Here is a 72,089-nt window from a genome sequence, read left to right on the forward strand (position 1 = left end):
TCGTAGCTCGGTCCTGACGCGTCCGACCCTACTTCGTAACGCGTACGCCCGAACTACGGTCATTCGGCTATCTTCCCGGGGTTACGTAGACTCGACGGCCTGGCGTAGCTTTAATCTCTCCTCATCGGACGTGGACGTAAGGACGTGTTTCGAGACTTTCTGGGAAAACGCTGGCGGGCGGATTGAGTTGGTTGGGATAGACATTAGGGATGGCGGAAATAAGATCAAGACAAAGTGGGTGGATAGATGGAGGCACTGCTCCCCGCGAAGATGAGAAGACTCGGGGTTTCTAGAGAAATTACGCTAATATTGGATGGCCAGTTCGACAGTCTTTCCTTTGACCGTTTTTGCTCCCGTTCATTGGCCGTTGGTTCGACGTCATCGTGGGAGTTAAGGAGTTGGTTCGCCTTTTTTTTCGCTTTCGGCTCCTGGTGGCTTTGAACCCTCAATTGACGGCTTGGAGCGGCGCTATGTTAGATAATGTTTCAGTCATTTATTCTGATCCGGAGCCAATAGCGATTATGTTTATCTGAAGCCCTAGGCGCAATTTTCTCACAAGATGCTTTTAAGTAAAAACTGTTTTTATATTTTTTATTTCTATGAAATGTTTTAGGCCCCCGATATGACGAGGCCTTAAGGCCCATTTTCATGCTCGCTGGTAGCGGATAAAAATTGTCAAAATTCGCATCCGCCACTCGCGTGAAAATTAAGCTAAAATATCTGTTTGAAACAGATCGACGCGGAAAGTGAAAAAGTGTGTAGCGGAAGCGGATTTTGTCGATTTTTAACCGTTACCAGCGAGCATGAAAATGGGGCTTTAGGCCCAGTGCGATTGTCCGCCACTGGCCAACAGCCAATGTGGAATATTAAAATAATTAATAATAATAATAATAATCAAATAGGCTAATACCCAAGGCACCACCTTAGGTCTAAGTCACCGAGCGACTTTTAAAGCCATTAATTCAGGTGGACGAGTTACAATGCGTAGGAGGGTGCTGGCAAGCCCTTCATGTCACGTGAGCCAACAGCTCCCTTTACTTACTCACGGTATTGTTTGAAAACAGTTTTCATGGTCAGTTTCTCTAAATTTCATTATACAAAACTGACATTCAAACGTACTTAAAACTTTATTTTAAAGTCAAGTGTGACCGTGGCTTAAGTGTACGACTAAACTTAGGTTTTAAGTAATGTTAATACAATGAAATGGTATTTTCAAAGCAAAATTCGTCTGTTAACAGGCGTTGCTATTTGTTTTTACCGTTGGTAGAGCAAATGAACCTTAGCTTCTGATAAAACTGGTGGAAAAAGCCTGAAATTCGTTGATCCATTTAAAGACCGATAGAATTTGGCGTGCATTTTAATCGTTAGTAAGTTTAATGAATTATTTTACCCGCAAGAAAATGAAAAGTAAGAGCATTTTTCTTAAAATTTCAAAGGATAATTAGTATTAGGGCTACTGAAAAGGAGGTGTAAAGAGAGCAAATCAGATTTTGTCGTATACTAACCAGAATTTATCTGCTAAAAAGGCTTAATACTCCGTAGCAAGCGAATAGTTTGTGGGGCAGTGTAATTATCATCCCCGGAACAGGCGAATAAAACGTTTAAGGGTAAAAAGAGTACACTTTTAGTCCGAGAACAGACGAAAAGAAACCAGCTAAATTTAGGAAAAACGTTTTTCCTCCGACCCAAACTATTCGCCTCCTCAGAATCGGATTAAAATGACGTCATAGCGTTACTCTTCTTACCCTACTAAAAAATCCCGGAACAAGCGAAAATAAACCACCTTTTAACGAAATACAGTAATAGCCTAATAAGGGTTTATAATGAATTTGGAAAAAATGAACAAGAAGCTGCCATCCAGCCAGCCATTCAGGGTAAGGCCAAAGCTTTTGATCCCAGAAGAAAAATAAATCTGTATATTTCAGAGCAGCTTTCCCCGTCCGACAGTTTGGTAAAAGACGCGCGGATAATTTTCTCAACTCAACTCCAAGTAAAAGCAGCAACGGTGTCAGAAACAAGAGAGATAGCACTTTCCTTTCTTCTCTTTCCAGGGAACTTGATCCTCTCTGAAGAGAAATAATACTTATTCTATTAAATAGCCGCATCCCATCAAGCGATGACCTCCTAACCTATTTAAATTTGACTTGGGAAAACTCATAATTAAATTAAATATTTATTTTATTCTTTAGTGGTATTATAAGTCTCTCGGGTAGTTTTAATTTTATCCAGTAGTGGAGACACTCTGATATCAAATATTAAATTAAATTAGTTATGGTCTCTATTTGACGACCAATATTATTCTTTAATAAAAAGCCTGGGGGACGTTGTATCATATGTTACTGGTACTACCCTGTTCAAATGGATTTATATATTTATTTATATCAAGTATAAAAATGGACTTAATATTGAAAGTGGGTTATAATTAATATTTTATGAAAGAAGTTTAAATATTGGCAATAACCTTCACATGACGGCGGCTACGATCGGAAAATAAATTCCTGATCAGGGAACCCGGCCATTATTTTTTATCCAAGTATTCATATACTTAAAACTTAATCAAGAAAATGCACAACTCTTAATCTTTACAACTATATTTTTTTAAGTGTTTTTTTTCCTAATATCTCATCCGTCAATGCATTCATTGATAAGAAAATTTAAGTCAGTGTCTTCAGAAATATCTCTTTGTACGTGGCTAGATCATTAAGCCTTCTTTGGCCACGTACATTATGAAGGCATTTTAGGCTATCTAGCATAACTAAAAACAATTGGGTAAATTAATTTTAAACCATATTTACTCAATGCAAATTGCAATAAAAAGTCACTTTAATTAATAACTTTAGAATGTATTTCGCAAAGTGGTCGGAGCCTGTGAAGACTCGCGTTTCAAGTAGGGATGCACCGATATATCGGCCTATTTTTCAATACCGGTATCGGCCAATATCGGATTTGCTTAAGCCGGTATTGGCCGATACCGGTATTAGAAAAATATTTTCAGAAAATCATCTAAAAATAGGAAAATTCTCTATTAACTAACTAATTATAATATTTTATTTGATTGGCCGCATCGCGGACGCCAGACTTCAGAAGCTAGATCGGAGGTTATGAGTTTAAACAAATAAAAAATAACGATATTGGATTTGTGATAGAAAATATGTATCACGTAAAATGAAAAGAAACATATTCGGATATATTTTGCAAACTTTTTTGTATGAAAAATTAGAATAAAATGGTATGACAGTGTACTGAACCGTCTTTTACAATGATTTTATCATAAGCACTAATGTTTTGATAGATAACTTTGTTAATATCGTCCGACATTACCGCCGATATATCGGTCCTCGAATAGCCAATATATCGTACGGCCGATATAACGGTGCATCACTAGTTTCTTTAATAGAATTAGCAGCATAGAAGGGGGGATACTTTTGATTTAATATAATGTAAGAAAATGTCTCAGAGTTATGAAATAGTTTCTATGAAAGTCATGTCTATCGCTATTGTTTTCGGACGAGGAAAAACGTCATGAAATTCAGGGCTGTCCTGTTCCACCACGATCAAGAGGCGAAAGATCCAACAGATAAAGGAGTAGTCGGGCTCAGCGGAGCGGGAGGCTAGTAATAACGATATTAGAGGACCCTGTCTTTAAAACTTCTTAAACTAATATCAGTAACGACGAGCCGAAAGCTCTCTCCTTCCTCAGTCGAGTGCGGCTCAGCCCGGAGAAATATTGTATTTGTTTTGAGGGGAAAGAAGGCGTCACTCCGAGACAACCCCAATTGGCCCGACTCTGGCCTTCGACTAATCCGGAGTTTACCCATCTAGGGCGTTCAGACTTTACTCCGTCTCTTAGGGTTGGCGGAATTGTCGAGTTGAGGTGTCCGGAGAGGGTTGCGGTATCGCCGCTTATCGAGGGTGACTACGAGAAGGAGAAGTGGAAGGGTGTCGTTGATGGGGATAATCCTTTTTGGAGAGAAGGCGTGAAGCGGCTAGCTGTCGGATCCATCAAGAGGCGCCATCTAAGAGGCTCCGTGCGCCCCGTTTACGGCTTTTCGTGGCCTCCTAATCTTCGCCGCTTGTTTTAAAAAGAAATATTAGAAAAGGTCACGTTTCTTACCTCTCCTCCCCGAGGCTTAAAGGAAAAGGGGGTACCCTCGCCCCTCGACTTAGTCGTCGACGCTACCGCCCTCTATTCGCTACTTTTAGAACGTTTTAAGCCCGGGCCTTAAGCGGGATAATAAAGTTGACAGACACCACGAACTCGACCGAAAGATCGACCGACCATATAGTCCGCTATCTGCCCTGGTCCGCCCCTAATAACAGCCCTAGAACCTCTCTCTCTCTCTCTCTCTCTCTATCGTTTTTTCGTTTTTCTCTCGTCGACCGTTTGAAGCTACTTTTGTGGATAATTGATTAGCGGTAATTTAATTATAAATATGTGTGCGCGAGGAAATTCTGCCGTCACTTGATTACACGGCGAGTGAAGTGCGGATCCTAGAGTCCCATAATGGACACGGTTTGGAGAGGTAGTGGGGCTCACTCGGATATCTCTGACAGCGCGGTGGGCGTGCGCGAACCAGGTCTTAATTATAGAATATCCTTGTTCGAACCTAGACTCTTAACTCGTTAATAAGTAGCCAGTCGGTGATGTGGACGTGGGACATAACGAGCTAATTTCGTTATTAATCTTAGCTATTAATATTAAAACTTCCCGCTCTCTTAGACGCTTTTGGAACTTTGATAAATTCCAAAACGCCCCTTAATTATTGGAGGAACGTTTTTATAGGAAGGACCATTCACACTGTAAGACCTTTCAAATCAAATAGTTGATGTATTGGGAGTTGGAAAAATTTTATTGGGTCAAATTAGAGTTGTTAATTTTCCGGAAAAGAATGTGGAAAAACTTCCGGAAAATTTTCCGAATTGCGAAACATTTTCCGCAAACCAGAAAAATAAAAAATTGAAACATAAATTACCTTTTAAGGGTTTTTAAGGTTTTTATGATAAAACTAGAAAATGCCGCTTTATTTAAATTTGCAAACAATATATTAGATTTATCATGGAATAAAAACGTTTTTTATTTTTTTTTTTCGGGAAAATACGGAAAATTTTCCGATCAAATCGATTGCGTACAAAACATTAAATACAAATTAAAAGTTTTTAAATACAAATTAAAATTTTCAAAAAATTCATTAAGGTTGATTATGGCACCATAATTGGAGCAACAAACACAAGGAGAACGCAGCTAGCCTTTAAACACGCTAACGCAGTGTTGTGTACAAATTTCATTGGACGAACTATTACGGTGAACGTTTTACGGGTGGGGGGAAGACAATTTCCGAATTTTTCCCTTCCGACGGCAGCAGGCGCTAAAGCAACTAACCAATGAAAAATGTACGCAAGAAAATCCACGACTTTTGACGGGTTGCGATCTCCTTGTGTGGGGTGCTGTGTTTGTTGCTCCTAGATGTCACTTATTTTTGCGCGAATGGTCCAATTAAAATTAATTTCTACTATTGGTACGTGAAAATTATGAAATTATATTAATCTCTCAAAAATAAAAATGGAAATATGACCAATTCTGTTTTTGTTTCTACTATACGTCATATTTGAAAAAGGAAGAGATTCATTCCAAAACCATATACAAGATGGCACGTTTCACAGTATACTATATAGAGTAATTGCACTCTGACGCCAGACAATTTTTTCTACTGATATAAAATTTCACCCAAAATGGAGGCTTTATAAATACAAAATTGCACCAAAAATTGCGGCTTTCCAAATAAAAAATTGTACCCAATATAGCGGATTTACAATTAAAAATTGCACCCAAAAATGGCACCTTTACAAATAAAAATTTACACCCAAAATAGCGGCTTTAAAAATAAAAATTGCACTGAAAATGGAGGCTTTACAAATACGAAATTGCGCCCAAAAAAGCGGCTTTCCAAATACAAATTGCACCCAAAATTGCGGCTTTCCAAATACAAAATTGCACCCAAAATTGCGGCTTTACAAATAAAAATGGCACCGAAAATGGAGGCTTTACAAATACGAAATTGCGCCCAAAAAAGCGGCTTTCCAAATAAAAATTGCACCAAAAATTGCGGCTTTCCAAATAAAAAATTCCACCCAAAATAGCGGCTTTACAAATAAAAATTGCACCAAAAATGGAGGCTTTACAAATACGAAATTGCGCCCAAAAAGCGGCTTTCCAAATAAAAATTGCACCCAAAATTGCGGCGTTCCAAATAAAAAATTGCACCCAAAATAGCGGCTTTACAAATAAAAATTGCACCAAAAATGGAGGCTTTACAAATACGAAATTGCGCCCAAAAAGCGGCTTTCCAAATAAAAATTGCACCCAAAATTGCGGCGTTCCAAATAAAAAATTGCACCCAAAATAGCGGCTTTACAAATAAAAATTGCACCAAAAATGGAGGCTTTACAAATACGAAATTGCGCCCAAAAAGCGGCTTTCCAAATAAAAATTGCACCCAAAATTGCGGCGTTCCAAATAAAAAATTGCACCCAAAATAGCGGCTTTACAAATAAAAATTGCACCAAAAATGGAGGCTTTACAAATACGAAATTGCGCCCAAAAAGCGGCTTTCCAAATAAAAATTGCACCCAAAATTGCGGCGTTCCAAATAAAAAATTGCACCCAAAATAGCGGCTTTACAAATAAAAATTGCACCAAAAATGGAGGCTTTACAAATACGAAATTGCGCCCAAAAAGCGGCTTTCCAAATAAAAATTGCACCCAAAATAGCGGCTTTACAAATAAAAATTGCACCAAAAATGGCGGATATACAAATAAAAAGTGCACCCAAAAAGGCAGCCTACGGATCAAAAAATTCCACCCAAAATGGCGGCCTAAGATAAAAAAATTCACTCAAAATGGCGGTCTGCAAATAAATAAATTAAACCCAAAATGGTGGCCTAAAAATAAAAGAATTCCACTCAAAATGGCGGCCTACCAAAAAAATACCCAAAATGGCGGTCTATAGATAAAACATTTACACCTAAAATGGCGGCTAAGGCAAAAGCTGATGAGTGCTTCTACATTATTGTTACTCTGTATATACTCAATATTTCTAATGAAATATAAAATATTTTATTTATAATTTATTGGCTGCTCAACACTGGAGAAAATTCTGAATTTAATGAAGCATACGCTTTCAGAATCCGTTGTTTATGCCTTAATGAACTTAGAACTCTTTTAAGAAGATAGACAGGGTTTCGAAAATGAAATTGCTCGGCGCGGAGAGAAGCTGACCTCCTCGAAAGAAGACGATATACGTCCAAGGATAACGCCTCCGCTAATTTGCAAAATTTAATACCGCTGGGATCCGTGATTGGTAAGTACCGGGATCGTCACTTTGGCCGCCAATTCAACCGGACAGATCGGCCACGCTTGATACAACGACAACTTTACCATCGTCCCTTCCTTTAAAGTCTAGTGTCCCGTTATATCTATGGCGTCATTTGGCGACTCTCAAATTAAATTTGCGAGCTCCCCAAACTAGCTCTTTCGTCGATTAGACCTTGGCTAGAAAAATTCTTTTAAGTCGAATTAAAAATAAAGAGTTTTGAATGGCGGGGGGGGGGGTGAATTGATCCTCTTGAGAGGGAAGAGTTCGTTATGAAAGGGTCAAAGGGACCGGAGAAGGCGGAGTAATTACCGAACGCGCGAGCCCTGGATTCAAAGTTAGTTTAAACCTGAAAAGGGTTTTTTTTTTAAATTATTTTTGGGTCAAGCTATCTGTTCCAATTAGAAGTCGCCGGTCGCCAAGGCTTAAGACCTTTTATTGCGCTCCCGACGAGTTTCCGCACCGATGAAATTCGCTCGACTGGAGCGTAGCTTTGCCGGAGTAAGTTTTATTCCTAATTTATGCTTCTATTTTCGTTCCTCTTTCTCTCTTTTCTTAATCCTTCCTTTATTCGCGGGGATTTATTTTCACGTTCCTTTATTTTATTTCGAGTCGGGCGCGCCCTAATCCAGCCTTTCTATCAATTCGAGCTCTTATATTCTCCTTTTAGAGCCTGTTTGCCGGAAAACGTCCGCCTCGATTCTTTTGAGATTTAAATGACTCCGTTGATTCGATTGTTATTCGGCGCTTCTGAATTTGGGAAAGCTTTTCTCTCTCACTTCGGGTTTTGATTTTTGTATTAATCCGCCGGATTCCAAATTTCCGAAGTAAAAACCAAATTACGCTTTAAATATGGTGTTGGCCTCTTTTGTTATAAATGGCCTATTTTTTTTCTATTAGCCCCTGTAGAAGTGTTCTAGCAGCAGTACGCGTATGTTGAGGGAGCAGTCGACTACCAGTAATATCAACTAAAGAGCAGTGATGGGCGCTCTTTAGAGCGAGTTCGAGAGTTTGGAGTCGCAATTTTTGAGCGGCATTTATATTTAACTATTAATGAACGAGATGAATGGATGGTCTACGTCGGTCTGAAACTAGTGTGCCATAGAGTTGAGTGTTTCATCTAATAATAAAATATCATTGTACTCTTGAACTCTCTACAAACTAACAAGGAGACATCCCGAAGTGTAACCCACCGATTTTGTTCAAACTCGGAGGATTGGTAGACCTTCATGTAACTTGAAAAATCCTTAAGGGAATTTATTCAATAGGTAACCGTTTTGCCATGGCACCGAAAAATGTTTTTGACAACACGAAATTGAAATTTTCCCATTGAAAATAACATGAGATTCTGACCGATTCCTGTGAAAAATTTGAACAAATTTCAAAATTTTGAAAATGCCAAAAAGGAAACAACAGATAAAAATTGCCAAAAAAAATAAACTTTTGATCAATTTGAGGTCATCATCCCATGTTATTTTCAATGGGAAAATTTAATATTTTGTTTTAACAAAAACATTTTTCGTTGCCATGGCAAAACGGTTGTCCATTGAATAAATTCCCTTTAGGATTTTTCATGATACACGAAGGTATACCAATACCCCGAGTTTGAACGAAATCGGTGCGTTACACTTCGGGATGTCTCCTTGTAAGAGAAGCGAATGATTTTTGGCATAGACAAACCGGGTTTTAAGGGCTAAGATTTCACACTTTAATATTGATTTTCCAGAATTTTGGTTGAAATATGTAATAACATAAAATAAAATCATTTGTTTTAGTATTTTTGAAGAATTGCAATTAGGTTTCAATGATCAGTGAGGTGTTTGATGATACGAGTGAAATCTATTAATTTTTTATTTAGCTGAGCTTTAGCCGTAATGAATCCGATATTGAGCGAATCAGAAAGCAAGCAATTTACTTGGAACTTGAGCGAGAAGCATGATATGAACTGCTCTCGAGGATATCAGGTTAACACGAGGGGCTGAGCTGAGTTTGAATTTTTAAAGAATGCCCATGAGTGCCATGAAACCCTTTACTAAGAAATACGTTCAACTATTTCTACTTGATGTTGTCAAAATTCGAAAACCGGATTAACACTCTATTTCTTAAGTTAGATAATTAGTAATTCTATATTGCTTGAAGTAGCAGTTTTTATTATTAATAATAATATTTTAAATTAGAAATATACCATGTAACGTAATTTTAACATTTATGAAATCCTTAGAACACCGCGAAAACTTAAACAAACTACTTGATGTTGTCAAAATTCGAAAACCCGATTAACACTCTATTTCTTAAGTTAGATAATTAGTAATTCTATATTGCTTGAAGTAGCAGTCTTTATTATTAATACTAATATTTTAAATTAGAAATATACCATGTAATTTTAACATTTATGAAATCCTTAGAACACCGCGAAAACTTAAACAAACTACTTGATGTTGTCAAAATTCGAAAACCCGATTAACACTCTATTTCTTAAGTTAGATAATTAGTAATTCTATATTGCTTGAAGTAGCAGTCTTTATTATTAATACTAATATTTTAAATTAGAAATATACCATGTAATTTTAACATTTATGAAATCCTTAGAACACCGCGAAAACTTAAGCAAACGTATCTTCAAAACGAGGCCTTGCAACAAAGTCAATGAATGGAAAATACACTTTGAGTAAAGCCGGAATGTGAAATATCTCGATTTAGTGGTTTGGTGAATTCATACACTCTAAATTAGGAAATTCCGAAGCCATAGTATTGCCTTACATCTGACGGATATTCAACTTAAATCATCAAAGGGAATATTTGAATTTATATATCACGAAATGTCGTTACCAAACACACACACACAGAAAGAGAGAGAAAGAAAGGGCTCAGTAACTTAAGGCGGAAATAGCGTTTCCCTGGCCTCCAACCCGCGGGAAAGGGCGCTCTTTGATCTTCTCGGAACGTGGTTGATAGAAAAATCATCGCTTTCCCTTTCCTCTTACTGCTCCCTTGTCGGACGCTGCCCACTGATGCCAGGGCCTCGGATGCTGCCCACTGATGCCAAGGCCCTGCCGATTCGATATATTGCTAGAGGCTCATTTTGTTCGTAAACTTATCTTTATAACAAAACAAAGGGTAAGTCGATAGAAACATCGACCTTGAACTTTGTTTTACCAAAGTGGTTACGATTCATCGTCGATTGCATTCAGTACCAGGGCTGGGCATAAGGATATTTTTTTAAGTATTCAGCCTCCTATCTTAATTTATTTTAGTAGGCATTGACTAGTGGGTGTAAAAATGGGGGTATAAAAACAAGAAGGACAGCCAACATTTTGCTTTACCCGGCAGAGTGTATTATAACTTGAGTTACATGACTTTGGCCGTTCACATTTAAAAAAAAATAAAATGGGATTGATGAATGATGAATTTATGATTAGAGCTCGGGGAAACGGATAAATTAACCGCCAAAATTTCAATTAATCATAAAAAATTCGATTAACTGTTTATTTATAGATATTATTCGCGACTATTATACGATTTAATATGCAACAAATAAGTTTTTATTCGAATTATTTTCGGTTAAGGATATAAAAGAAATGTTAGTAGTCAGAGCATTTATTTTAGTAGTCAAATGCCGTGACTAGTGCCTTATGTCCAACACTGTTCAGTACACGATAGCGCATGTTGCGAAACCGATATAGCAAAGATCGGGTTGTATTATGTTACCAACGTTTAAAATGAAAATTTATTAATAAAACAATCTCTAAATATTAATTTCTTAAAATGTGTTTTAAATTGCTTCAGATTTCTGCAATGTGAAAACTTTTAACAACGTTTCCAAAACATTTTTTCTTCAAATATGAATGTAGAAACTACTTGTTGGTCACATAAACGCTTTCTATTGTAAAATTTAAATATTTCGTTTAACCTGTGTACAGCCGTTTGGTGGGCGACCTTTTAATGAATGTTCGGTTTTGATATGACCAATGCTTAGTGCAAATATTTCAATCCAATTATTGCCGTACACATAATTTTGATTGAACAAAACTAAATAAAAATATTAATCTTGTCCATCTTTTTATATGTAAATTGATAGTTTTTGTAGGTATATTTATTTTAAGAATTTTGAGTAATTTTCTTAACCGGTTAACGTTAAAATTATCTAAAAATTATGTGAAGATTGTAAACGGAAACGCAACGTCATTTAAGAAATCGAATCGAAAATTGAACATTCTACCACCAGATGGAGCCTACTTACTGCTGATTCTAAGCATTGCTTTCCAAAGTTATTAACGTTATGCGGTAATGATTTATGTTTAATTATTAATAGCAAAATCAGAAACCACGAACATACATAAATACAAGTTAAACGTTACTAATTAAAAATGTAAAAGACATAATTATCAATTGCTAAAATATGCAACTCTATTTGAAGACAGGTTGAAAAAAAATTAAATTTATTTATGAATTTGAAGTTCCCAATTCATACTCCATCAACCACGAACACCTTAAACGCCTAGGATTGCTTCTGCCTGTTTTTCCTTAAGTGTACTTCCCGCCGCGCAAATATCCTGGTGGTAGGCCAACGTGTTCTACGGTTGGCTTACCACCAGGATATTTGCGCGGCGGGAAGAAAACTTAAAGGAAAACAGGCAGAAGAAATCCTAGGCCTTTAATTCTTCTTTTACACTGTTTTCTATTAAACATTATTGGTTTAATCATAAGTCTATAATATTGTTCCATAAGAGCTAGTAGCGGAGTGACGTCATCACAAGAAGAAAATCTCCCTCTAGCGATGCGCTGTCAAAGGCTACGTGTGACGCGTTAGCAAGTGGACGCAAAACTGTGACGAAGCCCGTATTGCAGTCTGTCTCGCGAATAGCTCTCAGTAAAACTTTTGCGTGTGAAGAATAGGAAGTATCACACTTATGTCACAATATTATACACATATGGTTTAATTTGTCTAATAGTCCGATAACTTTACCCTGACAATGAAAATAAAAATTTACAATTACGTTACCCTTAATATAAAAACGCGCGTAAATTTTTACAGAATGATCTAAATTTTCGGTGGGCCTCGGACTAGGTAACTTGTAAGTGATTGGTCAAAATACAAGTCCTCTTTGCCTTCTTACAATTGTTAGTCTATGATTGAACAGTCTCCCAATAATATGTTTTTAATAACGTATTTTTCTGGCTAGAAATTTTGGGTATGACATCAAATGAACGTTCCAAAAACACATTTATTTCGACCCGCTGACACGCTTATCCGATATAATCACAGCCTCTCTATTTTCAAACAAACCAAGGCAATATCGAAACAATAATTTACTAAACAAGTAACGCGTTGCGATAGTTTATTGAGCCGCGGTCTTTGACCGAGAACATTCCTACATTTCGTAAGCTTCAGGGATCAAAGCAAATCCCTCAAAACCGGCCTTCGCCTTTTGACGGGTTCCGTAAAGCCGCCTCGGCCAAAAGTCGCGAGCGGGGCTCCATTTAATTTCCTTCTCCTCTCGGATATCGCGGGTCGTGGGAGGGGCCACCCGCTTCGATTTGGCATTCTCTAGTTTATTTTAGAAGCGGTGGCCGAAATAGCGTTTGTTAGTACCCCCTTCGCTTACTTTTAAGAGCGGCAATTATCACGTCAACGAACTATAAAAGTATATCCGAGACTGCGGCCGTCATTCGCTCGGCCGAAAGGCGGTCGGGTAATAGCCTCCGATATATTTTGCCCGTTAACTCGGCCCGCCCCCCGCGCTGCCACCCCGTCGTCGAACATCCGCTACTGTTCCACTTCTTGCCCCTTTAATTAGTCGCGACCAAGTTTCCGCGTTTTCTCGCTTAGATATTCTCTCCTTGGCCCAAGTTGGCGCGTAGATTTTCCCCGCCGAAATCTCCTTAAGGCGCGGGCCGTATAAAAGTCAAAGATCGCCGGTGCCGTCAAGGGCGGGAAGAAGGGGCCTATCCGAGCGGGCTTTAAAGAGCCTCGGCGGACCCCGGTGGGGGTTCCGCGTCTTCGGATATGGCGAAACTTATAATTAGCCCTTTTCGGCGTGCCCTCTTTCACCCGGGCCCTCGGGAGAAATGGATCGACGAGGAAAGGGTTTTAAAACGAGGCATTTTCGCTATTACGGTACCCAATCTCGGGGTATAGGGAAAATAATCTTCGGGGTTGGCGGAGGAGGCGCAGCCTGAGCGAAAAAGGAGTTCGGAGGGGACCCACGCGCCACGTGATTCCGCTTCGTTCAACTCGGTTTTAATGGGGACGGTATGCCCCCATCCCCACTTCAGCCGATCTTTAATCGGCCTGCGAGAAAAGATTTCGCGCGAAAGCGCTTTCGTCATAAAAAGAGGATTTGCTCCGCGCTCAGTTTGTTGGATCCTCTTCTGTCAAAACTCTCCACTTTTGTTTAATAGCGAGAAAAATGTCTTTTTTTCGAATCGCGTGGTGAAACGCGGCCGTAATTTTGGCTTATAAGACATCATTAATTGTAGTCAGTGGAGCGAGATCCGTTCGCCATTGTTTAGGAGGCGGCCCTTGTCGGCGCAATATATCTATTCGTGAAATTGATGTCGCCTTTCCCCCACTGTCTCGGTTGTTATCAGCCTGATATCAGCCGTTTCTTTTTCACCTCGTCGGGGGAGGAGCCTAAACAATAGTTTCTATATTCTCACCAAGCGCAATCTCGCAGCTTTGTTCAATTTGACTTGATGATGTACACGTGGACCGGGGACCTCGAATGTCGGTTGTATATATACGGTTCGTTAATTTTACTCTATTGTTGAAATCACTATAGCTCCTTTCCTAAGAGCGAAGCTACGCCCGAAACACAATACAGTCTTAAGGATAGGCATCTCTATGTACAAAATGGCCAACTAAAATTTCTGGTTGCGACACGAACGCCACCAGTCCGCGCACTACAAATTAATTTCAAAAAAAAATCGTCTATGTTTATAGCGACGATTACGCTCTAAGCATTTTAGCGGTGACCTTTAAATTATACCCACAAACCAACGGGAAAAAATCGAAACCAGTTGGTCGCAACCATAAATATGACTCCCTTTTGATTCACGGAAACCTTAATTTCATATTACCAGAAGTAAATGAACCGAAGTTATCGAAATAGCGCTCCGAATCGGAGGGCGTTTTCCTTATGAAAATGATGAGAAAATCGAGTCAAATAAAAGCTAATTTCCATCCCCGTCTTTCGACGCGATAAATTGCACTTGGGAATTTTGGGTATAGCTATTTATATGTATGAAAATTGGTTTCATAAAAACAAAAATATGTTTTTTTTCGGCTTAGGAGTGCGCAAAATTTCAAATTCGAGGTCAAAATGTATCTTCATAAGAACGTCTCCAACATGGAGAGTATAACAGTCTGATAACTACGGTTCATTTACTTTTGATATTACTAATTTTTTACGAATTCTTGACATTATCAAAAGTTTAAAATATATATCTTACGAGACAAGTATCTATTAAATAAAAAATGCTTTTATCAAAGCAGTTGGAAGGTTGATTTAAGGGATAGTTCGGATCAATGAAGGCACAGATATTGGAAATGTTTTAGAATTAAAGAGTTATTTTTTGGAATTATTTTAAAAAGCAAAATATATTTCTAAAATAATTTCCATTAATTTTTATCACCTTTTATATACTTTAAAACCCTTTCCTTAAATTTGAGCCTTGAAACTGTAACAGTAAACTGAGAAAATTTTAAATTGTAAAGGAGTACGCGTGTTTAGTTCAGAATAATGCATATCCTAATGGAAATATTTAAAATGAATTTTAAAATTGGCCGCAATGGATATAAAATAGGACTGTGGGATAAAAAATTCGAAAGAAAAAGACATACTACCAAGGTTTCTTAAGAAACCTTGATACTACGAGCTGAGTTATGTTGCTTGATAAGGCACCATATTTTTGAAACGCTTATTTCTGGCATTGATTTTCAATGCTATAGATGCAGTGCTTCCATATTCAGGGAATTTTTCCTTTTTCCGGAATTTTTCAACCTTGAAAAACGCTAAAAGGGAATAATGCAATTTAAGAGGAAAAACGGGGAAAACGATGGAAATTTAATAAAGGTTCATTATAAAAGTAATGAAAGTCATTAGTGACGATCTAAATATCTAAAGCAACTATTGAGGATATGTTTATGCAAAATTATTCAAATGTAAGTAATTTTGTAATAAATAAAACCTTAAATTTGGATTCATTTTCAGAATTAATCTGAATATCTATATAAATTAGTATTAAGAGTGAGGGATACAAAATGGAAATTTCTAGGTCAAAAACGCGAAAAACGGGATTTGTCATTTAATGAAATTATTGCAAGAGGAAAATTTTATATATCAAATGTGGAAGCCCTGTATAGGCGTCTGCTATGCTGTCGTAACTGGATTCTGTAGTTTGAAACATCTGCAGTTTTGTGTTTCAAACTACTACTCGCAAAATATTATAACCTTAATAAATATACTGTTTTATATGTTAAATTAAAATTTTGTATAAATACATATGAAATTAAACGGTCAAAGGAGTTTGCAACTTTATGTAAGCTAATTCTCTTAATGAATTTAATGAATTTATAAAACAGACATGTACTAAATTCTATCTATTCAAGTCTGCACTTATTATTTTAAACTTCTGGTTTAAAGTAGAATTATACATCAGTATTTAAATTTGGCATGCATCATGAACAACTGAAGATCCTCACAAGTCAAGTACCCGCTGGTAGTAAAAAAGAGTGATCTTAGAGTTACATTAAAATGACCACATTTCTTTCTAGAAAGGCCTGATGAAATGTGTGCAGTTACACTGCAGTAACCTGTTTGAATTGTTAAAGGGACTTTCAAGAAAGACCTAGTCGAATTGAAATAAGTCATTCAGTCGTAACTTTGGGTTCACAATGTGCGGCATGTTAACTTTAATAACTTTCTTGATTAAATTGATTGCAAATCTCTTTTATTGATGAATTTTTTACTAGTTTAGTTTCTATAATGAGTTTCAGCAATTTAAATGCTGTAATTTTTCACGTAATCCTTTACAATTGAAAATTTTCTCAGTTTACTGTTACAGTTTCAAGGCCCAAATTTAAGGAAAGGGTTTTAAAATATATAAAAGGTGAGAAAAAATTGATGGAAATTATTTTAGAAATATATTTTGCTTTTTAAAATAATTCCAAAAAATAACTCTTTAATTCTAAAACATTTCCAATATCTGTGCCTTCATAGATCCGAACTACCCCTTAAATCAACCTTGCAACTGCTTTGATAAAAGTATTTTTTTTTAATAGCTGTCCCTTTGCTCTGCCTCACAGGGCATATTTTGCCTAAACTTTATAATTGAAAATAAAAGCCATAAGTTAGAAAATAAATAGGTTTTAATTTTAAATATATTTTGAACAGACATTTTAATATTATTGAATGTAATTTAAAATATTGAATATTATTTTAAATGTTTTACTTAACATTTTGAAATAATGATGATAATTGGTTATGCCAAATTGAGTTTTAATTTCCCATTAAGACTTAGATAACAAGATAATAGGTGTATAACTGGTTCTAGTAAGCAAGTGAAATATGCTAATTTTGGTAAAACTTTCAATCAAAAACAGACCTTTGATAAGATAGTGATTATGGGTAGCATAGCATGATTTGTGAAGAGCTTTTAATCGTTTACTTTTATCTCAATTATGTATCAAGAGTTTTCCAACTCTGCCAAGCTTTCAAATAAAAAACCAACCATGTGTAATTTATATTCACCGAGGCAAATTGTAATTTATAGCCACAATGCAATATAAATAGAATGGGGTACAGTACACAGACATTATAAATAAAAATAGCCTCAAAGGCAATTAATATGAATATATGTTATATTAAAAAACTAAAAACAATTCTAACGCGCGTAGTGTAAGTAAGCACATTTATCAACAGTACTTGAATGGTGGGTCTCCAGTCCTGTTCTGGCTGTACTACCTTACAAGGTTATGGCTCGTACACTACTGATCCTCAAATAACAATAATTTCAGTCTACTCACTCTTTAAGCTTTTGAATAATTAAGACGCCTTTAGATAGAGGATTAAGTTTGAATGCCCAAAACGTTTATTGTTATGAAAAATTATTCAAATATTTACCATACTTCATTACTGTAATTAAAATTCCCAAAATTATTTACACAATGCTAGATGGATACACCTAAATCAACATTAAATTATTATCTTTTTTTAACTCTGTAAAAAATCAGCTGGGTAAAAAAACTTATGGAAGAGATAAATAAAACAAAATTAACATTAAACTAAATTTCACTTCCCACCAAATTCTTTCTGGTACTAGTAAATACGTAATTTTTAACCTAGAATATATGATCGGGTTCTACCGGCTAATTTTCCCTACGAAGCAAAGGCTTAACGGTTAAATGTTAATTACTATTCAACTGCAAGTAAATTAATTACGATAATGATAATTTTTACTTAAAAATACTTAATTACGTATAAATAATGAGATTTAAATAAAGTTCCCATAAGAAATGCTTGATTATTTCTTGAGTAAAGTGCGAAAAACAACGTTAACTCGAAGACGGACAAAATTTAATTTTTGCATTTTTCCGGAAAACTGGCTAGCATTAGCGGATTTAATTGGGCGCGAATTTGCAAAAACCAAAACGCGGATGTTAAATTATACCAAGTGTATTACCTTTTCTACTTATGTAAAATGTTAAACTTACCCCCCATAAAAATATGTACTAATTAATAATAATTTTTACTCTGAATAGTTTTAGATACTCGCTAAATGATGCATTTTTCCTCGCACTATGTTTTCTTCCCAAAAGCGCTTAAAATAAGCAGTTCAGGGAGAGGAATACTTACATAGTATTCACTTCTGATACTACGTAAATAAATGCAACTAAACTTGTTGAAAGGACAGTCTTGTACATTTATTTTAGTCAATAAATAAATGCAATTAAAAAAATAAAAAATTGAGTCAATTTTAATATTTCGATTTCTACATCAATTATCTCGGTTTAAAAATACCATAGACTAATATTGTATTAGTCTATGAAAATACTGAACGGTATATATATACCGTAACAATGGTCATCCGATCTACCCTTTTTAAATTTGGGAAATAATCGAAATACAGTAAGAGTATAGAAAGTCATCAAATCATTAAAATTTAATGATTATTCCGTTTTTGAAAGAGACCAAATACCTTTACGAAAATTTTCCAATTTATCTGGAAACGACTTTTCAATTAAATATAAGCTATGGGCGCTGGGGGCTTGATAATCGGAAACAAATCAGAGAAAAGGCAAATTGATGGGAAATCTCGAGGGGAGGAGGATGGTTAAGAGAGCGAACACAAATAATCAGGAGGAAATGGACACCGTTCTCCGAAAATAAAGAAAGAGGAGTTTGGTTTTTTATAGAATCATCTTTTTCCGAAGCGAAAGAAAATACACGTAACCGGAGATTGAGAATCGAACAAATCATAATTATAATCGCATTAAATGGGAACCCGCGTGATTGATTCTTTTCGTTCGCGGGACAATGCGACCCACCCCGCGCCAGCCTCGAACTCAGTCAACGAGAAAAGGGATTCTGGGAATTGAAAGAAAAAGCGCGAGACTTTATCTACTTTCGGACCGAATACTAACAGATTAATGCTTCGAATACAGTAAAAGAACTAGTTACATTAACAACGTATTTAGAGATCCCTAAGAACCTTGAACAGTAACATTGACCCCTGCTATCGGCCTCTTATACGTTTCGAAATGGCTTCGCGCTAAAATACGCGTGGCGCCATCTGCAGATTCCAAATTCGGTAAATATTATCATGAATAATATTTTTTAAAGGATTAATTTTTATTTAGGGATAATAATAATAATCAGCTAGGCTAATACCCAAGGCACCACCTTAGATCTTAGTCATCAAGCGACTTTTGAAGCCATTAATTCAGGTGGCCGGGTTACAAGGCGTAGGAGGGTGGTGGCAAGCCTTGCATGCCACGCGAGCCAACAGCTCCCTACACCGGGTTCGATCCCAGCTTGTGGCACTGGATGAAAACTTGGAACAACTCCTTCCGCGTTGAGTTTGAAAGTTCTCTCCCCACTGGTTTAAGGGTTTTCCCCGAGCTCTTCGGTTTCCCCTTCCATAAAAACTTGTTGAGGTTAACGGTAATAGTTAGTGTAGGGAGCTGTTGGCTCGACCGCGTGGCATGCAGGGCTTGCCACCACCCTCCTACGCATTGTAACCCGGCCACCTGATTAATGGCTTCAAAAGTCACTTGATGACTTAGGCCTAAGGTGGTGCCTTGGGTATTAGCCTAGCTAGCTGATTATTACACTAACTATTATTATTATTTGTCCCGTGGTAGAAATAAAGAAATTATTGGTTTTATATTTGGAATAAAATGTGTATAATTTCATTCCTATCATGTTTCTTAAACCGTTAAACTAAATTTTTCAATAGCAAAATAATTAATTTTGTCTAACAATCGAAAACTTCTAGCTAAAGCTTTTACGTATTGACATGAAATTTCAAACATTTGATATTCAGTTTATTAAGTTTTAAAATAGTGTTATTAACAAAAATGTTGACCCAACGTATTAAATAAAACCGATATCGTCTCCAGATGGAGCTACGTACTTATTTTAAGGCGTGGTCATTCTGAAAAGTATAAGGTCACGCGAGAGCATGACCCCAGCATTTCCTTGGTTCGTGGTTCTTAAGGGCCTACATACGTTCTTGCTTATTTGGATAAAGCAAAAGTCCATCGATAAAAAATAACTTTTAGCTACAATAGAAACGGCTCTTCTTTCTTTGTTTTGATATTAGTATTCCGGTTTCCTCCAACTCCAAACGTATCGTTTCTTTTTATCGCGGCGTTTGTAAGTTGCACTCGGGGCTTAGAACTTTGGGTAAAAGTTAGCTAGAAAAAAGGGAAATTTAGTTTCCAGGTTATGTTTTTTTTCCCACAATTTTTTTGTATGTATTTTTGTCTTTATTTTTTCGGTATATCGACTCTAAAATTCTAAATCGATCTCTCCAGAGATTGTCTTATCGGAGGGGAAAAAATATATTTTAGTTATAAAATGCGTACATCAAACTACCGAAGGCGAAAGATATATAGTAATACTTACAGTGTATCGAACCAGGGAAAAATTGCACCATTCATCATTTCTACAAAAGAGAGAAAAGTTTTTGCCTCTCATTTTACGCTATAGTTTCCTTTTGTTCCAACGACTCGCGGTCCCTGGTGGAGATAACGCGAAACAATGCGGCGATGCCTTTATTTCTCGTCGTACGTATACAACCATATTGGCATTTTCTTTATTTGGAAAATATCTTGTTTTGTGACAAATCTGTTTGGGATATTGACTTGTACTTCGTTTTCTACCCTGACAACTTATTATCGAGTAACGAACGTGACAGTCGGATAGATTTTTGGTTTCTTACGCGATAACGGAAGAATATTATGTGACAATAATGTACAAAATATCGTGATAAATTATACTTCCGACAACAACAACGAGTGAAAAATAATTTCCTACAATGTGGGGTTGAAAAAACTAAGCCGAATTAGACCTTGATAAACAGTACAAGGTATAATTGGATATTTGTTTACTGCTCGCGACTAGGTTTCTCAGGGAAGCCAACCGCGGGACCGAACCCCGGTAAAATATAAATTCCGGGCCCAATAAAGCCACTACTACTGGAGATAGCTATACTTTTGGGATAGAAATCCGGGAGAAATGTACCTCATTTGTTCAAACCCGGGCCCTTTCTATCTTGTAGGGCCTCTGTACAGGCCCCGGTAATTTGTACCGACTTCCCCTTCTCTCTTGTCGGGCCTATAGACGGGCCCCTGTAATTTTTACCAGCTTCCCCCTCTCTCTGGTCGGGCCTACACGGGCCCCGGTATTTTTGTAACGGCTTCCACTTATCTCTGATCGGGCCTATACACGGGCCCCGGTAATTTGTACCGGTTTCCCCTTCTCTCTTGTCTAGCCTATACACGGGCCCCGGTATTTTGTACCTGGTTTTCCTTCTCTCTTGTCGGGCCTATACACGGGCCCCGGTAATTTGTACCGACTTCCCCTTCTCTCTTGTCGGGCCTATGCATGGGCTCCGGTAATTTTTACCAGCTTCCCCCTCTCTCTTGTCGAGCCTATGCATGGGCTCCGGTAATTTGTACCGGCTTTCCCCTTCTCACTTCTCGAGCCTATGCATGGGCCCCGGTTATTTTTACCAGCTTCCCCCTCTCTCTTGTCGGTCCTATACACGGGCCCCGTTGATTTTTACCGGCTTCCCCTCTCTCTTATCGGGCCTCGTTTCCAGAGACCGCTGTGCTACCTGAGGATCAATTTTTTATTTCATCTCAAAAGCTAGCGCGCAGTGTTGCCGGACGACTAAATTTGTTTTTGTTAGTTGAGTCGAAGGCCTGTAAGAACCCCTCTAAAGATTCAAGCCACGTTCTTAGCATATCGGTTATTCCATTTTTTCCTTTATATTTTTGAGAGATATTTTTGGTATTTTTCTTCTCTCGCAGTGTATATAGGAAACCCTTTTTAAAGGGAAAAGACAGAGCCATTAGCGTTCAAAAAAGAAAGAGAGAAAGCAATTTTTTGCTTTTGTGCCCGCGAGAATACACTGTGAATATTATATATATTATCCCCCTCCCTCACTTCCTTCCTTTGCCGCTTTCTTTTTTAGCTTTTGGTTTCCAACTTTTTTCCCCAGAAATTCTTTCTTGGCTGCTTTTTAATTCTACATACTTTTTGGTTTTCCCTATAGAGTAGAGTTTAGACTATAGGCTAAAACACATCCTAACACAAGCTCGTCTGTGGGTAATATAATACGTTGCACATTCAATCCACCATCACAATAGTCCCCAAAATCCCATTTAAATCGGTTTAATTGCCAGTTTTGACCAGGAAACTTTGCGACGGTCACACGAGAGCCCAAAAGCCAGTTTAAATCTGTTTGAATGCCCGTTTTAACCAATCAAATTTAGCGAAATTAGTCATGACAATTGAGAAATCGTATGGGGCAGTGGTTTAACTTTCCATTAAAGAAATCTTCTGATCGCTATAGTGCCCATTAGAACAGATAGATGGCGTTCTCATTAAGGGAGGAGTCAACCTTCTAAGAAGATGTACAACTTACTGAAATGTATGACACTAGAGGGTGACGGAAGTCTTTTGCGAATTTAATTATATTATTCCTGTCTTTCATTCTATATCTCTAACACTAGTTACTTATAATAGTCTAAGTCCTGTAACACGGAGGCTACGTTGAGTTGACTTTAAATAAAATTAAACTACTAGGCCACCCTCCAAAGATTGAAAAAGAGAAATATTAAATATAATTTAATATGATGAAATATTAAATATTAAATTTAATTTAATGGATTAATTTTTTATGAAATGGATTAAATATTAAATTTAATTAAATGGATTAAATTGTTATGAATATGATTAAATATTAAATTGTTATGAAATTGATTATTTATTAAATTGTTATTAAATATTATATTGTTATGAAATGAATTATATATGATTGAAAATATTAAATCCCGAGTAATATGATTGAAAGGATTAAATCCGGATTAATATGATTGAAAGTATTAAATCCTGAGTATTATGATTGGAAGTATTAAATCCTGATTAATATGATTGAAATGATTAAATCTTGATTAATATGATTGAAATGATTAAATCTTGATTAATATGATTGAAAGTATTAAATCCTGATTAATATGATTGAAAGGATTAAATCTTGATTAATATGATTGAAAGTATTAAATCCTGATTAATATGATTGAAAGTATTAAATCTTGATTAATATTATTGAAAGGATTAAATGTTGATTTGTATGATTGAAATTACTAAATAATAAATTAAATTATAAAATATTGATTTTTTTAATTAATTCCTGATTAAATTTATTAAACATTATTTAAATAATTATATAGTGATTATAATTAGAAGTAATTGAAACCATTAAATGATTAAATGTTATTTAAAAATGAAATTATGATTAAAGAAATAAATAATGATTGAAAAATTAAATAATGAAAAAGTAATTAAATTTAGATTAAATGATTTAATCATGTTAAAATTATTAAATCGTGATTACAACAATTTAATCGGGATTAAAATGATTTAATCGGGATTTAAATGATTTAATCGTTATTACAACAATTTAATCGGGATTTACATGATTTAATCGTTATTACAACAATTTAATCGTTATTACAACAATTTAATCGTTATTACAACAATTTAATCGTTATTACAACAATTTAATCGTTATTACAACAATTTAATCGGGATTTAAATGATTTATCGTTATTAAAACAATTTAATCGTTATTACAACAATTTAATCGGGATTTAAAAGATTTAATCGTTATTACAACAATTTAATCGTTATTACAACAATTTAATCGGGATTTAAATGATTTAATCGTTATTACAACAATTTAATCGGGATTTAAATGATTTAATCGTTATTACAACAATTTAATCGTTATTACAACAATTTAATCGTTATTACAACAATTTAATCGTTATTACAACAATTTAATCGTTATTACAACAATTTAATCGTTATTACAACAATTTAATCGTTATTACAACAATTTAATCGTTATTACAACAATTTAATCGTTATTACAACAATTTAATCGTTATTACAACAATTTAATCGTTATTACAACAATTTAATCGTTATTACAACAATTTAATCGTTATTACAACAATTTAATCGTTATTAATAAAAACAACCTCGTTTTAAATTGGAAGCTAGTACGACGACTACAACGAGATGATTGTAGTAGTTTGTTGAGGAAAGTATTCGGGGTGTAGGCTATAAAAGCTCCGAAAATGTCTAACTTTATTTTAGGGTGTATCTTTCACGGCGTTGAAGGGTTAAGCGGGCGGGTTCCCATCTATTCCGCTGGAAGGGCTCCCTTTTGTTGTTTGTTTGCCGGACGAGATCTACTCGCGGGAGGCTCTGGCCCAAGAGTAGCTGCGAGCCTCGGCGGCTGATGGAAGTTACATCTTTTCCCCGGATATTTATGACTCGTTTCGCCAACTTCGCCGCGTCTTTTTTACGGGCTCTTTCGCCGTTATTTTCATTTCTTGTTTGTTTCCCTGGTCAAAACCGAAACGTCCATCCTCTCTTTCGGCCATGATCATCATTTTGCATACGCACCGTCTCTCTCTTTCTGTGGGAAAATAAATATTTTGCGCTGATACTCTTTATGACATCTGTCATTTAAAGACGGGACGATGTTATTGAGTTACGTTGTTATTTAGTCACGATGTTCAACGTTATTGGGTTACGGTGTATAATGCTATTTAGTTACGTTGTTTAACGTTATTTAGTTACGTAGTTTAACGTTATTGAATTACGTTGTTCAACGATATTTAGTTACGTTGTGTACCGTTATTTAGTTACGTTGTTTAACATTATTTAGTTACGTTGTGTACCGTTATATAGTTACGTTGTTTAACGTTATTGAATTACGTTGTTCAACGATATTTAGTTACGTTGTGTACCGTTATTTAGTTACGTTGTTTAACGTTATTTAGTTACGTTGTGTACCGTTATTTAGTTACGTAGTTTAACGTTATTTAGTTACGTTGTGTACCGTTATTTAGTTACGTAGTTTAACGTTATTTAGTTACGTTGTGTACCGTTATTTAGTTACGTTGTTTAACGTTATTGAATTACGTTGTTCAACGATATTTAGTTACGTTGTGTACCGTTATTTAGTTACGTTGTTTAACGTTATTGAATTACGTTGTTCAACGATATTTAGTTACGTTGTGTACCGTTATTTAGTTACGTTGTTTAACGTTATTTAGTTACGTTGTGTACCGTTATATAGTTACTTGTTTAACGTTATTGAATTACGTTGTTCAAAGATATTTAGTTACGTTGTGTACCGTTATTTAGTTACGTTGTTTAACGTTATTTAGTTACGTTGTGTACCGTTATTTAGTTACGTAGTTTAACGTTATTTAGTTAGGTTGTGTACCGTTATTTAGTTACGTTGTTTAACGTTATTTAGTTACGTTGTGTACCGTTATTTAGTTACGTTGTTTAACGTTATTTAGTTACGTAGTTTAACGTTATTGAATTACGTTGTTAAACGATATTTAGTTACGTTGTGTACCGTTATTTAGTTACGTTGTTTAACGTTATTTAGTTACGTTGTGTACCGTTATATAGTTACGTTGTTTAACGTTATTGAATTACGTTGTTCAACGATATTTAGTTACGTTGTGTACCGTTATTTAGTTACGTTGTTTAACGTTATTTAGTTACGTTGTGTACCGTTATTTAGTTACGTAGTTTAACGTTATTTAGTTACGTTGTGTACCGTTATTTAGTTACGTAGTTTAACGTTATTTAGTTACGTTGTGTACCGTTATTTAGCTACGTTGTTTAACGTTATTGAATTACGTTGTTCAACGATATTTAGTTACGTTGTGTACCGTTATTTAGTTACGTAGTTTAACGTTATTTAGTTACGTTGTGTACCGTTATTTAGATACGTAGTTTAACGTTATTTAGTTACGTTGTGTACCGTTATTTAGTTACGTAATTTAACGTTATTTAGTTACGTTGTGTACCGTTATTTAGTTACGTTGTTTAACGTTATTGAATTACGTTGTTCAACGATATTTAGTTACGTTGTGTACCGTTATTTAGTTACGTTGTTCAACGATATTTAGTTACGTTGTGTACCGTTATTTAGTTACGTTGTTTAACGTTATTTAGTTACGTTGTGTACCGTTATTTAGTTACGTTGTTTAACGTTATTGAATTACGTTGTTCAACGATATTTAGTTACGTTGTGTACCGTTATTTAGTTACGTTGTTTAACGTTATTTAGTTACGTTGTGTACCGTTATTTAGTTACGTAGTTTAACGTTATTTAGTAACGTTGTTTAACGTTATTGAATTACGTTGTTCAACGATATTTAGTTACGTTGTGTACCGTTATTTAGTTACGTAGTTTAACGTTATTTAGTTACGTTGTGTACCGTTATTTAGTTACGTTGTGTACCGTTATTTAGATACGTAGTTTAACGTTATTTAGTTACGTTGTGTACCGTTATTTAGTTACGTAGTTTAACGTTATTTAGTTACGTTGTGTACCGTTATTTAGTTACGTTGTTTAACGTTATTGAATTACGTTGTTCAACGATATTTAGTTACGTTGTGTACCGTTATTTAGTTACGTTGTTTAACGTTATTTAGTTACGTTGTGTACCGTTATTTAGTTACGTTGTTCAACGATATTTAGTTACGTTGTGTACCGTTATTTAGTTACGTTGTTTAACGTTATTTAGTTACGTTGTGTACCGTTATTTAGTTACGTTGTTTAACGTTATTGAATTACGTTGTTCAACGATATTTAGTTACGTTGTGTACCGTTATTTAGTTACGTTGTTTAACGTTATTTAGTTACGTTGTGTACCGTTATTTAGTTACGTAGTTTAACGTTATTTAGTAACGTTGTTTAACGTTATTGAATTACCTTGTTCAACGATATTTAGTTACGTTGTGTACCGTTATTTAGTTACGTAGTTTAACGTTATTTAGTTACGTTGTGTACCGTTATTTAGTTACGTTGTGTACCGTTATTTAGGTAAGTTTCTTAGCGTTATTTAGTCACGATGTTCAAGGTTATTGGGTTACGGTGTATAATGCTATTCAGTTACATTTTTAACGTTATTGAATTACATAATTTATTATTGAAAATGAGTGAAATTCACAAAATTCGTTTTCCCATTTAGATAGTTTGTGTTTAGTGTTATTTTGAGTACAATTTATTTTGGTTTTATTAATAGATATTTTCTAAATATTTATCGATCACTGCAACTGTTCATTTCGATGATTGAGTTTGCACCCTTGATAGATTATATCCGATTAAATCATGATTACGATGATTCAATGTATTAAACGCGTGTCCAAGCGCGTTTTCAGGGGAAAATCACGCGAGCTTTACGTCACTAACGAACGTGTTCAAAACGAAATGCTCAAAAACGGGTGCACGTGAAAATTCCCGCGTCACGTGACATTTTATTTGGCCTTGAAGTCGGAGCCAACGCACCCTCGTGATAGAATCGCAAACTAACCCCATCTGATCTTCTGCGGAATGTTAGCGTTAAGTTAAAAGTATCCCTAGGATATACTTGGGCCAGGGTGGTGCCTTGGGTATTAGCCTAGCTGATTATTACTAATATTATTATTATATTCATCAATCAACTTTTCCCTGCTTAGCGAGTCGGTTTACAGACATTTTTGGTCAGTGGAAGATGTTTCTCATATGGTCATGGACTGTCCTCAGCTTCAGGACTATCATGTTGAAATAAATCCTGCGGTTTTGTGAGATGATAAGTTTTAGTCTAGTCGTGGTTTTGAAGAGGAATTTAAAATTGTAAAATTGGAAATATTTGAAGTTGCACTTATCCGTTATATTTTCATTTTATATATTCAGTCTTTAACGTTTTTACTTGTATTTGTATCGATGGGCTAACCACTCTTAGAAAGTCTGTACATCGATTACGCCGGATTACGCTTAGATTAGCACTGCAAAGATTACGCTTAATCCCATTAGTACAGTCAAAGGTACGGGTCTGTACACCGATTACTCGGAAAGATCAGCCCCTCGATTTGTATATATCTTTGTATCGGCGAGTTAGGCTCGTACCTGCAACAAAAGGAATCAAAGAATTTGGCGAAAATAAATAATTCATTCAATACATTCATTCATAGCGGTTCGAACACTTATAGAGGAGTTTCAAGATCCATTTTAGACATAAGCCAACGACATATATAATCAGCTAGGATAATACCCAAGGCACCATCAAGCGACTTTTAAAGCCATTAATTTAGGTGGCCGGGTTACAATGCGTAGGAGCGTGGTGGAAAGTCCTTCATGCCACGCGAGCCAACAGCCCCCTACGCTAACTATTACGGTTAACCTCAACAAGTTTTATGTATAGGGGAAACCAAAGATCTCGGAGAGAACTAGCAAACTCTACGCGGAAGGAGTGGTTCCGAGTTGTCACCCAGTGCCACAAGCTGGGGATGTTTTACTTTGTAAAAGTAATAGACCTCCTACCGTCAAATTGTTAGAACCAGTAGCGATAAAAAAAGTAAAAAAGAGAGATTATATAACGGATTAGTGGGTCAAACGTCAAATAGAACGAAAAAAGGCCGTAATCCAAGGGCTTAAATCGTACCGATGTAGAAAAAGATTGAGACACGAAGCCTTCTCTAATCCACTGGTTACTCCCTTCGTTAAGCCGGCTTAGAACGGAAATAAAAAAACTAATTAGATTAATCAGGGTAAAAAGGCAAAAATTTGCCAAAGAGAGAGAGAGCCAAAAGTGGAGGCTGACTTTAGGCAACGATAAGGTCTTAATTGAGTTCTGTCGGCGACCTCGAGGCAAAAAAATAGAGTCGGTGGGCATCAGCCCCCCCCCCATAGCCCCCCCCCCCCCGCCCTCCCGTTTCAATCAGCCTCGCTCCCGGCAGCAGTAAGAGCAAATCGGCTTATACTGCCCTCTCGCCGCTTTTATATTCTGTGTAATTGGCAAGAGAAGAAAGGCGGGACAGGGACCGAACGCGCGCGCGCAGATTACCAGCCATGTCCTTTATGCGTCGCTGTTAAAGGACAAGATGCAAAGGAAAATCGTTTTAGCACCTTTTTTTTGCGTCGAGATGGCGGCCATAGCTTGAAAGCTGGGCAAGATGGAATGGCATTTGCCTTCCACCGTAGAGATGATGATGACGTCACGCAAAAGTGACCTACCTCCTCTCGTATATTTTCTTTTGAAGTACGGGTAAAGAATGAAAATTGTCGGTGTGTGAGGGATGGAAGATGGGAGCCTATTTTATAAAAATGGAGAGAGTAATTTGGCGCGTCTTCAAAGGATAATCGCTTTTTTTTTGGAAGCCGCAAATTTTGGTTTTCTCGCGGAAGCTTCTGTATCGCTGTTAGGTGTTGTCATATTTGAGGGACTAAATATGCTAAAGTTTATTTCATAATGTTGAAAATTATATTAAGATTGGTCCTAATAAAAACGTCGAAAATTATATTAATATTGGTCCTAATAAAAACGTCTAAAATTATATTAAGAATAGGCATAGAGAAAACGTCTAAAATTATATTAAGAATAGGCATAAAGAAAACGTCTAAAATTATATTAAGAATAGGCAAAGAGAAAACGTCTAAAATTATATTAAGAATAGGCATAGAGAAAACGTCTAAAACTATATTAAGAATAGGCAAAGAGAAAATGTCTAAAATTATATTAGGAATAGGCATAGAGAAAACCTCTAAGATTATATTAAGAACAGTCATAAAGAAAACGTCGAAAATTATATTAAGAATATATAGGCATAAAGAAAACGTCGAAAATTATATTAAGAATATATAGGCATAAAGAAAAAGGCTAAAATTATAATAGTCATAGAGAAAACGTCTAAAATTATAATAGTCATAGAGAAAACGTCTAAAATTATATTAAGAACAGTCATAAAGAAAACGTCGAAAATTATTCTAATTAAGAATAGTAATAAGATAAATATGATACATATCATTAAGAATAGTAAAAATAATTTGATATATTTTACTAAGAATATTAAAAAATAATTTTATATATTTTACTAACAATATTAAAAAATAATTTCATACGTTATGCTATGAATAGTAAAAAAATGTTAAATATTTTACTAAGAATAGTCATAACACAAATGTTAAATATTTTACTAAGAATAGTCATAACACAAATGTTATCGTCAGGAAAATGTTCAATATTTTACTACGAATAGTCATAAGAATATCATAAATGAAATGATTTAAATAAATATATTTATTTTTAAAAGAAATTTGAAAAATGATATTACACTATGAATTAAGAATTTTGGAGAAGAAAAATTCTCACACCTACGAACTAATTTTTGGAAATGAGTATTGGATGGAAATTTATTCCACGTAAGTTCACCTCTGAAATCAAAATTAATTCTCTAAAGCTATAAGCATATAGCGAACCTCAGAGTTGACATATTTTACATACCTTCAAGTTACATGTATTAACTGGTTCCAAAGTGAAACTCTAACATACCCCGTCGAGCAGATCTTGTTTGATAGGTGCTTCAAACTTTAAAGAATAAGCAGAGAGTCGGGAGCTGTGACTTTAGGCAGGCGCTTTTCGGAGCTTAACCCGAGCTTATTCATATTGGCCCTTGGTTTCCCCATAGAAGCGACTTGGCGCCTCCACGCAGTCCACCATCCGCCTCCTCGCCTTTTTTACGACGGCACGCGCGGGGGTACAGGGTGCTCCGTACGCCTCCTCCTTTATGGGTTTTCTAATATTCAAGAAGGCGTTGGACGCCCTCTTTCCTTTTTATTGAGGCTGGCAAATCCTGATTCAGTAATCGGATTAGAGGTAGTTTTTGGGATTATATTGTTCGGAGAGGAGGCCACATCGCTCGTAATGGACGACTAGTCCAGCACTCTGTCCTTCTCCGCGAAGTCGCCGCCGGAAGATGAGGGTTGGGATCCCCGCAATGGCGTTGTTGACGCCGAATGTTACGCCCTATTTCTCCGGCGGGCCCCTCTCCGCAAAGAGATAATAACAAAAGACCCTTTAGTCAGTTACCGGAGGAATGAGCTCCACCGGCGTTATGAATAGGCCACCCACTCCAACTCGCCCAACCAAAATAAAAACAACAAGACCAAAGAGATCTTTTGATCTTCCCGGTAAACAACTTTAGCGGCTAGCGTCGAAATTGCAGCGACTTATATTAAAGGGGCTCTAACCCTTCCCTCGCTTTGAGGTCTATTTTTCAAAGGCTGATAGTTTCTAGGCTCTTTCCAAATATCCTGCAAAGGCGCTTATTATCGTGATTATACCTAAGCCTTGATAAGACTATAATTTGTCATTATCTACTCGCGGAGTATCAGTAAAACGTAGAAGTCATCTTTGGATCCGAGATAGAGTAATTTATCATTATTTACTTTAGTATTATACCAACCTAAAATAATAGATTATTTATATACGGATAGGATTAAAGGTATTGCATAAATGATTTGGGTACATTTGTTCGAATTTCATTCGTCCGAACGGTGGTACAAATGTCCGAATGATCATTTGTCCGAATGCCGGAAAACAGGATCGTATGTCCGAAAACGTATTTCATTTACCCGAAAAATTTATCACATCTTTTGTTGGTGATTTAGTCGTTCAATTTATGTTAACTTTACTGGCGAATTTCATTTGTTCCAATAATCGTTTGTCCGTTTTTTTTAACATTAGGAATTGGTTGTTTTTTTTTTAGTATTGTTAATATAAGAAAATAGTAACATTAACGTGAACCTAACCTAACCTAACAAACAACGTTATTTACAATGTAGTTTTTATTTTTAATTCTTGCACAAAAAAAATCCGGATAAAAAAAAAACAGCAATAAGAAATACTAATTTAGCGACAGAATTCGGACAAGTGATGCTACCGATTCGGACTAATGAAACAAACACATTGTCCAATTCGAAAAATTAAAACATTTGTTATTTCGGCGGTTCGGACGAATGAAATTTGAACATTTGTTCCATCGTTCGGACGATTGAAATTCGGACAAATAAATATACCCAATTTAAAATTGATTCGATGACCTTTAGTTAGTTTTGTAATATTCTAGAGATATAAATAGGTTTTTTTTTAAATCAACGGTATTTATTTTGCATAATAAAAAAAAATACAATTTTCAACTCTGATGACGCCCTAAATAAGCCAAAACTATAGTTGGTCTCCGATTTTTTATTTTATTTTATTCACAGTAAAAATCGTTGGTTTTAAAAAAAAGTTTTTATTTATTAAATTTATGCTAAAATAGCCTTAATAGTTTTATAATTCTAGAGCTAGATTAAGCAAACTTAACGCAATTACCAGTATAAAAATCCAGTACTAGGTAATCAGTTAGGCTAATACCCTTGGCACCACCGTAGGCCTAAGTCATTAAGTGACTGTTAAAGCCATTAATCAGGTGGTCGGGTTACAATGCGTAGGAAGGTGGTGGCAAGCCCTACACGCCAAGTGAACCAACAGCTCCCTACACTTACTATTATCGTTAACCTCAACATTTTTTTAAGGAAGGGGAAACCGAAGAGCTTGAGAGAAAACCCCTTAAACCAACGGGGAGAGAACTTGCAAACTCAACGCAGTTTTCACCCAGTGTCACAAGCCGGGATCAAAACCGGGCTCCTCTTGCCGCGAGGCGAAAATCCTAACCACTCCGCTAGAGTTAGATTAAGCAAACTAAACGTGATTGCCCGTATAAAAATCCAGTACTAGGTATTGTCATCCAGATTATGATGCTAAATATATTACATTTTGTCATTCCTATAAAAATAACAGCCTTGATCGTTCTCTTTTTGAAGGTATTAAAAATCTATGGATTGTAAGAAGGCAATTATCCGTATGTCGATTTCTCGGCAATCCTAGCCGCCCATCTCATCCTGTTTCCTCCTTTTTATCTCGTGGCTAATGAGCTAAAACATTCCGGAGTCCCTTCTTACTCCCATATCCCCCCTGTTTAAATCTCCCGCTCTTTGGTCAAACTAGCGTGCTTACGGATAAAATTATCGCTCTCTTTCGCCCCTATATCCACGCAGCCCCGCAAGATCTCAGTCATTGGTTTTATTTAATTTCGGCGCTTCGAACTGAAAAGGCAAACTGGGCTTGAGCGGAGAGATTTCGCAGTCTGGAGTCTAACTCCCCATCGTCCATAGACGTCGCGTCATCCGGAAAAGAGTCCCTATGTAATGAGAGCGGCCCCCTTTTTTTAGTAGCACCGTGCCAAAGCGACGAGCGCGTTCCTGGCGGTGAGAAGGGTAAACCTGGCGGGGATGATCGTATGCCTTACGGCTTAAAACGTTTTAACAGGCTGGAAAGAGGAATTTGAAGGGGTCTTCTCGAAGGGATATTTTGAAAAATAGCGGTAAACCTCCAGGGGTGACTAAGAGCGCTTCTATTCCGAAGTCACCCGCTGACGGAAAAAGGTCCCGAGGGCAGGCGAGGCAGTGGCATAGATCCGCCACGTTCAACCGCTCCTCCCGCTTTTCGCGCCCTTCTGTTGGTTTACTGCGGCCAATCTATCCTCTTCCCTTCTGTCTACGCTCCGAATTCTAGCAACCGCGGGAGGGGAACTCGCGCCCTGTCAAAAGAGGGGCGTCGTCAAAGGGGAGAGAACGGGTCAATAGGTCAAAAACGAGAGAGATAGAGAGGGTGGAATCACGCGGGATCGACCTAACTCACTGACTGACTGACTGACTCGACCATACTGGATTAGGAAGGTCCACCCGCTCCTTTCATCCCGGCCCGACAAACGACCAGATTTTCCAAAGTATTAAAAATTTCCCACCGTGAAAAATGACGAATTGGTGACCGTGCGGGCGTTGGACGGGGGAGATATACGCCATATCCCGTATTCCGTAAAAATGACGCGAAAAGGATTAGTTTACCAATGGGGTAATAAAATTAAAATTTCATCAAAAGAGGGAGCCAGCGCCCCGCGATAAGGCCATTCTCCCGCGATTCGCGTCAGGAGTAGGAAATCGAGATTTGCTTCCTTTTACGCTCCGTTATCCCCCGCGCGGACTAAACTAACTACTCCCTGGCCCGGTTGAGGTCCTCATATTCGATCATTTCTACAGTTCCGTATTGAATTCTTTGTATTGTATATTGTATTCCTTCATTTCTTTTTTATTAAAATGTAAAGAAGCTAACTAACAATGCTGAATCCTATGGGGTGTATGAAAAACGTTCGTGGATACTATATATTATATTATTATATTATATTATATTATATTAATATAATATATCGTTGCCTACGTTATTATCCAGTATAATAACGTAGATTATAAGCGGAATCAGTAAATAAACAACTAACAATGCTGAAACCTATTAGATGCACTATCAATCATATTATCAATTGATTTTATTAAAATAAAAATGTAATAAAAATGAACGTATTGTTAGATTTCAATATGGCTACGAATAATTTCCCTATCGATTTTAAGCCGCATCAGTAAATAAACAACTAACAATGCTGAAACCTATTAGATGCACTATCAATCATATTATCAATTGATTTTATTAAAATAAAAATGTAATACAAATTAATGTATTGTTAGATTTCAATATGGCTACGAATAATTTTCCTATCGATTGTAAGTGGAATCAGTCGATCTTAAAATTAATTTTGCGCGTGATTATATGTCGCCACATTGGGGGTATAAAAATCTGCTAGGTCTCATAATACGTAATTTGAAATCAGTCAATAACAGGCCGTATTTGACCAATTTATTCCACGATCCTTTTGTATTTTTCTATTGTATTAGCTCTCGTTGGTTTAATTTCCCACGAGAGCGTGTCTGACTTAAGTTATCTCAACCAGGCGAGCGGGATCCCGAATGTAACCGCGTCTAGTAGGCACCATTAGGACGTCCCGCTACTTGTATTAGTCATAAATATTTGTAATATTTTGGGCCGCGTCCGAAAATGACGTCACCGTGCATGAGCGGTGTATTAAAACGAGTCGGAAATAGGCCCTTCTAAATCATTTTCGTTCGAACTGAGTGGCGCGAGTCGAGTGGCCCCGCGGTGTTCGGCTTCTCGTTATAGCTGGCGGCAGCGCTTGGCGCGGCGGGGAGAAGGGGAAATTACAGGCGTCAATAACACTCTATCGCCCCCACCCACCCCGACACCGGGTGGTTGGGCTACCTTTTAAATTCCCTGGTATCGTTTTTGTCGGAGCCGTAATTAGAATCTACTTTGTTACTTAACTTATTCTTTTCCGTAATGGTATTTAATCCCCGTGTACGTGGGCGTGTTTCTTACGACACCGGGCTAGCGTGGTTAAGATCTTTTCCGTGTTATGACGGAAGCCAGGCTCTGCGGAGAAACGTATTGATTTTGCCATAATCTCGGGTAAATGGTCTGTAATCTTGTTTTCCTTCAATAAACGCCTATTGTTAGGCTTAGATCGTCGGATGTTTCCCGTCCATACAGGGAAGCGTCCTCTTCTTCTCCGCGAGCGTCGATTTGCCGTTATTTCAGGACCCTTCTGCCGCATTTTCAAAAGCTCTTCTCCTCCGTACAGGAAGACGCTCTGTATACACGCTGCAAATTGTAAAATCAATGAGATAAGAGATGAACGGCTCGCGGGATTTTTTTTATTCTTCCCTTTGGCACGCGCAATTCTAGAAAGATTTTTCCACCCGAATTACAACGGCGCTATTGGCTTCTATATCTCATAAAATGATACGGGATTGACGCGCTTTCGTTCGAATTGGTGTGGGTACCTACACGGGCAGACTTCACCGTGTGCTCCACCCTGGTCCGCAATATCAGATTAACGCGGATAGGCACTCTGTTGAAGCCCGAACTTATTTATGTACCCAAGAACGTTCAGCGGTTAACATTGGCTCATGGTGTCGTGATTTTATACTTTTCAGAATGTCCATGCCCTAAAATACGCGAGTCACGCTATCTGGTGGTAGAAAAACTAGTATATTTTTGTTATTGAATTACCCAAGGCACCACCCTAGGCCAAAATCATCTAGTGACTTTTATTGCCTAAAATTCAGGTGTCTGGGTTAAGTTGCGTAGGGGTGATGGCAAGCCCTTCATGCCACACTAGCCAACAGCTCCTTACACTTACTATTACTGAGAGCTAGTAACGGAGTGACGTCATCACAAGAAGAAAATATCCCCCTATATAGCGAGGTGCTGTCAAAGGCAGACGCAAAACGGCGATAAAGCCCGTAATGCAGTCTGTCTTGTGAATAGCTCTCAGTAAAATTTTGCATGTGAAGAATAGGAAGTGTCACACTTATGTCACAATATTATACACTTAAAATTTTAGTTAAATGAAATTTTACACATTTTATACTGAGTATAATACGTTTTAAACATAATTGTGTCATTTAATCAAAACAATATCCTAATTTGGAAGCCATCAGATGATACTATAAGCGTATCTTAGGGCGTGGCCATACTGAAGTATTTAAGCGCGTGACCCCCGCATTACCTCGGTTCCAAGTTCTTAGTGTCCTATGTACGTTCTTAGTAGAAGTGTAGATGTTGAAAGTACAATGGTTGCTGGATCGAGAGATCGAACGAAGAAGGATCTTGGAAAAGAAGCAGACATCACGTTCCGGCGCGGGCTATTTCCCTTTCAATCGGCTCGCGTTCGTTCAACCACCCCCATCCAGACTAATTTCAACCCCCCCGTCTCGCTATCTCCTTCCTCCGTAACCTTTCACACCGTCGTCTGCAGGTTTACACTCGAGTCTCTATATCCGTTGAGATAGATACGTCTCTCTTGTTATTTTTCGTGTCTGAGCTCTCTATTTTACGGTTGGTCTCGGACGAATCAAATGGACCGTCATATGCATAATTCATAAACATTTCCGGGTGCTAATAAAGCTTCTAATTTTACTCGGTTGGGAATTTCCCGATGCTTCTCATCAACTTAATTTGGGATGGCGTAGTCGTTTTCACGTTTTTTAATATAATTTAAGTCGAGCTCGACAAGAGATTAGGGTATTGTAACCCGGACACCTGTTTAAGGCATTAAAAGTCGCTAGATGACTCGGGTATTAGCCTAGCTGATTGAATATTCGAATCTGCATACGAAGAGTTAATTGAAGTCTCGCCTTTTCATAAAAGCATATGTAACATACTCTCTCATAAGTAAGTTTAGGGAGCTGTTGGTTAGCGTGGCATTAATGACTTGCCACCACCTTCCTACGCAATTTAAACCGGCCACGGATAATTGGTTTATAAGTCACTAGTTGATTTAGGCCTGTGTGGTTCCTTAGCTAATTATTATTATTAATAATAAAAGCATTTTCTTTAATGACCGAAATCTTGTTTACGGTATATGACGTAAATTACGTCCCTTCCAACAGCGTGATGAAAAATGCGTCATCTGCTTTACTGATGGGAAAAGGAAGTAAGTGAAGCGGATTTTGAACACGTGCAGAATTCTAACTTTAACAATCTATAGTTTAGCTAGTGCCTGGCGATCACGTGATTTCGTTTCCATGGTAACCTTCTCAATAACGCAAGAATTATAAGAACTTTTTCAGTTTTGGGTTCGCTAATTGTATGTATCGAGTGAAACAAGAACTCTCATTGAAATGTTTTCTATGGAAATGTTATACATTGGTATACTTTTGAGTGATTTTGTTACACATGGTAAAAGCATAGGCTCTGGAACGAACCAAATTTCCTCTTCTGACGTCCGTAGAGGCAATTTGTTTTTGGAGTCGGAATAATTCCTAAAAGCTCGCTTTGGAACATTTTTACTGGATCGAGGATGTAATTAATAATTTTTAATGAGATTTTTAGTACACGTCTATTGAAACCAGCTTCATTCTAATGAACCAATAACATACTATGCCTTTGAAATTTCAGCACAGCAACCCTTTAAATATCGGTGGCACGTTCCAATTAACAAGTGACTTCGAGCGTGCTTCGTTAATAGAAGTGAAAAAGCGCCCTAGTGTTGCGTAGCGCCATCTTCAACATAGTTGGATTCAAAATATTCATCATTTAATAGTCAATTTGTTTAAAGAGTGTCTTAAATCGAACAACCCGACTATCTTATAAACTAAAAATTAATAAAACCATTCTATTTTATAAGATTAATGTTTTGTTAAAAAAACTGTTTGTTTTTGTGTAAATTTTAAATCAAAGACTTTTAAAGATACACAAAATCGTTTTAAACATTTCGAGTAGCACCTCCCTCTTTGTCACGTGACTCAGGAATACTTTCTCAACACACTTGATTATTGTGCAATTACTATTAATTTATTTAATTATTATTACTTTAATTATTATTACCTAAATTAATTTTAATTTAATTATTATTAATTTATTTAATTATTATTAATTTAATTATTATTAATTTATTTTATTATTATTTCTTTAATTATTATTAATTTATTTTATTAGTATTACTTTAATTATTATTAATTTATTTAATTGTTATTAATTTATTTAATTATTATTAATTTATTTAATTATTATTAATTTATTTAATTATTATTAATTTATTTAATTATTATTATTTTATTTAATTTTTATTAATTTAATCATTATTAAACTAATTATTATTAAATTAATTATTATTTAATTAATCATAATTAATTTAATTATTATTAATTCAAATATTATTAATTTAATTATTATTAATTTATTTAATTATTATTAATTTATTTATTTATTTATTATTAATTTATTTATTTAATTATTATTAATTCAAATATTATTAATTTAATTATTATTAATTTATTTAATTATTATTAATTTATTTATTTAATTATTATTAATTTATTTAATTATTATTAATTTATTTAATTATTATTAATTTATTTAATTATTATTAATTTATTTAATTATTATTAATTTATTTATTTAATTATTATTAATTTATTTAATTAAATAAATTAATAACAATTAAATAAATAAATTAATAATAATTAAATAAATTAATTAATAATAATTAAATAAATAAATTAATAATAATTAAATTAATAATAATTAAATAAATTAATAATAATTAAATTAATAATATTTGAATTAATAATAATTAAATTAATAATGATTAATTTAATAATAATCAATTTAATAATTCAATTCAATTCAATCTTCGTTTATTTCCTATAAAATAACATGTTGTAAAACACTTTTTTTTAACCTGTAAAATTGTAAAAAGTGTTTTATAACATGTTATTTTATAGGAAATAAACGAAGATTGAATTGAATTGAATTATTAATTTAATTATTATTAATTCAAATATTATTAATTTAATTATTATTAATTAATTTAATTATTATTAATTAATTTAATTATTATTAATTAATTTAATTATTATTAATTAATTTAATTATTATTAATTAATTTATTTAATTTTTATTAATTTATTTAGTTATTATTAATTTATTTAATTATTATTAATTTATTTAATTATTATTAATTTATTTAATTATTATTAATTTATTTAATTATTATTAATTTATTTAATTATTATTAATTTATTTAATTATTATTAATTTATTTAATTATTATTAATTTATTTATTTAATTATTATTAATTTATTTATTTAATTATTATTAATTTATTTAATTATTATTAATTTATTTAATTATTATTAATTTATTTAATTATTATTAATTTATTTATTTAATTATTATTAATTTATTTATTTAATTATTATTAATTTATTTAATTATTATTAATTTATTTAATTATTATTAATTTATTTAATTATTATTAATTTAATGATTATTAATTAAAATATTATTAATTTAATCATTATTAAACTAATTATTAAATAAAAAGCAGCAATTCGACTAAACCACGAACCATTCTTCAAGATGAAGGACGTCATCAAGATAATCGTCAACCTAAACGATCCGACGAAAAATTTAAATTAAAATTAAAGGGTTCAAACTCCAACACCTCTCTAAAGGCGGTCCCGAAAGTCTTGAAACCTCGTCGACGGGCCGTGTTTCTCACGAGGCTACCTCCGGAACTATCTTCCAAGGACCTCAAAGAATGCATAGAGTCTGAAAATTCCCTACTAACCGTCGAATGCGTTCGCCTGAAAACCCGCTACCCCTCTTATTCCTCTTTCTACGTATCAGCCGAGGAATCGGAGTTCAACACCCTCATGGACGTCACCACATGGCCGAACGATTGCCTACTTAACCAATTTATTGGGCCGTTATACAAGGATATATAAGTATATGTATTTGTACCCCGCTGCTCCGCCTTAAGCACTACAGCGGCCACCTTAAACAACCAGCCCTGGACAAAAGTGCGCTTTGCGAAACAACGTTCGGCCAGTGAGACAGCCATTTTGACCGCCTCACATATAGCAAACAAACGCCCTCATCACGGCCCAACAAAAGGCGACACCATGGGCTGCCCGAGACCCACCCTCGCACAGCTGAGGACTAGAGTGGCTTCCTCTTCCACTGCAAACTACAAGGATAGAAAACACGAGTCCGAGTCCGTGGCTTCCATCTCCAATGACATCACGCCCACACCAACAGAATTTGACACTCTGAGTAAAATTTCGCCCATGACCTCAAGCCCAACCCAGTTGAAGATTTCTAAAACCGGTCCCAGCACTAGTAATGACGACCAATAATTCGAATAATAATCCCGAAATTTTTTATCAAAATGTTCGCGGTCTCCGCACAAAATTAAACGAACTTTATACAAATATACTACTCAACGAATTCGATATCATATGTTTAACTGAGACCTGGCTCACAGACACCCATTTTACTACGGACTTTATACCTTCTTCCTACACTGTACACCGCTCGGATAGACTGTCACCGATAAACGAGCCGGCTCTTGGAGGTGGAGCACTTATTGCTTTAAAAAAAAATTCACTATCCTTCGTCGAACTGACCTAGAAATAATAAATGAAAGTGTTTTCGTACAGGTGAAAACCACGAACAATACTACCCTTATAATTGGCAACCTCTACCTATCGCCACGACTCAAACCTGACGAGGTTAAACTTAACCTTACGGCCCTTTCCTCAAAACCCTCCACCATAACTGACGAATTAATATTAGTTGGCGACTTCAATGTCCCTGGCATCAACTGGTCAATCACTTCTAACTTGGACTGCCATCCAAATATTCGCACCAAGGCACAAGCAGTGCTAGATTTCTGTGCGGGGTGTAACTTATCGCAACTAAACGCCATTCGCAACGCTAAAGGTAATATTCTAGATCTTGTACTGGTAAACAACTCTTTAGTTACCACCGAGGAAGCCAATACGTATCTAGTACCGATTGACACTGCCCATCCTCCACTATTGATTACCTATCATAGCAACATCCCCAACTCTGGCTCTCAACCGAAAAAGACCTATAAATTTCGGCGAGGCGACTATCTCAGCCTATATAAGGAACTTAACTCGTTGGATTGGTCACCGATCTACAACTCAAGAGATGTGAATGAGTGTGTTAATTACCTCACACTCCAAGTCCAGAAGGCAATGTCAACTCACATTCCCAAAACGAGGGGAAGAGCTACCACTAAGTTTCCACACTGGTTTACAGATGAACTAATAAAAGCCCTAAAAAAGAAAGACTATTACCACCGCAAATCCAAGCGATTAGGCAGGTCGGAGGACCAAGTGGAGTACAAAAAACTCCGAAAGGACGTAAAACAACTGTTACAACACGCTAAAACCCACCATGCTAACTCGACCTATGAGATATCCTTAAAGAATCCAAAGCACCTCTGGACATTCGTCAACAAAAGACTGAAAAACCAAACACCTCAAATCGCTCTTCAAATCAATTCAAAGATCACGACCGACCCCGCTGCCCTAGCGAGAGAATTTTCGGAAAATTTTAAAAACATTGCATCAGACACCATCACGAATACTACTAATTATCAATTTCCTAATAGCATAGTCCCAGCTAGCACTCTATCACATGTGCATATAACCGAAGCTCACATAAAAACAGCTATTAAAAAGCTCAAGTTAACCAATTCGACTGGGGTGGACGATATCCCACTATTTATATTAAAGGGCTGCTCTGATATCTTCACCCCGATCCTTTGCCACATCTTTAACATGTCCCTGGAAACGGGTACGTTCCCGTCTCTTTGGAAGATTGTGGCGGTGTCACCGATTTTTAAGAACGGTTTCGCGGGAGATGTCAAGAACTATAGACCCATATCCTTGCTCTGCTGCTTCGCAAAGATCTTTGACTCGGTCATGCATTCGATACTCTATAATTGGTTTAAACCCAACTTTTCTGAAACGCAGCATGGGTTTTTGCAGTCACGATCTGTCGAAACGAATCATGTCACGTTCTTGAACGATGTATTTCCGCCCGTTCTTAACCAAGGCCAAGTAGACGTGCTGTCAATCGACTTGTCGAAGGCTTTTGATAGAGTTTCACACCCGCTCCTATTGCACAAATTAAATTGGTATGGGTTAGTCGGCAAAGCTTCTCTGTGGGTATGGTTATCTGAAGAATCGCATCAACATCATCAAATGCAATGGTCACCTCACCGACATTTCCTTTCCCACTACCTGTGGTGTACCTCAGGGAAGCTCCCTAGGCCCTTTATTATATAATATTTACGCGAACGACCTACCGTACGTTGCCCAACACTCTAAAATCAAACAATTTGCGGATGATAATAAATTATACAAAAATATCAAAACCCGTACAGATTGCGAAAATTTACAAAGCGACATTACTGCAGTATCAACCTGGTGTGCCAAAAATAACTTGTTGATCAATGAAACCAAAAGCCAACTAGTGACATTCACGAGGAAGACTACAAAATGTTTGTTCAATTACGCTATCAACGGCAAGATTATACCGCGTACCGATACCATGAAAGATCTGGGGATAATATTGGACGCCGGACTCTACTTTCGCGAACACGTAGTGAATGTGGCTGGGCGTGCCAAACGCACGCTATTTGCCACCCTCCGTCTAGCAAAGCAACTAAATTCCATGACTTGTTTCAAAACTCTATACATAAGTCTCGTGAGATCGAAAATAACGTACGACATGCTTTCTTGGGGAGGCTGCGCTTGTTATTTAATTCAGAAAATCGAAAATATCCAAAATAAATTCTTAGAGCTTGCGCATACCCATTTCTTATATCGCCTGCCATATGACCGCGAGTTCCTACTACACCACTTAGGCCTGGAAACCATACGACTGTACGCGTCCAAACGTGAACTATTGTTTTTAAAAAAGATTCTATTTAAACCGAATCTAAGTGAGCTAACACCCTCTCTTAACTTTCATGTACCACAATTTAACGCTAGGCGAAAAATAACCTTCCAAAACTCCAAAGAATCATCTCCTTTGATACGGTTTCAGTTAACATGTAATGAATTTAGTGACAAAATTGACATATTCTCCTGTAAATACTCTGATATCTTAAACCTACGATAATTTGGACCTCTAAATTTAACCCATGTTCTTTTAATGTACGTAAAACACAAATATTTATCGACCAATGTATTATAACTCTTGTATATTTAACCAATATTCTGTAACTTTGATGTATGTAAACCTCAAAGATTTCGACCAATGTACTTAAACTCCTAAAAAACTTAAACTATGCTCTTTCAATATATGTAATTGCCCGTGCAGGTCCTAGAAGGTACCTATGTACTGTTGACGTGCACGTTAAATAAAACATTTCATTTCATTTCATTTCATTATTAAATTAATTATTAGTAAAGAAATAGATATTTATGATTGCAAAATTTCTCATTTAAAACAAATCGTATCTTAAACCTTTCCTTTATATAATCATAATATCCTCAAAATTGTTTAAATTGTTTTGAAATTTTTCGTTGTTAATGTGTTTAATCTGCCACAAGCAATATGTACAATTTTTAAAACTACATGTTTTTCGAAAATTGTTCAACATTTTTAATATCATGTACTGTGTATAAACTGTGTGTTAACTTGCTGATACAACCCTGTATTGTTTTAATGCACATTAAACCACTTTTTCATTTCATTTCATTTCATTTCATTAAATTAATCATTATTAATTTAATTATTATTAATTCAAATATTATTAATTTAATTATTATTAAATTAATTATTATTAATTCAAATATTATTAATTTAATTATTATTAAATTAATTATTATTAATTTAATTGTAACTAGAATGATACTATATCCGCATTCACTACACTAAAACTGAAATCTACCGCTATCTTTGAGCAAGTTACAAATTGAAGAAACCTCCAATGAAAACACAAATTTTAAACGTACAATGAGACTGATTTCAACCTTATAAAAAGTGCTAAAAAGGTCCGTAAAGCAGAGGGTGACGGGGTCGTTGATGAAGAGGTCCGAATGAACCATTAGCGAGTAGATGGACAGCGGCGTTTATAGCCCGGATCGAAACGATCATTTGTTTGTAAGAAGCGGCGAGCGTTCAAAACCTAAATGGAAATGGATAGCCTCGAATAATTAGTCCAAACGGCAGCCGTATCTGCGGCCGGCCACGGCTTAGATAAGACGAACCGCGACCGACTGCAACTTAATCATTCCAGCGAAGCGATGTCCGACAACTAAGCGGGTTCCATTCGCGGCCAGGCCAAATAATATCCTTCTCCGCCATCTATTTGATTAAGCGTCGGTAAATATTCCTTCGTTCACGTTTTGTGTGTATTCTACGTACCACATTTTTTTACGCCGAGACCTGGAAATCCCAGAAAGGCTGTCCACGTTTCCAAATTTCATATTATAGCGAAGTTTCGGGGAACGATATATTTTCAAAAGTCGCCGTTCGCACTTGGATTTTGAAACGTTAATAGTCCTAGCTATCGATATTTGGATCCTTAAAGGGGAACGGTCAAGCTTTAACCAATTAGATAGCCCTATAGCCCGATAAAAACTAACATTTATGGCGAAAACCGCGTCAAAAATATTGAATGTTTAATTTTTAATAAAATAAAGAAAATTCGGGAAATCGAAAAGCGCGCGTCCGCCGCGGCACCTGGTGAGAAGTCCGTCGCGCTGCTGAAGACGCGAAAAATTTGTTTTGCACGCGCGGCGCGTTCCAGTTATAAGAGACCTAAGCCTAAATTGCGCGATTTTAAAAGTTAGGATAGTTCGCAAATCGCTCATACGGGGTTAGGGGCGCTGGCGGCAGCCCCTAAGATGGCGGCGAAAATTCAAACCCAAACACCTGGCGTAATTTTTCGTTTCAACTTTTTGGGCCAAAACTATTTTTCCAAGGCAAAAAAAGGTACGTGTTAGTATATTGAACGTCTTGTTAATCTTTTGATACGGAAATAAGGCCATATTTGGAAAAGCTTGGCCGTTCAATCACCGTATCTTTAATTTCACTTAAATTTTAAAAAATTACCAAAATAAATCTAATCAAATTTATTTACTTCAAAATACAAATAGTTAATTCTTTGTAGTTAGGGCATGGTCAATTTAAATACGCGATATTGTTTTGCAGTTAAATCATTTAATATTGTAACTAGTTTATTCATTTCTACCATGGATATTGAAATACATTAGGTTCAATAAAAATAAAACAATGGACCGTTAATTTTAATAAGAAAAAACACAAACCAGAATATGCCTTCGAGGCGGTTACAAAATTATTTTATTTTTATTGTATAATCTTAAAAATTCCTTTTTTGGAGAAAATATAAAAGTAATCAGCTAGGCACCACCCTTGGCCCAAGTCAGCTACTCCTAACGCATTTTAATCAGGTAGCAGGTTTACAATACGTAGGAGGGTGGTGGAAAAAGCTCCAAAAACGCATTATTTCAAAGTTTAATTGATAATAAGAATAGCACCATATGGTCAGAATTCTATGGTGACTTTAATCAATTATTGATCCTTATTTACTTTTATTTTGACAATTTGAAATGTATCAGTTTAATTGTAGCGGTCATCCGGGAATTTATTGTGTAAAGGTTGGTGCGAACACGTGCCGAATCGCGACTCAACGCCTCGAGCTCCAGTCCAAACCTCAAAAAGGCGCGGTCCAATGTACGAGAAGTGGTCGCCCAACTAGCTCTTAATCAAATTTTATTTAATTAGGTTTGAAACTGCCGTCGACGCCCGCAACTCATTTTACCCTGTGGCGCTGCAATTCATAAATATCTATATAGATGTATATATATATATATACAGAGTGTTTCATTGTCATACGATGAGTTAAAAGAGCGCCAGAAAGCTTCAAAGTATGGCCTTCTAGCCCCTGGAAGTAGGCTGCAGCAAGCGCAAAACCCGGCAGCAGAGATTTAAAATACTGTTTAAGTTTACCTTTTTACCCTGGTTATCTCGATTTGTTTACAAAGTCCTTTTTTACCTATCACACGAAACCAAACCTTAATGTTCGCATTTCCCTGCTGCTTGGTTTTGCGCTTGTTGCAGCCTACTTCGGGGGGCTAGTAGGCCACACTTTGAAGCTCTCTGGCGCTCTTTTCACTCATCGTAGGAAAATGGGGAAAAACAGGCATACTTCTCAACTCACCCCCTACAACTCCTTCAAATTTTTGCATAACCTTATCAAACACCCTGTATATATATTTATAACCCTCTCTACCTATCTCTTTCTCTATAAATAGATATATGTGGTCAAACTTTCCCACTAGGTTGCCTAATATATTCCTAGAGGGAAAAACTTGATTCAATTCGATGGCAATCATTTGAAGGGCTATTGAATTTCTAAAGTTACATGATTTAGGTGTTACCCCTACCCCTTCGCCTTCCCCTTTCATATCAAGAGTCATTTATTGAAGGCTTGAAATTTCGTAAAAGCGCCTCGTACCCACTGACAGCGTAAATGAGACTTTCGCGTGGAGATTCCGTCACTTTGACGCGTGTCAGTTGTCCCTGGGCAATCGCGTGTTTCAGCTGTCGTGGTCGCATTCCTCTAATGGGTGCGGGAGTTCGCGGGCGTCATAATGCAAAACAGTCACGGAGACACGTTCGCCGTGGACCAAGTCTCAACATTAATCAAGAGGACCTCCCTCTGCCAGCCGCAATGTACCATTCCCCGCGACTACAGTCTCGAAAGGCAGATTGACTACACCTACGTTATCGTCTCTATAGAGAAAGGCTACAGTCATTTCTATTACGACCTTCCTTTGAATCGTGGCCGACATACTAACCAAATTGCTCGATAAAATTTACTTATTATAAGTATCCGTGTGAAAGTCAAACATGTACCTTGGAAGGAGCTTCAATGGGCGAATCACGGCTCACGCCTAGTGTATTACTACGCTTAACGATGTAAAATTCAGAAGAAAAAAAAATGCGTAGATATATTAAATTATATGTAATAGATGTAAATGACTTGATACAAAACTGGAAACGACTGGAATCAAGACCAATCCCATTTGAATCCAATTATATAATAATAATAATAATCAGCTAATACCCAAGGCCTAAGTCATAATACGACTTTTTTGGTTCAAATATTTTTCATCATATCTTAATAAAGTCGATTTTAATTCTTTGAAATTGCATCAAAATTGGCACATTTTGCGTCGAAATTTCGATTAAAATTGAATTTAGATCAGCCTAAATTTGGAATAATTTTGGAATAATCCAATTTAGAAAGAATTTTGGAATAATGAATTTTTAATAATCCAATGTTGGAATAATTTTGGAATAATCCAATGTTGGAATAATTTTGGAATATTCCAATTAAGGAATGATTTTGGAATAATCCAATGATGGAATTTTTTTTAAATCTTGGAATAATTATGGAATAATCTTGGAATAATCTTGGAATAATTTGGAATAATCTTGGAATAATTATGGAATAATTTTGAATAATCTTGGAATAATTATGGAATAATTTTGGAATAATTTGGAATAATCTTGGAATAATTTTGGAGTAATCTGGGAATAATTTTGGAATATTTTTGGAATGATCTGGGAATAATTTTGGAATAATCTGGCAATAATTTTGGAATAATTTGGAATAATCTTGGAATAGTTATGGAAAAATTATGGAATAATTTTGGAATAATTTTGGAATAATCTGGGAATAATTTTGGAATAATTTTGGAATAATTTTGGAATAATTTTGGAATAATTTTGGAATAATTTTGGAATAATTTTGGAAAAATCTGGGAATAATTTTGGAATAATTTTGGAAAAATTTGGGAATAATTTTGGAATAATTTTGGAATAATCTGCGAATAATTTTGGAATAATTTGGGATAAAATGGATCTGTCATTTCTGTAAGAGCATACGATTAATTTAGCTACACATTTTATTTTTAGAAAAATAAGAGTAACACAGCGAAGATATTTGTTTAAAGCCAATAAAATTAGCAAAATAAAAATAATATTTCCCTGCCAAGAAGTAGATTCTAATTATATTCTAATTTGGTTAAGAATTCTTTTCTCGCAATATCTTTCTATATACTTTAAGCATTGTTATAATTTAATGTAAAGTCTACCGAGAGTTGAACCGAAAATAGGTTTATAAAAGAGGGTTTAAAGTCACACAACTTCTTCTGGCTCCTCCGTATATCATAATTACTCTAGAGATTCTATACGCACGTACCCCCTCTGCAAAGGAGGACTGTAGGAGGGGGGCTGTCGGAGGGGTGCTAACTTCGGCGGAGGCTTAATTGAAGTTAACGCGAGTGGAAATATCCCCAGGTAAATTCGTAAAGTTCCCCCGTTCTCCGCAACCAACGTAGTACAACGAAAATACGAACAAAGATATACTAACAAAGGGGTACGGCCTTAAAAAGCGTAAACCGTACCTTCTCTTCGCGTTCCGTACGCGTTGTTAGTAACGGCTGAAAAGAGCTCCTATTATTTCGTCCGCCGCAGAAGCTGTTACGGCGCTCGGGAAACCATTAGGTGGCTTTTAAATACTCTCGGACCAGCGAAATTTTCATCAGCTAATGCGGCCTCTTATGTTTTGGCGGCCATGCGCGCTCTAACTAACCCTTTACCGCCCTCTGCCGGCAGAAGGGAATGAAAGAAAAATCCTCCTATTTAATAGATTTCCAAGATGACGCCGCGAATCTATTAAATAAGGGCCTTCTACCGAACCTTTTATTTGATTCGAACCATTTACGCTGGACAGCCTTGTTAAAGGAGGACCAGGGGGTATAGTTTCCGCTAAGGGATAAGAATACATACGCGGCTACATCATCTGGTCATTTTCCATTAAAAAGAATGGATGACGTAATATTATTATCTCGTCTAAAGAGCCGTGTCCAAAAAAGAATCATTTTAAGAGTTATATAATTTCGTTTCGTGTATTTTCAACCGTGAAAAATATAATTTTATTTACTAAATTAATTTATAACCTTTTTCGTTTGGAAGCTAAGGCGTTTATTATCTTAATGGTAGAACGATTATCTATGTGCCCTAAATTAATACGCCCTTTATTTTACAATTATTTGTATACAGGGCTGGATTAAAAGTATTGAGGGCCCTGTGCAAAGTAGAATTTGGGGCTCTTAAAAAAAATAAGACCTTACTTTTTAACTCTATTAACGCCAATGTGTTTGAAAACGTAAAATATCAATAGAAGCATTTATTTCAAAGCACGATTTTCTTGTTGGTATTTGTTTTTTTTCCGGCTGAGTTTGGGATTGATTTTTGCTCAGATTTCAGAATTTTCAAGTTGATTTCAATATTTCTAAAATCATTTTTCTCTAGATTGTACGGGATTTTTACGAATGTTGGACCCCTCGATCTTAAGTATGTCACTGGTCGTCACTCAACTAGCTTTTTTCGCCTTTGACAAATTAGTAGAAGCATTATAAAATACATAATTTGTAAATTTAGTAATTTTGTGGTATTAATTTTCCTAATTGATCCGGCAAATTAAAGTTCTACCAATCCGATAATTATTTGAAAAAGAAGGCTGATGTTGATTAAGTAAACACAAAACGGGCTTATATCTCAACAAGAATGTATTTATTAATAGAATTACTTAGTTGAGACGTTTTTTAGAATTGCTCCCAAGCAATCCCCATCACGTTCAATTAACGTATTTCGGTAGATGAATTACAATTGAGAAAAATAGTTCCTGAAACAATTATTATTCAAATCAAACCAAATAATAAGATGACATTCATTTTAATCTCAAATAAATGAATTTTTAGCAAAGCACCGATAAATTAGACCGGTGAAACAGGTGTACATATGCGGGGTGGCAGCAAGGGGAGCCGGGTTCGATCCCAGCTTGTGGAACTGGGTGAAAACTCGGAACAACTCCTTCCGCTTTGAGTTTGCAAATTCTCTCCCCATTGGTTAAAGGTGTTTTCCCCCGAGCTCTTTGGTTTCGCCTTCCATAAAAACTTGTAGAGCTTAACGGTAAAAGTTAGTGTAGGGAGCTGTTGGCTCGCGTGGCATAAAGGGCTTGCCACCACCCTTCTACGCATTGTAACCCGGCCACCTGAATTAATGGCTTTAATAGTCACATGATGACTTAGGCATAAGGTGGTGCCTTGGGTATTAGCCTAGATTATTATTATTATTATTATTATTATTATTATTATTATTATATTATTTAAAAAAATCTTATTGAAACAAAAACTCGATTGAATTGATTTCAAAACCAATTAAAAAATATTGTGCTTAAAGATTAGACGGGTTAAGCCAAACTTTGAAAACACAATAAAGCTACAAGTTTCCCCTACACGTTTCCTGCCGCTAGCTTAACCTGTCGAATACTTTAATCACAAATGAATAAAATATTAAAAAATATTAAATACTTTAAAATTTTAATTAGTAGATTCTTGATAGAATTAGTAAATTATTATTTAATGCTAAGTTAAAAAGTGTACGAATTTTTGGTCTTTAGTTCAGTGGTATCTACATTGGCGTCTGAAATCACGTGGTCTATAACGAAAAGTTGGTGTATTTCTTTGGATTCGCTGAAACGCGAATATTCCGCCGACAAAGCGACGTGAGCTTCGTACCTCGGGGGCCTTGAGCGTTATTAGGAAAAGTTTAAGGGTTTTGCAAAAGCAAGCGTGGACTTCGGAAAACTCTCTCTCATCTGCGCTTTTTCCCTGGAGTCCCGGAAGCTGCCAATGAGCGTGTTAGGGTCACGAGGAAAAAAAGCTTTGAAGATATTTCTATATAGGGCCAGGATTATATGTCGTTCAGCTAAGAGCGCGAATATGGTAAGTTGGATGTTTTCCATTTTGAGGTTAGCACTGATGTTTTAAAGAAATTTCTTTGAAAAATAACAAAATTAATACGAAAATTAATTCGTATACTTTTATCAAAAGTTCAAAACAGATCCTAATGCACACCATAAGCCCGGCATTGAAACCCGGCCACCTAAATTGATGGCTTTAAAAGTCGCTTGATGACTTAGGCCTAGGGTGGTACCTTGGGTATTAGCCTAGCTGAGTATTTTTATTATTATTATTATTATTATTATTATAAAAACGGCTCAAAATGTACCGCTTGCGTTACTTTTTCTGATAAATTTAAAAGGATAAATTACGTAGCCTATAACAAATATAACATAAATTTGCATAAATATAAATCTATTTAATTATTTATAAACCATATTTTCCACTATAAAAGTCACAAAGCATTATTACCAGAAGTAAATGAACCGAAGTTATCGAATTAGCACTCAGAATCGAAGGGCGTTTTTCTTATGAAAATGATGAGAAAATCGAGTCAAATAAAAGGTAACTTCCATCCCCGTCTTTTGACGCGATAAATTGCACTTGGGAATTGTTTGGATAGCTATTTATAAGTATAAAAATGGTTTCTTAAAAACTAAAACCTCTTTTTTTCGACCTAGGAGCGCGCAAAATTTCAAATTCGAGGTCAAATTGTAACTTCACAAGGAAAACGCCTCCAACATGGGGAGTATAGCAGTCTGATAATTGCGGTTCATTCACTTTTGTTATTACTTATAGAAATATCAGTGACCACCTGTGAATAATATAATATTAGCAGAATACTTCGGTCATCGTAACAGTTATTTTACATCCTTGTGATTCTAAACAATCAGCTCCAGGAATTCCCCGTTAATTTTGTAGTTAGAACATTTCGGTCCTGAGCGAGAGGCTCCCGATATGATCCATTGGCAGTTGAGCGAAGCGGCCTAGATATTCTTAGGCTCGGTTCGCCTTCGCGCGCGGACTCGTAATCCTAACTCGGAAGGAGGCGAAATGTATCGCGGCTATAAACAGCTATCCATCCACCTTCCCTTCGGCCCATCCGCGAGAGGCATTGGTGCTTGTAATAGAGGAATCCTTTGATGGTATTTTGGTCCTCCGCTATACTTATTGGTACGCGAGAAGAAAGGAGGGAGTACTGTTGGCGAATAAGACCTATTACCGGGCTTTATTGCAGTTTGGCATGATAAGCGAAGAAATCTCCTTAGAGACGGCGGCGGAAATGTTGCTACAAGCTTCCTCTTCCTTTTTGGGAACCCCGCGTTTCCTCTTTCTCTCTCACTCTCGCTCTCTTGTACGGGTCTCTCAAACGACCTTCCCTGACCACGGCGTTCCTTGACCATTTAGACGCGTAGACTGCGATATGGCCGTGTTTTGCACCTCGCTCTTTTGATCCGAATCTGCAGCTGCTAGCCTTCGTGCAATCGCGCACGAGATCGCCACGATGTAACTACTACTTTCTTGATCTATCTCTGTCTTAGGGCTAGTAATGCCTTCGCATCGAGTTTTAACTCGAATAATTCGACGTGGAACGTGAACGTCAAGTTAAAAGGTGATCATGTATCAATGGACACGATTTTTCCAGTAATGCCTTCGCATCGAGTATTAACTCGAATAATTCGACATGGAACGTGAACGTCAAGTTAAAAGGTGATCATGTATCAATGGACACGATTTTTCCAGTAATGCCTTCGCATCGAGTTTTAACTCGAATAATTCGACGTGGAATGTGGTGGATCGTGAACGTCAAGAAAAAATGATTCATGTATCAATGGACACGATGTTTCCGACAAGCTTAATATACCAGTGGTTAGCACTTTCACCTCGCAGCAAGACGAGACGGGTTCGATCCCAGCTTGTGGCACTGGGTGAAAACTGGGAACTACTCCTTCTTGGTTGAGTTTGAAATTTATCTCCCCACTGGTGTAAGGGGTTTTCCCCCCGAGCTCTTCGGTTTCCTCTTTCTATAAAAACTTGTCGAGGTTAACAGTCATAGTAAGTGTAGGGAGCTGTTGGCTCAAGTGGCATGAAGGTCTTGCCACCACCCTCCTACGCATTGTAACCCGGCCACCAGTATTAAAGGCTTTAAAAGTCGCTCGATAACTTAGGCCTAAGGTGGTGCCTTGGGTGTTAGTATAGCTAATTATTATTAAAAAACATTTGCTTAGAAATGGCATGGTGATTTCTGTTAGCATTTATGAAGAGCCCTTACAAATATTTAAGCAGAGTAGGCGTATAATATGTAGCAACATTGCATCCCCGTGCCCTCTGCTAGTTCATATTTATCTTACGCGGATAATTTTCGCATGTTCTAGAAGAAAATGTGTACACCTTTTACGCTATAAACTATTCGCTTGTTCTGGTGAAGATAATTGGGCCTACACTTTTTACACATCCTGAACAAAAATCTAAATGGTTATTTATAGGACAAAAAAGTTTAAAGTGTACTGGATTCTGCGCGTATTAATTTGAAACGTCAAATGCGTCTAAAGGACATTAAGGAAAAACTTATTGTAAGCAATTTGGAAGCCCCTTGAGCCAACCAGCCAACCTGGCCAGTCCGGGCCTGCCTTAGAACCAGTGTAAAAAAACACCAAAAGTCTACTCTTTTTAGCCTACTCCGAAATCTCAGAACAAGCGAAAAGTCTCCACCTCAAACCAAATCAAAATGCACAGATAATTTATAATTAGAAAAGTTATCCTTGGAAAAACAACACTAATAGCTTCCGTGTATTTTTGTCCCAGCTTCCGCGAAAGGCGTATTGTTTGAGAGCCGATATATTTTGTACATGGATATCTCTAGTCTTCGCCGGTTCATTGGTTGTCCGGAAACCGGACTCGTTGCCTTACACTTTGATTAATTAAAGTAAGCTTTCAAGAGTCCTCCACCTCCCCGAAGAATAGGAAGAGAAGGTGAGAGATGTTCGCTTATAGTTGCTCCAGTTTTTTTCGCTTCAAAAACCGGTAAAAGTGCAGTACGCTGTTTCGAGGTATTTTCCAAGAGACCATTAAGCTTTACACGTGATGTACTTTCAACTTTACTTCTTGTTGCAGTGTGGCGCCTTGTTTTTTTAGACCCGCGAAACTTTCGTAAAAGTTTGAAGTACACATACTATAGCGGACGACGCTCACCCTCGTTGTATGAATGGAACTAGTCCTCAGTTTGCGGTTCATTTTAAAGCTAAGAACGGTGTAAAGTCTGTCAGTCCGTACCTTTGACGAACCTGTCAAGTTAGCCTAGAAGATGGTATAAAATGGCGAGTCGTTTTATTCGCGGCTTTTACATTCTTTTTCAGCCGCTTCTAGCCTTCGAAATAAGGTTACTCGATACTGAAGTAAAAGTCGACAATAAGGTGAAGTTTTCGAAGAGTCCGAGACTTTTTGGCGTTAGGCGAGTGAGCCAGGCGAAGACGTTTTCTAACGTTTAATAGTTTTCGGTGGCTATCTCCGTTTTCGCTATATTTGTTATACAGAGAAGCGGCTATAGGGCGAACACTGGTTTCCACTTCTTCCCGTGTATTCTTCAAAGTCTAAAATTGTAACGTAAAAAATCAGCGCTCTCTTGTAAACACGCGAGACAGCCTAAAAGTGAAAGTTTTTTCTCTCGTTATTTCACTCCCAGAATTCAGCGGTTTTTAAAGCGTTCTATTATAAAGCTCGCGGTGGCAGTAAAGGCACTCGCTTGGTTCAGCCTCGTTAACTTGTTGGCTTGAAATGGAAAATAATCTTTCTTCGGCGCGTACGTTGAATTTTGTTTATCGTATATTCCAACAAAGTTCTTTTTCAATCTTTATTCATATACGACTTCTGCCTAACGAATGGTTGTCTGTTGATGTTTAGAACCCAGTTTGAAAGGGTATACGAAACTCGCAATGTAAGAGCGATTAATTTAAGCAAAGAAATTGCGGAAAGTTTCTTGACGTTTTTTACCGTGCAAAGTACTTTCATAAATTTCGGTATTTCTCTTATGATGTTTTTACTATTTTATTTTAAATCGCGTAAGATAATTTTGGTGTGTATTTTAAGTCTAATAGCAGGCAAGCTAAGGGAAAGCTACCGCATTAAAATAGCTCCCCTGTAAATTTACTTCTTCCAGAACACCGATGCTTAGCGTGTGGAACACTTCTACAGGCGTTAGTAGGCCAAAATTAGACATTGACTTTCAGAATTATTTTAAATATTTCTAAATTGATAATAATAACATAAGTTACATAATAAGATGAAGTATTGCTCTTGTAGCCTGTAAATAATTTTTAATTTATTACTACTTTTTTCCATAGCTCAAAAAGCTAAATGTAAAATGAAAAATATTTTCTCCATAGCTGAAAATACAAAATGCATTTTGAAAATTGTTTTTTCAAATACAAAATGTTTTTACAAATGCACTATGTTTATTTTTAAATACTGATATTTTAATTAATAATTATAAATTACTAATTTTTTACTATTAATATTATTATTATTATGAATTAGTAATTAATAATAATTACGTAGAGATTTCAAAACCATCCGCGCAGCCAGCGTGGGAAATAAAGCTGTGGCACTGTGCGAATGATCGTCTGCTTCTGAGTAAGTGAGTATCGCCATCTACTTGGGAGTAGTGAACTTTCTCTACAAGAGTTGCGATGATGGTACCAGAATAAAAACATTTTGAAAAAGCATTTAAAAAATATTTTTCTACATATCAAACCCACAAAATGCAAAATGTAAAATGCAAAATAGTTTCCTAGAAACTCAAAATGCAAAGTGTAAAAAGCAAAATATTTTTTTACCGCTGAAATAGTATTAGAAAAATAATGTTTGACGTATTTAACCCATTGCAATGTTGTCTTCTCAAACGTATTTTCAAAAATCAACGGGAGCCTGCGTTTCAAAAGTTTTTTTTTATTGGTTAGTTAAATTAAAATTCCGAAAATCCGATAGTAAAAAAATAATGTTAATTTTAATTAACTCCACACAAAAATCGAAAAAGATAATAGCTCTAGATACGTAGTGGGTCGTCTATTTAAACCAAGCGTTAGTTTTCATTTTCAGTGCGTTTTAAATTCCGCTAAGCCTTAGGACTCAAAATGGTAAGTGAAAGGTGGATATTGCATTCCATAAAATATAGTTCACGTGGTGCTTTTTCGATATTTTATTGACTTCACGTTTAAATGATTTTTCTATGTCACTAGCTATAATTATTGCAGATAGAGAGCGAAACGCGCATGCCAATAAACTATTAAAAAGCTTAAGCCCGTGATGCAGAGAAAAACAATTTATAGGGGTCAACGCAGGGGCGTAGGAACGTTCTAGAAGTTGGTGGGGGCAAAGAGAAACGAAAAGAGGTCTGGAGAATGGTTTTGAATTTTTAATGGAGTGTAGATTCTCCGAATGCATGTGTACTATGTAAATTGGCGGGAAAATACTGAAATTTAAAGTTGAGATTCTATAAACTGTATATGCTTTTAAAATGATAATTTGAGCCTTTTGAAGATTACAAATGACCAAAAGGCTGGAGGGGGCAATAACATTAGTATTTCCCCTCCCAGCCCAATTTTAGGGAGGGGCATTGCCCCCCCTGCCCCTTCCTGTTTCTACGCCCCTGGGTCAACGGAGGTAAGTGTGATCAAAATATTTATTTTTGGGAGTTTACTCCAAAACTAAAAATAGCACCCTCTTAAGAATTGGTACCATAAATATGGCAACTTTATCCTACACAACTACGCAATCAAATTTAATATCAAATAAATAGTTATTTAAATATTAATTAGTTAATTTAACTCTGTTACTGACCACACTGCAAGTATGATATGGGGGCGGGGTCATTATGAGCACGGGCTGCAAGTGAGATCCTTGACCAATCGCAATGAAATTACATACAGGGGTTAAATATGGTGTCGAATAAAGCTATATTTTTTTCGTAGCTCAGATGCTTATATAGCTAGCTAAAGCTTAACCTTAGCTTAAACTTACATCAAATTATTTTACCAAAATTTAACATTGATTAACTGATCACACTTACCCCACACTGCAAATTTAGAAAGAGTTTTTCCAGATTAAATTTTGGAAAGCTCAAATTATTAGCAAAACTAAAAAAATTTCCCAGCAGGTAAAACGATAAGCAAACTACAAAATACAAAAATATAAAAGCGGTTTGCCAGTTGGGAAACAAGTTACAGAACCTTCCTTTTGGGCATAATATCTCTAAACACAAGTAGAAGAGTATAACGTGTTTTCAACTAATAGATTTAAAAACTAAATTTAATTTAAATTAATATTGAAAATAAACAAAACGTGTATAATTAAGTATATTTCAATATCAATTCATCAAATATTTTATTATAATAATATTTGGGGAAATAATGGGGGGTGATCACACTTACCCCCTGATCACACTTACCCCCTGATCACACTTACCCCCTGATCACACTTACCCCCTGATCACACTTACCCCCTGATCACACTTACCCCCTGATCACACTTACCACCTGATCACACTTACTTCCATTGACCATACTTTAATTTGGTTAAAACTGGCATTCCAGTGTTACCGTGGCTTTAGTTACGCCAGCGAAAACGTCATATGATACTAGGCCTAGCCTTTGTCTTCAGAAGTAAAGTTAACAATCCCATATTTCTTTTTATAATAGTATTTTTTTATTAAGGCGATTCTTTATGAAAATAAAATTATTTTGGTTTTATTTCATTCGTTGGCTAAATGACCGAAGTTTCTTTCTAGTGTTTTCTTTGGAAAAAAAAACCGTTAAAAGTATCCAAGTTGTAAGTGGTTTTTTTATGATAGTCGGTAAAATGGAAAATAAAATAAAAAGGGTAGGCTAAGTTTAAAATGATGTTTGAACTCGGATAGTTTTCGACGTAGGCTTGGATACGAGGGATGGAGTACCGAAATGTCGTTTTAATTATTATCGCTAGTACTTAAAAGGTAGAAGACGTCACTTTACGAGGTAGAAGCTTTCGCGGAAACATCTTTCATCCGCCTAGTAGTTCGTGCAAGGAACTATAGAGGGAGCGCGTCGCTCTAATACGGGAGCGTGTATAGATGAAAAGGAAATAGTTTATAATTCATTTGGCCTCTATAATGGAAGTCGGAAAAGGACCTCTAGCGGCGACGCGAGAAGGTACGCTGAATAGGCGAAGCGAAGAGAGACGTACGTTTCTCTGGGGAATTCACTCTCAAAGATGAATCGCCTCAGAGAATGAAGCCTTTAAACTACGCGCCTTAGCACCGTGGATCATTCGACGGGTAATCCCCCCATTAATAAACATGTTTACTCTCTTTGAGTAAACTATTTCGAACAAACGCGAGCTTTTTCGCTCCTTGTTTGGAAAGCGCTGTTTTATCACGACGTTGCGCGGACCTTATCTTGGAAAAATACGACGAATTATTCAAATTAATTTGAAATTCTAATACGGGCTTTGTACGTATTGAATTGGCGTCGATTTTAAAGTCTATTCAAATCCTATTTAGAATGGAGATCTCTATAGATTAAGATGGATATATGGCTCAGCGTAGAAGGCAAATCCTGGATAGATTAAATAGAGAGTTTAAGCACTGGTGCGAATGTCTTCAAAGTCGAGAAAATTATTGACATCAAACATTGCGTTTCTTAAGCCTCGCTTTAGTACTTGTCAAACCGAAAGGACAAAGAAATAGAAGACCACTTTTAATTTTTTCATTTAGAATTAACGATTTAACGCTCATGCTTTAAATATCAATTGAACTTTAAAAGATTTGCAAGAGACGATATACTTCGCGACTAATTTATTTTATTTAAATTTAAAAATTTTAAATTCAAACTCATAATTATTCAATATGAGTTTAAATTTAAAATGTTAAATATAAACTCATAATTATTCAATATGAGTTTAAATTTAAAAATGTTAAATATAAACTCATAATGATTATATATGAGTTTAAATTTACTGAAATCGACACCCCTATTTGTAAAGTAATAAAATGTTTAAACCTTTAAAGTTTCGAATTTTTTTACGTTTTTCCTAGTGTTGTTAATTTTCGGGAAAAATAAAATTCCGAAAAATTTCCAGAAGATTTTCCGCAAACCGAAAAATAAAAAATTGAAATATAAATTACTTCTCAAGGGTTTTTAATGTCTTTAGCTTTTTATCGATATAACATGTCTAATAACAGAAAACATACTGCAAAAAATTATTCGTGTTAAATTATTAATCAGTTTAAAGCTAGAGGTTTAGTTTTACTTTTAGATTCAAAAAAATGAGGCAAAAATGCCGCTTTATTTGAATTTGCAAACCATATACTAGACTAAATTATGGAATGAAAACTTTTTTTTTGTTTCGGAAAAATGGCTCGGTCATTTTCCGCGGAAAATTTTCAGACTTACAACACTAGTTACAGAATATAAAGAAATATAACTCACTACTTACTAATATTTACGGTTATTTACCCTTAAATATCATGTAATTTGCTAGTGGTACGTACAATATATACAATTTTCATATTAACGTTTTGACAAAATTTTTAAATATTTAAATTTGAATATTAATTGAGTACAAAATGAGTTTATTGAAATATTCTACTACGTCCGCACGTTTTACTTCCCCGTGCTTAAACTCGCTAGTAAACTTGGAGAAACTTAATGCATAATCTATCAATAAGAGCCTTCGAAATGACGTATATTGAGATATCTCGGAACAGTCTTACCATCGATATTGGATACGAAGACGCTTCGTTAGAAAGTGAAGGCCTAAATTTAATACGGAACGGCCTAATTCCCGCAGGCCCCAATTTGGGGTTGACATAAATGATGATTTAGACCTTCTTTTCGAAGCGTCTATTTGAGCTACCCGATATTTTTCTTTCAATCTCAACACTAATTGGAGGGTTTTTCTATCCAATCTCAGGGAGTTTGCTAAAAATAAAGAGAGCGTTAAAAAAAGCAGAACTTCCCAATAATTTTTAAACTCGATATCGCCACATTTTTGAAGCGCGGGGAGGTTGCCGAAACGAGGTAGGGAGCTTAATTTGCTCAGCGATCTGAAAAGGGATTTTTAACGAGGCATATCTGCGCCGTTTATCTTTCCAGAAAGTGTTTCTTTTCTCTAGCGCGCTCTCTCGTCGGCACTGGAGAGGCTCCGTACTGTTTTTACTCTTTTCTCGGTGGATCTGGTCCGTCGGGAATGACAGAGCAAATTCCGCTCCCTTAATTCTTATTTATCGAAGAGTCACCCTCTTGGGCTTCCGAGAGAAAAATCATCGGCATTATCTTTACATTGGGCCCGCTCAGTCCAATATTAACAACGGTGAGGTTAAGCGATTGACCTCGTTGACTTTACAAATACGTCAACGTCTGTTTGAACTTTAATTATTATCCGTAATAATGAGGTTAATCAGAAGTTTATTATATACGCCTATATCCCAACTTGGGGCACTGGGTGAAAATTCGGTACTCCCGCATTGAGTTTGCAAGCTCTCTCCCCACTGCTTAAAGGGGTTTTCCCTCTAGATCTTCGGTTTCCCCTTCCATAGAAACTTGTCGAGGTTAACGGTAATAATTAGTGTAGGGAGCTGTTGGCTCGCGTGGCTTGCCACCACCCTACTACGCATTGAATTTAAAAGTCGCTCGATGACTTAGGCCTAAGGTGGTGCCTTGGGTATTAGCCTAGCTGATTTTTATTATTATTATTCTTATTACTATTTGATTTTATAAGAAACTGCTACTTCGCAATCGATTTTAAACCGAAAACACGAAACTACGCGAGACAGGAAATACGTCTTCATATAAATTCAAATTTCGCAGGGTGGGTCGTCATTTTTAGCCACCTTTTAATATAGGACAACTACGACCTAAAATGGAATAAGTGGCTAGCTCCTGGCTGTTTTTAAAAATACCGTAATTTTCCGTCAGTACGTGGAAGCGTATAACACAACACGGCTCAAAATAGGGTCGCGTGTATTACTCTATTTAACGATGAAAAAAGAAAACAATTTATTTGGCCGTTATATTTTTTAATTTATAAATTATATTTTGCATTATGTTTTTAGAAAAATCGGTGACAGCATTATTAGCAGGCCCTTTATCAATCCACTTGTTTAAGCCTATTAATATAAATTTGAAAAACACGAGATTTTAAAGCATGTGTGAAAAAAGAAAGAACGTGAAACAAAACAGATACCAAATGGAAGAAATATTACAATAAAAATATAATTTTAAACATTTAATAGGCTTAAACAAGTGGATTGATAAAGGGCCACGGCTCGAAATGTCTCCAAATAATAAATTTATACCGTGTGATCTTCTCCAGTTTCATTGTTTTTTTGTATACTATACCATGGTAATTAACAAGTTAAATATTTATATTCATGATATATTTCTGGTTTACAGTATTTCAAGTCGTTAGCAGTATGGTTCTGTCATTGCAAGACATTTCAACTGGTCAATCAAATAAATGTGTAGAATAAAGTAATTTGAAAAATCATTGAATAATAATTTAATTTCAAGTCAAACAAACCAAATAACACAATATGATTAATTCAGATTAATTTAATATTAATTTGTCTTTACCGATAGAAGTATAGGTATCAAAGAGTATCTCGTAACACAGATTTAAAAATTGGGCTCCATTACGACAAAGTACGTTAGCAGTGGATTAGCTGTTAAATTTGGGTCCCCCCATACTTAACCCATTGACTGTTCAACCGCGTTCGGTGTTTTGGCATAGTTACGATCGAAATGTAATTCAGCTAGGCGAATACCCAAGGCACCACCTTACCCCCAAGTCATCGAGCGAGTTTTATGACATTAAATCAGGTGACCGGGTTACAATGCGTAGGAGGGTGGTTCAAAATCCTTCATACCACGCGAGCCAACTTACTATTATCGTTAACCTCAATAGGTCTTTATGGGAAGGTGAAACTGAAAATCTCGGGGGAAACCCCTTTAACCAGTGGGGAGAGACCTTGCAAACTTAACGTGGAAGGAGTTGTTCCGAGTTTTCACCCAAATTCAAATCGGTACAACAAACATTTTCTCCATTAAATTAAATCAACTAAATTTATAAATTATTTCTTTAGATTAAACTTAATTTGTTTGAAACGGGCGTTCGAAGTCAGACGTTTTATACGGGTTGGTTTAAGCTCGCTAAGAGGAGGGCAGGAGCTAGTGTATCAGACTCGTTATACTCTGTTAAGGTAGGGGGCGGGTGTATAGGGGGATCAAGATGGCCTTGTTGAACCCAATTTGTACGGTTAACATCCCTTCTCCAAAAGTCCTTCCTCGTGAATTAGGGGCTTTTTGTTTCTAATACGCCGACCGAAAAGTCACTTTTTTATCTTTTAAAAAGACCAAAGGTTACGAAGAAAGTAGCGCGACTGAAATGGCCAATAGAAGAGCAGAAAGGCGAACGAAAAAAGCGTGTTCGATCATTAGCTTTACAATACAAATAGGGTTTTTCCGTCCACTAACGCTTTTCCGTACTAACACTCGCGTTGGCATCCAGGTCCTTCGAGAGAAAAGAAGATGGCCCTGGTGTTAAAGAAAGGAAGGAGAAAAAGGCGAACAACAAACAGTACGCTGATGCGGGAAGCCATAGGTCTTCTATATAGGTGTATTCGTTCAGCGCCCTCTTCCGCCGAGCTAGAGTACTATAACGAAAAAAGGACCAAATGAAAGGAGTAAATTCTTCGTTTAATCTGGCTTAAAAGGGTGGCAGCGTCCCCTGGTTGCGAGAGTCGCAACAAGATACCCTCGTATACAGATCTCGTTTCCCATTTCCAGCCGCGAAACAACAAATGCGGGAATAACAATTGGGGCCGAGGACATCATCCTCGTTTCACTCTTTTCTTCACCTTTGAAACGCGTCCGCCATACGAACAAAATGAAACCTTGTAAATAGCGGTATTTCTCGAACCTCTTTACAACGACTACCGCAACGAGCGCGATATCATAAAGTATACGTTCTAAAGTAGGAAAGCGCTAGGTGAAAATCCTTGGATGCTTTGAGGGTGCCGAGAACGAAAGGTAATCTATAAAGCTCCCGATAGCGGCGAAACATTTGTTAGGTTTTCTTTCGAAACTGGGGTGGCCGGTCATTTTTTCGATGTGTGGCTGTTTTAACACCCTTGTTCTAGAGTCCGGATTGGTTGTTTTTCTTCCAGAGATTTCTGTTTTCACGTCATGTATTATACGCAATCAAAGCCGATTTGCACTCCCCATTGCTTACAAAAAGAACAACCATTCTCACCTTTTATTTGGCTATTGGTGAAGTTGACCAATCCACCGTGAAAAACTAACAAGTTAAGGCGGAAGTAAAACAAATAATTACCAATTTTCCTATACTGCTGTAAAATAAGTGGGTATACACAAGCTAAATTGCTGATAACTATTTTATTTGTTAACTTAATTCTTTACACGTCAACTCTCTCTCTAAAATTCCAAACTCAACTGACTCTTAATTTTTTCAAAACCTCACTTCACGCGTTTACAAATCATTCGAAATCGTGCCTAAAACACGACGATTAAAATCACACGCTATCCGATATTCCATTATCTTTATATTCATTTCTTATAATTTTAAACTAACACATTCCAAATATATTACACTGCTAATGTTACTCGTTTGATCATAAATTTCAACAAGTTGGCAAGCCGTGGTTCTGCGGTAGAACGCTCACCCGTCGTTCAAGAGGGCTCGGGTTCGAATCCCGGCTGATTAAAATATTATACTACACCCAATGACAAAAAGAGGGCGCTTTTGGAAAAACCTTTTCCCTGATTCTAAGAAACTGCGTACGCAGTGATTACCCTTTGCCTCGAAAATTCGAACGCGTTCGCAGGCCTGACAGACAGACCCACAGACAGACAGACAGACACGGTGGTTGTATAACCCCTCCTAGGGTACAAAGTCCCCTCGGAGAGGTAAAAATCATAATTGTTACCACTGTGAGGTTGTACAATATAAATAAAATAAAATATATGACGGATACTACGTGGCTAAAACATAAAGTTTTAAAAAAAAAATACTTTAAAATATTTGGAAAGCTTTCGAGCCGTAAATCTTCGTCGGGTGGTTTTCAATTTACTTAAAGTATTTTTTAAAAAAACGTCGTGTTTTATCCACATAGTACCCGTCATATATTTTGTTTAATTTATAATCTTATTCGTTTAAAACTAAACTACAACTGTTACATTGAAAAAATATATAATAATTATAAATCATTAAATATATTTTGACAGGGTGGTTTTTACATGGTAATACAAACACTAAGCAGTATATTTGGAGTCACGATAAAATTTACAAAAAAAACAGTTAAAACCTGCATCCAAAATCCCCAAAAAATCTACAAAATTTCCCACAAAGAAAAAAATCTTGAATCTCCGATCGGCCTTATATATTTTTGCATATTCAATTAAATCCTAGTTTAGAAATAAATCAATGGATGGCGCCCCTTTTTTGAGTTGTTAGAACTGATGTATCTACATAATTTTAATGTTCTGAAGTAGGTTTAAAATAAATTGCAGAAATATGCAAATTAAATTACTAAAGTTTTCAAAGAAGTTCTTTAAGGGAATTAAGGTCCGGCTTCCTTCAATACTCACTCGTGATGCGACAGTCTGGAACGTAGTGGAAAATTACAAATTCTCATCCCGCTGAGAGGCGCGTGGAAATATCATTTGGAGATTTACGTTCGCTGCAGAAATTGCAACCATGTCCTATACTGTCGCGCCACCAGTGAGAAATGGCAGAATATTGACCTTCCCTGCTAAAAAAAGGGAATTTAATAGGCTGGGCGAATAGCATTTTTAGCCTATCGAGACGAATATCGAATACCCAAAAAAATTCTAATTAAATACCGATACGAATAGTAGTTTTTGAACCAAATACCGAATAGTACCTTATCGAATATTCGTCGAATAATAGGCCCGAATATTCGTCGAATACTATGCCGAATATTCGTCGAATAATATGCCGAATATTTATCGAATAATAGGCCTGAATATTCGTCGAATAATATGCCGAATATTCACCCAAATATTTGTCGATTAACAGATCTAATAGTCTAAATATTAAAAAAAAATAATATCTAAATGGTAGAATTGTAGTCTACCTTTACTTTAAAAAAAACTGAAGGGAGAATAGTTTTAGTTTGGTTTTTTACTTTTTAGTTTTTAAAAGTAGTTGTTGTTTCTGAGTCATGATCTCTATTTTTTTAATAAAATTAAAATTTGTCCTAAGTTAATACGATCGAGTTAATAAAACTTATTTTTATACCCAAATTTGGCGGAGAGCCAACTGACCAATGACAACGATCTTTTATATAAAATTGCCGTTTAGATTTTGAATTTACTGAGAGCCGCCGTCCTATCCGTCAACCGCCAATTTCTGAGAGCTCTACCGTAGTAATCCCTCCCCCAAATAGGTTTGGCCTTCGCCGTCTCCCCATAGCTTTCTGTGGGGTGGTAAAGGCCTATTCGAGAGGCGGAAATAAGATACTATATTTTCCGAATATTCGCCGAATATTTTCCGGATATTCGTCTCGATATTCGACCGAATTTTTCGGTTAATTCGGTTATTCGCCTAGCCTTAGAATTTATTTTGATTCAAATAATCTGAATAAAAACTTGCTAAAATTATGCACACAGATTACAGGCATACGAAATTGCTCATACTATTTCTTTAATCAGTTACGTCATCACTTCAGTACAGTCAAAACTAGAAAGGGGAGTTATCAGCCCCCCCCCCTCCGATTATAACATATTTATTTGAATCTAAATTTAAATTTATTTAAATTCAACTAAATATGTTTTAAACCATGAATTATCAGTCATAGGTTTTTATTAAGATAATTGTAGTTTCAACCATGCCTTAACGATCTTCCGATTTAACCTTCGTTACTTCAAAAACCCACAATTTCTTTAAACTTCAAAAACAATTTGATTTAAAACCCATCGATATCCTGCCCTTAAATGCTTGGCAATCTTATAGGGAAAGTCGGTAAGTTAAAAATCCATGGATTCTCCTCGAATAATCAGTGCGATTGAGTGCTAGCTCAGGTATAACGATAAGGTATCGGAAGGTGAATTCCGCAGACCACAGATGGAGTTTTTTAGGAGTAGGTCCCGGACTCGGCCCTGAACGTACCAGGGTTTCTCAATTTCTCCGGGTTAAAGAAGCCATTACTCAACGAGTTACCACGTGAGATGGAGGTCCTCTCGAGCCTAGCGCCCATAAATTACCTCCCGGTTGGTGCGTGCGCAGCTCCGTAAGTCGGCTTTTTCCCTTCTCGCCATCCCCCGTGGTATGTACACTTAGCTGGCTGGCCTTCTAATGGCCGTAGACACAGGCCCATTATTTATCCGCGAGTCGGCTACTATTTTATATGCCAAGCGCCTCCGAGATAGATATTTTCGGTGGCGGACGCCGCTGGTGGTAGGCCTTGGACGGGCGTCATTGACGTCACTATAGCTTCGCGGCCCGTCGCGCCCAAAGTGCCTGTTTTGATCGCGGCTAAAGAGCTTTGATAGTTCACAGGCTCTCCTTTCGCGCCGAGAGAATCTCTCGGGTTCCGGGCCTCACGTACGCCAATAAAATTCAATTTCCCCGCTCTCCGCGTCCCAACCATGCAAAGTCGACTCCTATCTGTCTATTTTCGGGAGAATCGCCTCGCTCTGGGATTCACCTAAAACCCGTAGCGGGCTATTTTTAAAAATTCCCCGAATCTGTTATAATTTCTCCGAAATCGGGAGAACCGTAAAAAAGTTCTCGAGTAGGAGGGTGTTTGCGTTCGGACGCCAAACTAATTTACCCTCAAAGTATTCTTCCCAGAAATATTCCTATTTTTCGCGTTCTCGCCTCGCTCACTTTTTCTCCTTGGAAATGCGATTACGCGAATTTTACGGTGAAGTATGCCTATTTTTTTTTAACCATTTTCCTACGATGAGTGAAAAGAGCGCCAGAGAGCTTCAAAGTGTGGTCTACTAGCCCCTGGAATTAGGCTGCAACAAGCGCAAAACCAAGCAGTAGGGACTTTAAATACTGTTTAAGTTTACTTTTTTACGCTGGTTACCTCGATTTGTTGAATAATAATAATCAAGACATCAAGCGACGTTTAAAGCCTTTAATTCAGGTGGCCGGGTTACAATGCGTAGGAGGGTGTTGGCAAGCCCTGCATTCCACGCGATCGAGCCAACAGCTCCCTACACTAACTATTACCGTTAACCTCAACAAGTTTTTATGGAAGGGGAAACCGAAGAACTCGGGGGCAAAACCCCTTAAACCAGTGGGGAGAGAACTTGCAAACTCAACGCGGAAGGAGTTGTTCCGAGTTTTCACCCAGTGCCACAAGCTGGGATCTAACCCGGCTCCTCTTTCTGCGAGACGAAAGTGCTAACCACTCTGCCACCCCACTTACAATTGTTAGTATTTAAAGTGCCTACTGCTTGTTTGGCGCACGTTGCAGCCTACTTCCACGGGCTAGTAGGCCACACTTTGAAGCTCTCTGGCGTTCTTTTAACTCATCGTAGGAAAATGCGGGAAGACAGGCATACTTCTCAACTCACCCCCTACAACTCCTTCAAATTTTGGCATAACCTTTTGAAACACCCTGTATAGGGACTGTCGGATAATGTAGCGTGCTTATTCCATTTTTGTTTTTTTTTGGCGGATCTGATTTCTCGAGACGCCTGTGGTTTTATTACGTTAAAATGGGTGTGTCGACGGAGATTTATAACTCTCAACTGGCGACCAATAATTAGCCCCGCTTCGTCGGCTAGCAAGTTCCGCACTCATCGCTCTTGATCACTTTGTCAACTTTTATTTTATTTTATTTTATTTTATTATTAAATACGCGACTCGCCGATTCATAATTCACGCGCGTGCTTCGAATTTTATTCAAAAACCAATCCTTTCAACTTTTAGAAAACGAGATCCTTCTATATGGGTAGTGTTTTAGTTCATTGATTCGAGACACTGCGCAATCATACCACACTTAATTGCTCAAGCCTGAATGCTAGTATGCGGCAAAATAGTCAGAATTCTACTAGATATCTGGAACACGGCCACCTGAATACAAGGTTTTTTTTTAAACGTCCATTCATCCATTGATTTAAATCATACTTCTAAAGTATTTTAATGTAGGAATAAAAAATTTCAAAAATATTTCTTGAAAAATTAAAATACATAGAAAATCTGGGCAAACTAAAATATTAAATCGTAATTAAATTCAATTAACGTTTCATTTAATTCAAGATTAGCTAATTCATAAAAGTAAAATATCCGTTAATTATACAGGAAAGAGCCATTAATTATATAAAAATCAATAAATTCAATAAAATAAAAAAAATCGATTTAAATTTAAAAAATCGATTGATTTGATTATTACTAAAAAATCAAAAAAAGTTCCAAATCTGCCTGAATAAAAGTCAGTAGCTGACTTGTGCCTAAGGTGGATTATTATTATTATTCTATCTACAATTCGATTGATTGAAGAAATTAGTAAGATCACATTTGACAAGGTAGTAATTTTATTATTACCCAAAGTTATACCAGATGGCGCCTAGTGTTTGAATCGCAAAAACTTTTAATGAACATTTTTAATGTTAATTTTTTATTCCGAATTTTTTGGGTATCCAACTTTTTTATTTATTACATAAAGCATCACTAGAAATAGGATTAGAAGTGGTTTTTGTAATTAATCAGTGATTAATTATTGCCTTCACACTGGCGCCATCTAGTATAAATAAAAACAATAAAATCGAACCTCTAAGGGCTTAACTCTGAATGCTTGTTTCCTAGTAAAACAAATGTTTTTTTTCAGATAAATATTAGAATTTTGACGCAAAATCACTGCATGACGTGATACAGAAACGATTCGTTGGTCTGAATTGATTAACGGTAATAATAATAATAATAATCAGCTAGTCTAATACCCAAGGCACCACAACCTACGTTCCAGTCCTCTAGCGAATTTTAATGCCTTTAATTCAGGTGTCCGGGTTACAATGCGTACGAGGATGGTGGCCAACAAATGATGCCACGCGAGTCAACAGCTCCATACACTAACTATTACCGTTAACCTTCAATTTTTTATGGAAAGAGAAAACCGAACAACTGGGGGAAAACCACCTTAACCTTTTGTTCAACGCGGAAGGAGAAACTCCTAGTTTTCCGCTCTCGCCACAAACTGGGATCAAAATTCTTTTGAGACAATTAGTTTTGGATCTAATATACGAGTACAATCTTTACTTTATACTGTGTATTGTTTCGAGTAGACGAATAGAAACGGTAGAATCGTCCGCTACAGAGTGTTGAGGAGGTGGTAGTAAAATATTTTAGCAATGGCTCATTTCGATCATTTTGTATCGAAATGATACTAAGGGGGGCTAGTCGCGTCGCTCTTATATCCCAACAGTAATAACCATTACCATCAAAACTTTCGGGTTTTTTCAAATGATACGTGACTCCTAGCATACGAGAAAGTACACTTGCGGGAGGCTTCTTCTTGCGGAGGTTCGGGGTCGGGGTTGGATTTTAGACCCCTATAAAAGTGTTCCGGTGGGGGTAAAGGGAATAATCTCATCGAAAGAACAGAGAGCTCGCAGTCTCGCAAACCCTTTCCATTTAACGACGATAGCTTCCTTCTCTACGGGTTAGAACGGCTCGGGTTAAAAGCGAGGCGCGTAGAAGCGGTAGAAATCTACGTCTAAACGCGCCCCCTTTCGGGGGAGCTGTCATCAAATCGTGGAGGCCAGTATACGGCTGGGATGAACACGCCGTTGTCTCTCTTCCCGACAGCACTTTCGGTTTTCCTCCCCGCCGTTAGTACACATTCTCGGCGCTGGAGGGCACCGCCAATGGCTTTTTTACGAGCCTAGTCATGAGCCATAAACCATAAAAACGGAGAAGAGACACCCAGAACGCGCGCACCGCCCCGAAGATGAAGCCACCTCGCCAATCTCTCGCTCCCATTGTTGGCCGTCCATTTCGGAAGCCCCCGTCCGCGCTCTACCACTGATTTTTTTTAGTGTTGGCTTTCCTCGTTTACTAGTTTTATTTCCAAACGAAGAGTCTATCTCTCGCTGACCAGCCCTCTTTTCAAAAATACTCTATTCGTATATCTGAAATAGACACTCGCGCCACCTACGAGAGATCACCTCGACGTTATTTAGGTCGCCGAACTTGTTACGTTCTTTTTTACTGAAGTTCGAGGGTTCTTAAAATTCCCCAAACTTGTTACTTTCGAATGAATGAATATTTATTTTCCTTTTTTGTATATACAGATCCTTTTCGTACCAGGGAGGAGTTATCAAAAGTAGGACTCCCAGGAGTATTAAAGTGTTAAAAATTATAAACAATTTCAACATATATACATAATTTACAATATTTACATAGCTCACAGCTAGTTGTTATTTGGGTGTAATCTTCTTTGGCCCCTAAAGGTGTACAGGGAGAAGAACGCTATCAGGGGTTATTTGGAAAAATGCTGTTCTTACAGATTTTATAGAGTGCTAGTTTAGATAAACGGGTGTAATGTTGGCTTTCTTATTATAATTATATATTTTATGTTATATACTATATATTATATATTATGTATTATATATTATATATTATATATTATATATTACATATTATATATTATATATTATATATTATATATTGTATATTATATATTATATTATATATTATATATTATATATTATATATTATATATTATATATTATATATTATATATTATATATTATATATTATATATTATATATTATATATTATACATTATATATTATACAGGGTGTTTCAAAAGGTTATAGAATAGAATAGAATAGAATCACTTTATTGTGCAATAAAACAGTTATAAAAAACCAGCTAGTTATTACACATTGTCGGTGTTACGTTACATTTAGTTAAAATACCGCCATAAAATACAAACATAGATAGCAAAAAAAACCAAAAACAGATCCGGAATAAATTGTTTAACAAATATTTACAATCAAATTAAAATTTTCCAAATTTACCGAATTATTTGACAAAGATCTTTGTAAAAAAATATCATTGCCCAAGCCATATTTATTATAATTGGACATCATTATTTCCATAACCAAAGGGGTATTTGTACATGAATAAAATGGCTTCCGATTGCGAGAGTTATGCATACTACAATTAAAAGTTAAAAAATTTTAAATTTCAGGACAATCTATTTTTTTGGATTAATCTATGTACAAATTTTATGTCTGATTTGATTAAACTAATTTTGATTGTCTCGATGATTGGTTTTTTCGAGTTTGGAAAATAATTATTGCAAAGGTAAGTAAACTTATGCAAAAATTTGAAGGAGTTGTAGTGGATGAGTTGAGAAGTATTCCTGTTTTTTTCCCATTTTCCTAGTAGGCCACACTTTCAAGCTCTCTGACGCTCTTTAAACTCATCGTAGGAAAATGGGGAAAAAGGCATACTTCTCAACTCACCCCCTACAACTCCTTCAAATTTTTGCATAACACTTGAAACACCCTGTATATTACAATCGCGTTTCGGCTTGGTGAACCATGAATAATTGAGTCATCAACGAAACCAAAAGTCAAAAGGTCACATTCACTATAATATATAATTATGAAATAAATAGCAAAGCAGTACCCCACACCGACACTTTCAAAGACTTGGCTATTATCATGGATTTTATTTTCGAGAGCAAGTGGCAGAGGTGGTCGGTCGATAGAGAACAACGCGGTTCGGTATCCTCTGTCTAGCTAAGGAACTAAACTCAGTTAGCGGCTTCAAAACGCTTTATTTCAGCTTAGCATACTTTGGATATGCTTTCCCGGTGAGGCTGCGCCGATTATGTAAAATTTAAAACGTGCAAAATAAATTCCTTGAACTCCTCCACTCTCATTTTCTAAAAAACCTGGCTTACGAACACGACTTGGAATCCATATGAGGAGTTAAAACGCGAACAAGTAAAGAGAACAAGAAGT

The sequence above is a fragment of the Leiobunum rupestre genome, chromosome 8 (assembly GCF_980474605.1).
Source record: "Leiobunum rupestre chromosome 8, qqLeiRupe1.1.hap1, whole genome shotgun sequence".
NCBI classification, from domain to species: domain Eukaryota; kingdom Metazoa; phylum Arthropoda; class Arachnida; order Opiliones; family Sclerosomatidae; genus Leiobunum; species Leiobunum rupestre.